The following is a 69,062-nucleotide window of genomic DNA, read 5'->3' as shown; positions in this document are numbered from 1 at the left end:
TTAGGCTCATTTGTCCTGAAAATGCTCTTGCCCTTTGGAGAACATGAAGGTCTTGGAGAATGTAGCATAGGCTGAGTGGGGTGTGGGGGTCTGGCGTGGACCCTGGCGTGCCAAGGTCAGGGACTGGGGCGGGCGGGGTCATGTTGGGTTTCTTGAGGCTGGGACAGGAGGGCCGGGACAGAGGGGGGCCAGGGACCAGTGAGCTGGAGGCTGCTTGTATGGGGCAGAAGAGCCTCGATGGAAGGGTCCTGTCTAGGCCCCAATGAGATGGACTCCACACTGGGGCTGGCTCAGAGGTGGAGGGGATGAGGATGAGTATGAAAGCACGCCTGAGGGGGACCCCCAGGGGCCAAACCAGGTAAGGCAAATAATCATGACCAGGGCCTCCATGTCCTGGGACTGCTCTGTGCCAAACCTCATATTTTATAAATGTCATTTCAGAGGACTCCATCATCATCACCATCATCATCATCATCACCATTTCACAGATGGGAAAACTAAGGCATTAGCTCACCCGCTTGTAAACTGTGTCCAAGTGGAGCAGGTAGGATGCTCACATAGGCCCTTCTGAAGAGGAGCTGGTGGGCTCTGGCACCCGGCTGAATGTCCTGAATCTGTCATCCCTGCAATGGGTGTGGGGGAGGCCAATGATGAGTCTGAGTCATGGGCCAATCACAAGGTACACAGCCGGGGGAACCTGTCCCCCGGACCCAAACCACGCTGGGCCCTGTGACCCCAGGCTGCTGGGAATGCCCTGTCTTCTCCTGGACAGCTCAGACTCGCCCGCTGGACTCGGGTTGAGATTCATTCCCTCCTAGGAGAAGCCTCCCTGGTCCTGCATTCCCCAGGCCTGGTCTGTCACCACCGTGTCGCTCCACCATCTCGAGTTTTGTTCCTGTGTGGCTCCCTCACAGATGCCAGGCCTCCCAGGGCTCCGTCTGGCTCATGCTGGGGCTCCCGCACATCCTGGGGGTTTCTGAGCACCTTGGGGTTCCCAGAGCAGAGGAGAGTAGCCACGGACCCGCAAGATCAGCCCGTGTCTGCGCTACAGTACTGTGGACAAGCCCGCCCAGCAAAGGAGAGAGGTCAGACCCACCCCAGCCCCTTCCCTTGTCCCTGACCTGTCCCCGGGTTTGCCAGGGCTTCCTAAATTGCTTCCATGGAGAGCAGCAGTGTGGCTGGGCTCACCTGGGACCTGGTCTAGATAGGAGGTGTCCCACTGGACGCCTGGCTGCACACAAGTCCTGCAAGTCAAAGGCACGTGGCGAGCAGCAGCCGTGTCCAGAGGCTGTCGGTAGGTAGCCCCGCTCGATAAAGGAACCTCCTGGCGTTTTCTCACCAAAGCTGCAGGTGGCTTTGTCCTTCCTTCACCTCCAAACATGGCCCAGGAATTGATTTATTTTACAGCCAAAGGGAGAAACAAATGAAATATGATTTCATTGTGGGATCTTTCCAACTGCTCAATAATTTAAAACCCTGCCATGTGAAACCAGGAGTAAAAATAGCGGGTGACTCGCGCCCAGAGCCTGCCTCTCACACCCAGACCCGCACACCTGCATTGCTAGCCCTCACGTCCCTCTGCTCACCCAGTCCTCCGGGTGGGTCAGCAGGGCGGCCGCTGCCTGGGGTCACACGCACGCTGCTTCTCTCTAGTGGCCCAGTCTGTGCCACAGTTGCAACTGCCCACTGAACTCTGAGTGGTCTGTAGACCTGTGTTTTGCTGTCACAGAAGATCACGAGTGACGGTTCGTCACAAGTGTGGGAACGAAGTGGAATAAATAGGCCTGATCCAGAAGTGACTCACCCCGCACGAGGCTGGGATTTGGCCGGGCATCAGAGCCCCTCCTCTGATCACACCCCGCTCCTGAGCAGCGAAAACAGACGGAGAGAGTGAGGAGTACATGAGAGGAACAGAGTTGGGGGAGAGCAGGCAGCAAGCTCCGAGGTGAGGCATTGCATTTAGTGAGTGCCTGCTGTATACCGGCCCTGTGCTGGAAACAAGGGATGAAGAGCACCTGGAGCAGGCAGGTGCATTAGTCAGCTAGGGCTGCATAACAAAGGACCACAGACGCTGTTTAAGGGGCTTAGATGCTAAAAATGTTCTCTCTCCCAGCTCTGGGGGCCAGAGTCCGAGGTCAGCAGGGCAGCAGGGGGTCTGTCCCAGGCCTCTCTCCTGGGCTTGCAGAAGCGTCGCCTCGATCTCTGCCTTCATCTTCATTTGGCTCCTCCCTGTGTGTCTCAGTGTCCAAATGTCCTCTTTCTGTAAAGACACCAGTCATTTCAGATTAGGGCCCACCCTGATGACCTCATCTTAGTGAATTACACCTGCAGTGATGCTATTTTCAAATAAGGTCACATTCTGAGGTCCTGGGGGTTAGAACGGAACATGTGAATTTGGGCAGGGAGACACAATTCAGCCCATGACAGCAGTGACAGGTATGGAGAGAGGTCATTTCAGGATGATGTGTGGGTGTGAGGTGGGTCCGCATAGTGGCATTTTGGCTGTCCTGGAATGGGGGGGAAGGGGTGGCTCTGGCCTGAACCAGGGGCACTGGGAGAGCCCAGGCTGGGTGCGGGGGAGGCTCTAGGAGGCCCAGAAAGTGCATGCGCCCACACCTAAGGTGCCAGGAGAGGGTAGATGCAGGTGGGGCCCCGCATGAGGAGCCTGTGGTACAAGGGAAGGCCGGTGCTTGTCCTCAGGGCACCACAGAGCCCCAGAAGCTTTAAGTAGGGACAAGACAAGGCCAGCTTTGCATTTTGGAAATATCACTCTCCAGTACAGGCAGATGGGACAGACCCTAGCAGGGGGGCAATGCGAAGGTGAGGACAAGGCCAGGCCAGGCCAGGGTGGGAAAGGGACAGGGAGGGATTGGGGGAGGGATTGGGGGAGTGAATGTCTAGAAAGCACAGGTGTCAGGGCTTGGTGCCTGGATGTGGAGAGCCAGGGAGGATGGAGTTGAGGGCCCCAGGTCCTGGGATTCCCTGCCCAGAGGGGGCAGGAACACTGGAGGAGCGCCAGGTTGAGGAACTGCCAGGACAGGCACCTGGGGGGGTTGAGTAGGTTGGAGGGACCTTCATGGGAAGCTGCCTGGTGGATGTTATCTGTGTCCAAGGCTCAGGGCCACAGCAAATGGGAAGTAATTGAAGTGGGGAGGATATATGACAGCACCAGGGGGCAGTGTGCCGGGAGGGGCGGGTCGGGAGAGGCAGGACCCTGGGAGAGCCCACGGGTGAGGGGACCCAGGACAAGGGGAGGAGGAGGGCTGAGGAGGTAGGTATAGAGCCCAGAGGAGAAGGGGGTTTCAGGAGGGATTGGGGTGGGTGGATTTGTTTCCTGGAGCTGCCATGACAAAGTCCCACAAGGGAACGTGCTCCTCCAAAAGCTCTAGAGGAGGATGCTTCCTGCGTCTTCCTGCTGCTGGCAGCCCAGACACTCCTTGGCCAGTGGCTGCACCACACCACCCTCTGCCTGTCCTCACGGGCTGCCTCTGCACATGTCTCTCCTCTTTTCACAAGGACTCACCTGGGATGTAGGGCCCACCCCCAGCCGGCACGGGATGACGTCAAAGACTCTATTTCCAAATAAGGTCATGTTCACAAGGGGCTAAGTCTTGGGGTTAGGACTTCAATATATGTCATTTCGGGGTGCACAATTCAAGCCACTCTCAGAGCTGCTGTGCGGTGTGAGGGAGGGATGGTTTGATGGCTTCATCGCGAGCTCGTTACTGCGCAACTTGCAGAGGGCTTGTCCACATGGCCTCTCATTCCAGCATTCCTTTGAGGTCATGGTGGTGAGTACTGCTCAGTTCTACAGACAAGCGGCCTTGGGCTCACCAAGGCTCAGCGACATACAGAGGGCACCCTGCAAGGGAGAGGCCGGGCTGGGCGGGCCTGGTCCCTCAGTGTGGGCACAGGGCAGGGCAGTCCCCACTAGAATTTCTTTTTTTGGGATACAGAATACCACTGCTGGGGGCAGCTAAAAGATGCATGTTCTAGAAGCTCTGTATTAAAAACAGAATCAATCAACATAGCCCCTAAGACCCCAGAGCTCCTCACAGCTGACCTGCGACCCCCAGGATCTTCCTAATCATGTTTCTGGAAAGAAGACTTTCCCCTTGCAGTCTGCACTAACTCACCTGCTGCTCATCTGCAAACCTCTCAGTCTGCCTTCGCTCCACCCTGACTCTGTCAGTCACACACTGAGAATCACCAGGTACTTCCGCACAGTGGACAGATTTTCTAAATCCCTGTCTTGAGCTGATTTGTCGTCTCAGCAGGTCCCACAAGGGCCCCTTCCGGAGGTCCTCTGCTTCCCTCTGCTCTGACCCTGCCTGTCATTGGCTTCTCCAGCCCTGACCTTCCTTGTCCTGCCCACCTCACCCCATGGGCAAGTGCCTACCACAGAGGGGATCCCACCTGTCTGCTGACCACTGCTGCGATGGTCAGCTGTGTGTGTCAGCTTGGCCAGGCTCCAGTCCTCAGTTATCCAACAAACATTCACCTAAGTGTTGCTGGGATGGTGTTTTGTAGATGCGGTTAACATCAGCGGACTGTTGACTTTAAGTTGAGGACATTAGCCTCGATAATGTGGGTGGTCCTCATCCAATCCATTAAAGACCTTAAGAGCAAACACAGAGGCTTCCTGGAGGAAGAAGGAATTCTGCCTCAAGACTACAGCACTGACTGCTGCCTGAGTTACCAGCTTGCTATTCTGCCTTGTTGATTTTGGACTTGCCAGCCCCCACAACCCCATGAGCCAGTTCCTTAAAATAAATCCTTATCTATCTACCTAACTTCTTACCTACATACCTACCCATCCATCCACATACCAACCTGTTCATCCATCCACCCACCCACCCAGCCATCCATCCACCCATCCGCCCACCCATCCACACATCCATTTCTATTGGTTCTTTTTCTTTTGAGAACCCAGGCTGATATACCTTCCAGATCTGTAATTTCCTGGGCTCCCTGGCTGATCTCAGCCTATCCTCAGCTCCTCCCAGCTCCTCTCAGCTCCAGAAATGGCACCTGCTGCCACAATGTTGCTTTCCCCGACACCCAAGAATCCCTCTGGGGCTCTTCTTCCTACTTTATCTATCTCCAAGTCCTTCCTCCAAATTCTTCCACTTGTGCCCAGCTTTGCCCCCATGGCCCTGGCCTAAGCCCTCTCCTACTTGGATAATCACAGCTGCTTCCTCCTGGGGTTTTTGCTCCTGCTCTCTCCACCCCAATCCCTTCTCCCAAAGCCAGAGCGATCTGCCAAATCAAAGCAAATCATACCTTGTCATTCCTCTGCTGAAACCCTTGGCCAGGGAGTGATTGAAGCTGAAAGGCCCCCTCCCCTCCTCTACCTGTTCAACTCCTGTGCAGTCTGTAAGAATTAGTCCAAGCACCACCTCCTCCTGGGAGTCCTCCCTGGTCACTGGCTGAATTGGGCACTCCCTGGGTCTCCATGGTCCTGGGGCTTCCCTTTGCAGCCCTGGTCCGTGGGGCTGTTGTCAGCTGTTTCCTTGTCTATCTCCTCATTAAACAGGGAGCTTTGGATCCTGTAAGCTCCTCTGAGGGGAGCTAAGATCCACAGAAGATGGAGGAACAGGCCGGGTAAAGGGCGGGGCAAGAGAATCCAGGCAGGGGAGCGTGTTTTATTTGACTTTTTAATTCCAGTATCTGGGACATTTAAAAATCGAATGCTTAAGCCCTATCTTGTTCTAAAAAGTATTTGGGATTTCTTACAAAGAAGACTTTACTACAGAAAAATCTTAAAAATAGCTGTTAGCTGTTAATAGTAAGAAAACTAGAGTTAAGGAAAACGATGTTGAGAAGAGTAGGAGGAAGTCAGAGCTGCAGTCAAGCCCCAGATCTCTGCTGTGGGTGGCGACACAGCGGAGGGCAGCCCTGCCTGTCTCTGCACTGCCCAGCAGTCCCAGCAGAGAGGGACATGGCCGGTTACATAACTCCGTGTGTCCACAAGACCAAGACAGTTGCTGAGAAGAAGCGCCCAGTTCCCACCCTGACACTTGGCGAAGCTGCTCCTCCAGGTCCCCCCGGGGAGGCCAGCTTGGCTTCACCTAGAGCCCTCAGCAAGTGCAGCGTGCACCCCGCAGGCTCCTCTCCTGGCCACCCCTTCCATCTTGTCCCTTCGTGTCGCTGGATGCAGAGGTCTGAGGGCTGCTGATGGGTCCAGGGCACAAAACGCCTGGCATGTAGCAGGTGATGAGCAAATGTCTCCTAAAAGAAACTTAATTGTGTTAATGAAGAGGTATTTTTTTAACAGAAAAGTTACACATAATTTTATGGAAAAAATATGCTATCATCCACACTTCTCAGGGCACCGTGCTTGAGGGAGGCCTTAGCTTCTCAGCAAGGAGAAGGAGCTTCTCCACTTGGCTGCCCCTGGTGGCAGAGTGCCCTAACTGCAGGCATACTGTCACGGAGCGCTGAGTCCCCTCCCATCCCAGCTGTCACCGCCTGTGAAAAGTGGGCATACATTGCTCTCTGCAAGCATCTGTTTTCAGCCAGGACAGATGGACAGAGAGGAAGGGGTGATTTCATATGAGATCTCTAACCATCCCACCTTTCCTGGTTCTGCGGTCCTGGATTGAGGGCTGTGCCAGTTGGTAATCACAATCTAAGCGTACGAGTGTGCGGAGGGTGGGGCACCTGCCCGAAATCCCTTCTTGTCTGTCTCCTGGCTGGTTGTTCACCCAATTCCAATCCCTCTGCCTCCTGCTTTCTTATAGCACCCCAGTTTTTGTTCAAGGGCCACTACCCCTCTCCCATGCAGCCCATGGACTTCACAGTAAGTGACCCCACACTCAGCTCAGAAGGGGCCACCCATCCCCTGGAGACAGAGGTAGGCTACATCAATCGGTCAGCACCCGGTGTTCCCTGGACACAAGCGTTTGCTCCAGGAAGGGCATATGACCCAATTTCGGCCAATGGGATGTGGCAGGTGGTTTCCAGCTGGAAAATATGTCTTCTCACCTTTAGGAGAGATGTACGCCAGTGATGGCTATTGCAATATTTCCCGGTATGGGAAGCCAGTCTGAGAACAAAGCCAACACCCAGAGAATCATGGAGAGGTGAGCCCAGAGCCCCTGGATCAAGTCGGTCCTGAGACTCATCTACCTATGGGCTTCCAGGTACATGAGCCAAGGAAGACCTTTTTTTTTTTTTTTTTTTTTTTTTGAGACGGAGTCTCACTGTGTTGCCCAGGCTAGAGTGCCATGGCATCATCCTAGCTCACAGCAACCTCAAACTCCTGGGCTCAAGCGATCCTCCTGCCTCAGCCTCCCGAGTAGCTGGGACTACAGGCATGCACCACCATGCCCGGCTAATTTTTTCTATATATTTTTAGTTGTCCAATTAATTTCTTTCTAATTTTAGTAGAGACAGGGTCTCGCTCTTGCTCAGGCTGGTCTCGAACTCCTGAGCTCAAACAATCCGCCCACGTCGGCCTCCCAGAGAGCTAGGATTACAGGCGTGAGCCACCGCGCCCGGCCCAAGGAAGACCTTTTGTTTGAGCCACTCAGACTTGACTTGAGTTTTTGTTATTTATAACCACCAACCCCCAAATCATCAGTGTTTGTGATGTGACTGAAATGAATGCCAGTAGGCTTAAGTGTCCTTGGCACAGTCCCCCTCCAGATAGCATGGTGCTTGGGTTGCTTTTGATCTAAGTGGCAAACAGTCGAAGGCCCTCACCCCTCACCTGCTCCCGGGTCTGGCGGGTGTGCCCGGAGGATGCCTAAGAGCCTTGGGCTTACCTGACCCCTCTTGAGAGCTGGAAAGAAAGATGACACCTCCCAACTCTGCTTCGGGCGAGACGCAGGGGGAGAAAAGGACATCCACTGTGGGTCAGCGAAGCCGAAAGATGAAAGGAGAAGTGTGTTCACTGTGGAATGTCCTCTGGGTCCCCAGTTCCGCCCCCCACAGCCCCCGCCGACGTGAGCAGAAAGTCTTATAGATCAGAGTCAGGATTTCATTGCTGATAATAATTGGCGGCATTGTCTGTGCAGGCTCCTGAGGAGGAGGCTTCGGACCAAGGGTCCCATTTTGCAGCAAAGAAGGTGAAATAATGGGCCCCAGACCACAGGCTCCACTTGTCCTTCTACATATTCCACCTTGGGGAGGTACGGCTGCTGGAACGATCCAAGACTCAACCCACTGAGCTGTGCATCAAGGGGCTAGGCCCTGCTTCCTGGGACACAGCACGTGCCCCGAGCCAACGGGCACAGCTTGGGGCCCGGAGCCAAGGGGCAGAAGCTCGTCCTTTGCAGCACCCCCCGTCGACTGTGCAATTAGAGGTCCTGCTTCAGGGTGGGGGGTGGACGCCTCCACCAAGACACAGAGTAAACGTTCCGTGAAACTATCAATGGGCGCCTCATATCAGTGGCCCAGAGGCAAAGAAGAGTGGCTCTGGGGGACGGGGGCGAGATAGTATTGGCCCCCACTGTCCTGCGGGGTGGGGGGGGAGGAAGGGATCTGGAACCTGGAAGCTTCACTGGGGCGTTTCTAGGTTCTTCCACGCCCAGAGATAACAGCAAATAGACAATTGCAGCAACCACTCCATGACAGGTGCAAGCTTGACAGGTGCAAGCGACTTGGGGCCCAGAGCCCTTGAGGGTAGAAGTGTGGGTTGCTGTCCCTGACCCTGACGACCTGTGTCCAGGTGAGTGGCAGCAGGTGGGGGGAGGAGATGGTGGTATCCGTGTGGCCTCAGGGTCACCTGCAGCAGTGGGGCCCAGGGCTTGTCTGCTGACCCTCCTGAACCAGTCTGCAGAGACAGGCCAGCCCGTGGTGGGCTGGGTGGACAATAGCCGGGGCCAGGAAACCAGCTTTGCAAAGCTAGAATGTGAAGGGCTGCTCCCCTCAGCCTACAGACGCCTCCCGGATTCTGCCCCGGCTTTGCCACACTGGGTGGGCAGCTTGTGGGGCTTCCTGGCGTGGCATCCCGTGGGGGAGGGAGTTGGCAACCACAGCACTCTTGCCCATGGGGCACCGGAGCCTCCACTGGACAACTGTGAGACACTTGCTACAGCTCCACAGGACCGTGGTCACCACATGCAGCTGCCCGCAGTGTGCGGCTCACCAAGGCCCTTTCCCGGCTGCCCCCCAGCCCCTCTCCCCAGACCCACTCCTGTTCCCTGGGGGCTTTAGAAACAAACTTCCTCTTCAGGATCCCTGTCTCCAGCTCTGCTTCCCAGGGGGGCGGGGTGGGGCAGGCTAAGGCAGGAGAGAGCAGGGAGCAAGTAGGAGTGGAGGTAGCCAGGCTGCTGAAGGTGGCTCCCAAGAGCCTCGAATGCCGGGTGCGCTCCTTGGGATCTTGGCTAATGAAAGTGGCTGAGCCTTCGTGCCTGGGCTGTTTGAGTCACGGCCATCGCACACTGACCCAGGAGAGACAGACGGACAGACCACAGACTCCACATCCACAGGGAGAGGGAGGAGGGAGAGGGAGATTGAGTGAGACAGAGAGAGGGAGAAATGACAGAGGGGTGGCGAGAGGGAGATGGAGGAGCTGTGACTGCAGGATAAACTCAGCGGCCTTCTCAACCAGGGCCCGAAGCTCTGGGCTCAGAAAGTGCCAGGAGGGGCTGCTTCCTCAGCTGTGCCAGGGACTTCAGCGCCAGGACCGCTCTGTGCGGTGGATTCATTACAAGGAAGGATGCCCCAGGGCATCAGGGCTTGGTTTCCTCATGGAATCCTTGCAAGAAAGGCAGAAGGGAAGGAAAATTAAGAGATGTTTCAGTGACGTTAGAATCCTGCTGCTCAGAAATTGCCTTTTTCTTTTTCTGAGCCGCCCAGGCTGCAGTGAAGGAGAAATGAGAGGGTGTGGAGGGTTCCTGCTGATGACGGGTAATCTGACCTGCTCTCCAAATAGCAAAGTCTCCACTTTCTTGCAGACACGGCAGCGGGGAGAGAGAGCGGGAGCTGGAGCGCCCAGACACTACTCGGTTGCGCCCTCTCGAGCGTAATCAGGGAAAATTCCACCTGCGGGTTTTCTCAGCACATGTGCCCATAATCTGACATGCAGCTTGGCCCTGGTCAAGCTGCCTTTCCCCCGCTGGGCCTCGCTCTTCTTATCTTCAAATGCGCATGTTCACAAATGCACAGGCTGGTTGTGACGTTTCCTGAGGTGACACGTGTAGGCAGGCCCGCACACGAGGACGGCGGGATGAGAGGTTCCCCAGCCGCCTGGGCTCTGAGAGGTCAGGTTCTCCGCCTGCGCCTCCAGCCCCCGTCACGTGGTAAGCATGCCCCCCTCCCCTGCCCCAACGTGCCAGGGGTCAGGGGAGGCCGCTAGAGAGCTCCCAGGCTCCCCGCCAGCTGCGCATGCCTCAGGGTCTGACCCCAAAGAGAGCGCTGCACGGTGCACCCTCAGGCAGGTCGTCAGGGCGCGGCACAGTCAAAGAAGAACCCACACGGGAGCCCCATCCGCACAGACCAGACCAGACCTGACCAGGGCGGGATGTCCAACCTAACCAGCTCCACCGCCTGCCAGGGAAGACGTCGGGTCCACAGGACCTTTTGTGGGAGGTGGTGGATTTGCTTTCCATTTTTGCAGGGATGATTACACGAATTGACGCATACATTGAAATCATATCTGTAAGTCAGAGCAATGTAGATTTTACTGTGTGTAAAATTAAATAATATGTACAAAAAACAACACATACGCGCCCTCTGCGCACAGGCCCGAGGCTTTTTCGATGTTATTGATCCTACTTTAGTGACCCTGCGTTGTGATCTCCCTTACACAGCTGGGGAAACTGAGGCCAACTCAAGGGAGGGGCTCTCCCAGGGTCACATAGCTGGAGGTGGCGGTGCCAGGACTGGAGACCCAGGCCTACACTGTGTTCTATAGGTGCACAGTAGGTGTAGAAGTTGTTTTCCTAGACTAGTCTGCATTCTGGAATGCATTCTGGAATGTTCTAACACGACAAAAGTAGCTAAGGCTGAAGCCAAGTCCTGCCTGTCCACTACGCCGGGGTCAGCGTGCCTGCATGCTTGTACCCTTCCTTCTGAGAAACCCCTCCCTATGGCTCCCTAACCAGGAGCATACCCGGTGGTAACTCGAGCCGCCCACTGCTGCCCAGGGCCACAGTAACCACACCTGCCCCTCAGCTGGAGCCAGGAGCGGAGGCGCCAGCCGGCTGGGCAGATGGGGGCCGCAGCTGGGTCAGAGGCCTGGGAGAGCAGCCGTCACACCCCAAGGCCCAGCAGCGTCTGCCTCCCCATCTCTTCCCTGCCTTTCTCAGGGTCTCCAGGCTCTGCCTGGCCTGTGGCCTTGCCGGGCAGGGCCTGCGTCCCCAGCAAAGGGGCACTTGGAAGTGAGAGAGACCCAGGCAGGTTTCCTGAGCCCTCACAGCCTCAGGTTCCTCCGCCCCAAATGGGGATGGTGTTGGCCTTGCAGGCAGTCGAGGGTACATGAGAAAGAAGAGGGAGCTGAGGGAGCTGTGCAGGAAGCGCCTTGTGGGCAGCAGCTAGAGGTTTTGGATCAGCTGGTCGATTCAGTCTCATCTGGGGTTCGGGTGAAAAGGCAGAGCAAGGAGGCCAAGGGCTCCAGGCAGGCAGAGGTGGTCAGAGAGGGGAGAATGGGGCAGGGCCTCCCCACATCTGCGTGTCATCCAGCTCACCTCCCCTCTGGGGATACCCAGGCTCAGAGAGGGTGAGCACTCTGCCCGAGGTCACACAGGCAGCCATTGGCAGGGCCAGGAACACCACCCAGGCGAAGTGCTTTCTAGTCCAGGTGCTTTTTAGTGAATTGGAGGGACCAAGGGGGCCTTTCAGGGCTTTTGATCAGCTCACTTTCATCCTCATCCTTCCAGAAAAACAGGTTCTGTTTGTTATTTGCTCTCCCAAGGTGCAAACATACTTTGGACCTTTCTGTGTTTCCTTATGCAAAGGAGGAGCTGACTTTCCAAGGCCTTAGGGAAAGGGAGTGGACACTCAGGGAGCAAGTGGCAAAGACCTGACTCCAGAGCAACAGGGTTCCCCTTCACAACCTCATTCGTCCTCCCGGCACAGCCCCAGGCTCTGCTAGCCCTATTTTGCAGACGAGAAAACTGAGGCACAAGAGGGTGTGCCCTCCCCAGGTCAACCCGCAGCCAGTATATGGCAGAGAAGAAGCCCAGACCCTACGTGTGCTTGATGCACAGTCACGGCCGTAACCACCTCACTCCGCTGTCCCTCATTTAACCACAACAGCCCTTCTGTGTGTATGTCGGGGAGAGGGTCGTGGAAAATGTTTATCTTTGCAGTTTCTGTGGGTCAGGAATTGTGTGCTCTGGCTCAAGGTCTCTCACGAGGAGGCCGGGGTGTTGGCCAGGGCTGTGGTCTCACCCGAAGGTTCACTAGGGGAGGATCTACTTGAACTTGCTCCTGTGTGAGGCTCAGTTGTGAGATGAACAGACTGAGACTTGGGGAGGTTAAGTATCTGACTCCAGAAAATACGGCCGAAAGCATCAGAGCCAGGCGAGTTCATCACCTGTGCAGAGAGATGTGGGGCCAGGTGGAAACAGCTCTTAGGGCTCCCCCGGGAATGGAATCTGTTCTGTCTTTGATGGCAGCTGCCGCCCCAGGGAGCCCACAGCGTGCTCCACAGACACCAGTTCACTGAGTCCTGGCCAGGGCCAGGTCTGCCTTATTTCTGTCCCGACTTCACAGATGTTACTTAGGCTCAGGTGGGGGCCTGCCCAGGGCCACTCACTGGGACCTGGGTTGTGTCCTGCAGCTGAAAGCCTCTGTTCCAGTCTTATCAAGCAGCTCCCTGTGTCTAGCAGCAGAGACACCTGGGCCTTCACCTGGACGAGCCCAAGTGACAAGCATCGTGGACACGGCGCCACAGGCACAGCCCTAGGGAGGGACGTATGATGGCAGCTGGTCACAAGTCCAGGCCCTGGGGCCAGAGCACCCAGACCGTCCCTACACTCGTCCCAGTGACCAGCCCGGGACGTTGGGCACCCACCTCCTGCCCCAAATCGTCCCTCTTTACGCTAAAAGGCGAGGCCAGAAACACCCTCACAGGGCTGTGCTGCGATCAGACCAGGCGACCCAGGGTGCAGCAGCTGAGGTCAGCACGTGCCTGGGGCAACACCAGGTCACTGCAATACACATCTGCAGTTCAACTGTTAATACCACTGTGTGCGTAAGAATTGGGGGCCTCCCAGCTGGAGAGAGCCAGGAGAATCCCAGCTCACCTCTTCGGAGGGGCGGAGGTAGGAACGTGCCCTGGGTGCTCCAGAGCCTGTCCCAGACGAGCTCGCTGTTGGCCTTCGGTTTTCCGCTAGAGGGCAGTGGTGGGCCGAGTCCGTCCTCCCCTCTGGCTGGGCGGGGGAAGCTGAGCCTCTGCAGGGGGTGGTCTGTCTGGGGACCAGGAGGGACTTGCCCAAAGCCAGCAGGGAGAGAGGCGCCCCTGGCTTCCCCAGGCCAACCACATGCTTGTGCACAACGGGCACTTGTGGGGTGACAGCACAAGCAGCAGCAGCCTAAGGAACTGCAGACTTGTGCTGGGGAGTCGGGGTCCCTGCCAGGAGCCCAGAGCTCGAGGTGCCAGGTGCGAAGTGTCTGGGCTGGTCCAGGGGCTCTGGCCCCCTGCAGAGGGGGCACCTCTTTTGTCTATAAACTTGCTCAGAAACACTTTCTTTTATAAACTTGCACCAACAAATAGCTTTTATTATCACACTAATCACATTTTTTTCTGATTGCAGAAATCATCATCCTTTGATTATAAAAGTAACATACATGGGAAATATAGAAAGAGGATCATGAACACTTAGTCACCCCAACCTCACCACTCTGATGACCACAGTGAGCGTTTTCATACTCTTTTGTCCAATTTTTTCCCCTAAGGAACATTTTTAAAAGCAAAAATTGAGCCGGGCATGGTGGCACACACCTGTAGTCCCAGCTACTTGGGAGGCTGAGGCGGAAGGATCGCTTGAGCCCAGGAGTTCAAGGCTGCAGGGAGCTACGATTGCATCATCCTGAGTGACAAAGCGAGACCCTGTCTCTAGGGGAAAAAAAAGCAAAAATAGGGTCCAAGAATCCATGCTGTTTTGAAATCCCCTCCACACCACCTCGGAGAATTTGTCTGAAGTGTCTCCCATGCAGTCCCAAACCGCTCTGCCAAACATGGGCAGTAGTTGTCCAGTGGCTTCTGATGCCTGTCTGGGCAGGGCAGACCCCCAGCATGGGCCATGCTGACTTTGAGGAGGACAGGTCCCAGCTGCCTTCACGGGTGTGGATCCCAGGGTGTGGTGAGGGCAAGCATCTGCAGCCCCATCAGAAGGATGGAGTTAGGCCCCATGTGGCCTTGGCGTGGGCCACCCAGCCGGCCTCAGCCTTCCGTGTATGCAGCTGGGTTCCCCGACTCTGTAACCCCCACTGCAGCTCCCGCCTCTCCTAGGCCTCTGTCCGTGTGGCGCTCTGGCCCCAGGGAGCATCACTCGCCCCAGAGAGAAACAACCAGGCACAGTCCACTGGAGGTGCCGCATCTGCCTCTGCTGCTCTGGGTCTTGGAGCTCAGCATTTCAGGGTGGCCTTCACTCAAGGGTCATGCCTTCTCTCAGGCCGCCTCTGGCCTTTCACTGCATCACTCGCCCCATGAGCACCCCAAGAGGTGGGATACCCGCCACACCAGGCCCACTCAAGCCTTGATCCACCTCTGGGCTAACGGGGCGGGCTGGCCAGCACTTTCAGGATCAAGGGCAGCCAAAGGAAGGTGCACTTGGCTGTACATTTTTGGCAAGATTTCTAGAACGGTCTTTAAAAGAATATGATAATAAATTTAGGACTTAGGTGATTTGTGTGTTTTTCAATGATTTCTGGCTCCATGGTGTCAGTTTCCAAGGCACGAAGAGTCAAACACACCTCACACACATCAACACAGCCCCTCTTCTCTGTGAATTCTGAATGCTCCAAAACTGGATTAAAAGCAGAAGGCAGGGAGGCTGCTGTGTGGACGCTCCTGTTGTTGGGGCATTCTCGAATAGTGAGAAGGGGGAGGCGCTGTCTCACCCTGGCTCATGACACCTCCCAGCCCCCAAGCCCGGCCGGCATCACGGGGTGTCGGGTGGAGAAGGAACAGGCTTTCTCCCGTCTGGCAGGTGGGGGCACCCACCCTGCGCCCCACTGCGGGGTCTATCAGGGATCTCCCAGCCCAGCCCTTTCCAGAGGCGGACGGGGAGGTTGAGGCTGGGATCTGGAACGCAGGGCTGCTTGGCCCGTGGGAGGACCGCCTGGCTAGGGAAGGACAGAGAACAAATCTCTAGCACAAAACAGCTACCAGTCCCTGCAACTTCGGTGAGGGAAGTCCTGAGGCAGGAGCCGGCCTGGCACAAATCCCAGCTTGGGACTTTCAGGGTGAGATTCCGTCCAAGTTGCTGGGCTGCTTGGCCCTGGTCTGTGCACCTGGAAATGGGGACAGCTCCCCAGACCTGCAGGGTAGATGGCTCCAGAACCAATGGCATTTGGGGAAACAGCCAGGAGGTGCCCAGCCACCTGCAGGCTCCGGACCGGACCGGGGAGGGCCCATTGCAGAGGGTGGCCCAGGACTAATTACCTCTAAGCCCCAGGGCCCCGCCTACCTTGGTCTAGTGACCAGACCACCCCATGGCCACCAGGTGGGGTTCTGCAGGTGCCTGGGAGCCTGTAGGAATTCCAAGGACGGAGCCAGGGGGGACAGTCACAACTCAGCCCCTGCAGAGTGTCAACCAGTGGAGACCCCACATGGCCATGGGCATTGGAGATCTCACCTCACGACGTGGCAGTGAACCCTCAGCTCCCGCCTGGTGGGCAGGATAGGAACGCTGCCTGTGGGGCTAGGCTTCCTGGACTTTCAACAGTAGCTAGATGTCTGGTTTTACTGTGATCTCCACCTCTTCATTGTTGAGAACTAATTCAGGAGTCTTTAACCATGACACCAGTGGGCTGAGGGCTACTGATGGTAGGTGACGCTCATGGGAGTGGAGCTCCGAAGGCCGGGGCTTGTCTGGAACTCCTGGTCCTGGCGCAGCACCGGACACATGGACACGTGCCCAGTGACCATTGTGGAAAGGAAGCCGGGGCAGCGTCGGGTCCCCGTGACTATCATTATCAGATGTCAGCGAGCAGGGCACTGTAGAAGCAAATTCAGTGCTCTCCTAGTTAAAAGCAAAGAAAAATGTCAAACATTTCACACCCCATTCATTCATTCATTCATTCACGTAGGTAAGAACTGAGTGGGCAGCTCAGGCCCCCAGCCCAGCCAGGACAGCGAGAATCACCTCGTATGGCTGAGTCGCAATCGCCAGAACATGGGATAAAAACACACACCTGGGTCCACGTGCGTGCCCCGCCCCCACGCCAGGCTGGAGGACGTGTGTTCTTCTCTACCTGACACCCCCACGGCACCGGTCAGGCTGGGCCGGGAGGTGTCATGAGCCAGGGTGAGGCAGCGCCTCTCCCTTCTTGCTATTCGAGAACACCCCAACGACAGGAGCGTCCACACAGCAGCCTCCCAGCCGCCTGGTTTAATCTAATTCTGGTGCATTCGGAACTCTCATGAGAAGATGCAGACACGTGGGGCAGCGTTTTAAGCCCTGAACGTTCACTAACTAGTTTATCCCTCCTCAGCACCCGATGAGGCAGGCCAGCTACCTACTGTGCTTCCATTTCAGAGGCTGGGAAAGGGAAGCACAGAGAGGTTAGGACACCTGCCCATGCCACACAGCCAGACAGGGGGCGGCGGCCCTGCCCCTAGCGGTTCAGGGGGGTCTGGAGGGGCCAGGGAGGAAATGTTTTTCACAGGTGACTACCCCCTGCTGTGTACCTGAAGGTAGAAGAGTTGTTTGAAACAGGGGTTCCCAGACTTGCCTGATAACAAGCATCACTTGGGAACTTGTTAAAAATCCAGATTCCTGGGCCCTGCCCTAGGAGATACTGACACAGGAGCCCAGAGTCAAGCATCTGTAACTTTAGACTTTAGGGTGTCCCAGGTGACTCTGTCTTGAGCAAGTTTGGGGCCTAGTCTCTCCGGACACCAGCAGAGAGACACTGTCCACCCCTGCCGACCTCCTGCTGGCCTTACGCTGGCCCTGCGCTACACAGCAGGTGCTCAATACACGTTTGCCAGGCTCTCCACCAGCTGCCACGAAGGCCCATCCGCAGGAAGCAGGCACTGGTGGGAGTGGCCAGGCTGTCCTCATCCCTGTCCCCAGGGCCCAGTCCCTCTCCTCTCTGAGGCCCGGGGACCAGGGCGGTAGGGCCTGCCTCCCCCACCCTACACTCCCAAATGCCCTGGGAGCTCCAATTCTAAGCTCCGCAGGCCTCCTCCCCGCCCTGCCCAGGAATGCCGGCCCTGGAGAGCTGACTCTGCCCTGGCCGATAAGAGGAGGAATGTCAGCGAGGACACCCAGCCCCTTCCCGGTGGCGGGCGGGACGCCGCAGGCAGCACAGCCAATGATCTGGGCTGACAGCTCAGGCCACCTGATTGGAGCCTGGAGGGCCAGGCTCGCTGAAAATGTGCACCTTCCTGCCCAGACAGGGCACTGCCCCTCGGGGACTGTCTGGATGGGCCGTGACAGCAGCAGAGGCACTGCAGCCCATGAGGTGCCTCGAGAGCCTCCCCCCTCCCTCTTCCTTGGCAGTGTCTGACCTCCTGGCAGGGTAAGTTTTAAACCATTCAGCCGGGTCTGTCCCCCAAGCCTACAGCCCCCGAACCCTACGCTCAGGGTCACCTGTGCAGAAAGGTGAGGCCAAGAAGGGTGTGCCATGGGGCAGGGTGCACCCGAAACCAGCCTGGCCAGCAACAGCAAAGCAGGTGCTGCTTTGGGCGGGACTTCAGGTGTCCAGAGAGGGGCCGGCCTGGTGTCCTCGAGTCTGAGAAACAGGCTGAGAGCCCAGCGGGTGGAGCTGGGTGCTGTCAGGGTGGCAGGGGTTAGGTGGGGCCGACATACCCCCACAACCCCACGGACTGGGGGGGCGGGTGCCTCACAGGAAGGTGAGGGCCTGAGCTGCATTGGCCAGAGGTTCCGGTCCGGCTCCCACTTCTGGCCGAGTGCCCTCAGGCAATGGTTCCACCCATCTGAGCCTCAGTTTCCCGGTTTGTAAGATGAGAGCGTTCATGGTGGCTGTCCTGTGCAGTCAGCAGCCACAGTTGGTGGAAACAGTCCAGTGTTGGGACCCTGGGGAGGTGTAGGGGCCCTGGGCTGGGGGCCAGGGCCATGGCCCCTCCAGTGGGAGGTTCTAATGCTGTCCCTGCCCTCCTAGGACCCTGCACTGGGTCCTGGGGGTTCCAGCTGCTCCTCCCCCACCCCATCACAGCCCTTTTCCTGCATCTCCAAAGCCTCATCCACCCCCCAGTTGGGGACAAAGTCCCTGCCAGCCCCTGGGGGGTGACCCCTACTTCCCTCAGGGTTAGGCCTCAGGGTGGTTTCGAAGGAGGCCCCAAACCCCGTCAGGGCCCACATTTTGTCCACACTGTACCCGGATTTGGAGGGGTCAGAGGCTGTCAGGCCAGGAGGAGGGGACCTGCCCCATGGCCAGGATTCGAAGGCCGGCCTGCAGGGGAACGTGTGTGCACTTCTCACAGGCTGCCCTTGCAGGGCGGAGGCCACGCTGTGGCCCCAGGCGAGCCTCAGTTTCTCAATGTGCCATGAGCCAGCCCCCCAGCCTCCCTTCCCCACCGGGGCTGTGGAACTGACTGGGGCCCCAGCTCTTCGGAGGAGGCTGTCCTCACTCACCCTCATTTGCAGAGGAGGCGCCAAGGCACGAGGTGGTGCACCTTGGCCAAGGCCACTGGGAGGGGGTGGCCAGAGCGGAGGTGCCGTTCCGAAGGCCTGCCTCAGCTTCCCTGGTGTGCGGGACAGTAACCAGAGGCCAGCTCTGCCCCAGGTGTCTCTGTTACTAACATTCCATGGAGGAGGAGAACACTGTTTCTCCAGGTGAGATTCAAGAGGCTCTTGGGCTGGCCACGAGGCAGGTGGCCCCAGGACATCACCCAGGCTCCAGGCCTGGCTTGGATCCACAGGGTGAGCTCTGACACTCTGTTGTTTTGAGGCCTTAATAGTTCATTCTCAAAACACATCAAGCTTGTTCCACCTTGCTGGGACTTCTTTTAATAGACTTGATTTTTTTGGGAACAGTTTTAGATTTACAAAACAATTAGGAAGATAGTACAGAGAGTTCTCATAAAACCTCACCCGGTCTCCCCATGACGAGCATATTGCATTAGCATGGGGCATTTGTCACGGTATCAACACGTTATTGCTACCCAAAGCCTAAACTTCATCCAGATTTCCTTACTTTTTACCCAACACCCTTTTCTGTACCAGCCTCCCACCCAGGACACCACGTCTTCCCGGGCTCCTCTGGGCCGTGACAGTTTCACAGACTTTCCCTGGTTGTCATGGCCTTGCCGGTTTTGAGGAGGACCGAGCAGAGATGTTGTAGACTGTCCCCCAGCTGGGATTTGTCTCCTGGCCAGTTGGGGGTCCTGTGGGTGTTTGGGAGGAAGAGCACAGAGGCGACTGCCGTCCTCGTCTCGTCCTGCCAAGGGCGCACACTGTCACCAGGACCCGTCACTGCAGGTGCCGTCCGTGCCCACCTGGCTGCGGTGGTGTCTGCCGGGTTCTCTGCCGAGAACATGCTCTGTTTTTCATTTTACTCCAATTGCATACTGTTCTCTTTGGAAGGCACTCAGCCCACACTTAGAGTAGAAGTCGTGTCCCCCGCCAGAGCGGAGCGCTGCGTGGACTGTTTGGAGTCCTTCCCCATTTACTCAGCTATTCCACTGCTCACTGATATGACAGACTCTTGGACGTTATTTTACATTTCGGGTTATAATCTGATACTACCTTATTTTTTGCTCAAATTATTTCAGCTCTTTCAGTTGACTCCTGTGTCCCTGTGACATGCCCCCACCAATGTGAAATTTCACTCACTCATTCATTCATTCATTCTGCACAGCCTTACTTCCCTGGCACAGGAAGCTAAGCTCATCTTATGTGTTTCCTGGCCGAGTCCTAGGACCAGCCATTTCTCCGCAAGTCCTGGTTTTTTCTGTTGGGGGTGGTATTACAGGCCAAGATCTACCTGGGCACCAGATCTGCTTGTTGCTACATGGGTGTCTTGTCTTTTAGGTCCTCTCGGCAGACTGGGCCTGGAGACACACGTGCGCATGCTAACCCACACTTGTATGCACATCTGTAGGTATCCTACATGTAACATCTGTATCTCTATGGAGTTAAATGTGCATTCATACCGATGTCTCCAACCCATCCCCACGTGGATCATTCCAGCCACTGCCCTGGCTGTCTGTGCCCTCCCACTGGAGCACTGAGAAGCCCAGCTCTCACGGCAGCCGTCCACCCCTTAAGGGCTCAGTCCAGTCTGCGTGTACAGAAGTGTCAGAGCAGGTGAACTGAACCCCGTGGGAAGCGGCTTCATCAGCCTGGCCACGGCGCATTCGTGCTGCATTCGGTCCTTTCACCTCCAGCCTTCCAGACTCCACTTATTTCCAAAGCCACAAAGGCAGATACCTTTCCCCGCCTCTCAGTGAGATTGTTTTTCACATTTGTAACACAGTTAATTGTTTGTCACATTCTACATCAATGTAGGAGGATCCTCCTGTCCTCCTACATTTTTTTTTTTTTTTTTTGAGACAGGGTCTTGCTCTGTCACCCAGGCTGGAGTACAGTGGCATCATCATAGCTCACTGCAGCCTCAAGCCCTGGGCTCAGGTGATCCTCCTGCTTCAGCCTCCCAAGTAGCCAGGTCTACGGGCTCGTGCCCCCGAACCCGGCTAATTTTTTTTTTGGGGGGGGTATAGATGGGGTCTTGCTCTTGCTGAGGCTGGTCTTGAACTCCAGATCTCAAGCGATCCTCCCACCTCGGCCTCCCAGAGTGCTGGGATTACAGGCGTGAGCCACCGTGCCTGGTATCTAAATTTTTAAAAAATTTGCATACATTAAGGCGCACTCTTTGTGCTGTTAAGTTAAAGTCATTTGAGAAATACCTGGTGTCATGTGTCCCCCACGCGTCACACAGCATGGCTTCCCCACCCTAGAAAATCCCTCTGTGCCTCCCCCATGCAGCACCCCCTGCTCTCAGTGTATTTATCCCCCTGCGGTTTCTTCTCACGAAGCAATCAGGTCTGCACGCGTTCTAACCCCTTTTACAACAAAATGCAGTGAGACATGCGTATCGCTCCGCATCTTGCTTTGTTCTGCTTAATGTGTCTCGGGGATCTGTCCTTCTTGGCACGCAGAGAAAGTCCTCATTCTGGGTCACAGCTGCTTGCTCTTTGGTGTGTGGATAGGGCATGATTTGCCAGACACCTAGGGTGCTTGCAAGGCATTGCTGTTACAAAGGAGCTGCGGGCAATGTCGAACCTACCATTGCAGAGGGAGGTGGTACCCTGCAGCGTGAACGCCCAGAGCGGGAGGGGGGTCAAAAGTTAAGCACTATTGTGATTTTATGGATGTTGGTCACCTGCCCTCAGATTGGCCTTGTTGGCACCATGCCCTCTGCAGCCTGCTGCGGGTGTGCTGACAGGTGCTGGGTGTTGCCAGTCCCCAAGGTGACAAAGGGTTCCTTGAGGTCATTTTGAGTGTCTTGAGAGGGGAGAGATTGAGCAAAAATGTATTTTCGGGCAATAGACAGGAACTGTCACTCCAACGTCTCGCATTTCCTCTGGCGTCTGAACCAAGGCAGCTTCCCAGGTGTGGTTTTATTCACTACAGCTGCTGGTGGAGGGACTGGGGTCCAGCTCGACTCTTTGAAATAAAACCAGCAGCAAATTTCCTTTGTTGAAAATTAAAAGTAAAGGGACCGAGAAAAACACCAGATAGATCCCAGCTGAAGTATATCCACAAACAATTCATGGCCAGGCCTCCCGAAACTGCCGAGGCCACAACGAAGGGAGGGCGGGAGACGGTCACAGCTAAGAGGAGCCCACAGAGGCGCCTGTCTTGGGTGCCTGGTCCTTCCCACGACACTGCTGCAGCGAGTCTTCCATGCCGGCATGATGACGACCTGCGACATGGTGTCCCGGGGGGATCCTGGGATGGAAGAGGGACGCTCGGGAGCTAAGAAAGTCGAGTAGTGGCGTCCTATCTGGTCATCCACCGTGATCACGTGCCCTGGCGGAGACAGATGGTAACTTCGGGGAAGCCGGTGGAGGTCTGTGGGAATGCCCTGCACTGTCATCCCGACTTCTCTGTCTATCCGGAATTGTTTGAAACTAAAAAGTATAGTTTTAAAAAGACATAAAGGAGAAGAGCCACTTGAGAAAGTGAAAGGACCCAAGATTGCGCTGGGTGCTACGCCCAAGGCCACCTTGTCCGGCTCCCGTGCCCCTGTGAGCGACTCTGATGACCGTGGTGCCGCCACACCCTGTTTTAAACCCCAGCACAGCCCCATGGGGTGAGGACTGCTGTCCCATTTCACAGACAGGATGACTGCCGCAAGAGTGGCAAGACAACTTCCCCAAGTGCCCCTACCAGCTCAAGGCCAATCTGGAATTGGGGTGGGATGTCTGCAGAGTGCCCGCTGCGTGCCAGGCACCAGGGTTGGGGGCTGAGCCCTGTCCTCGCAGAGCTGGCACTGAGCCCCGGGGCCAGACTAGAAGACACTCTGCTGCAGTGTGGTGGGAAGGACCAGGCACCCAAGTGAGGTGGGTGTGCGCAGGGGCAAAGGAAGACGCTATTTCCTCCCCTCCTCCCCAGCTCCCTCCCAGAAGCAGGTGCAGTCTGGGAGGGCTCCCAGAGGAGGTGATGGCCAAGTAGGGTTTGGAAGGATGCATAACAACTTGTCAAGCAGCCCAGGGTGGGGGCAGCCTGAGTAAGCCTGCTTGCTTGGAAGGGCCGAGTGCAGGATATACAGACAGCTCCTGTCCCCCTGCTGCCCGACTGGAGATGGGGTGGCAACGAGGACAGCATGGAGGCCCAGGCTGGCTGAGGAGTCCCGGAGGGACACCTGGGTCTGTCTTGTCCCCCCGTGTTCCTGCCCCGCCTCCAGAGGAGCACGTGTTTCCATTGAAGGAAACTCCCCCTCGTCCTTCAGGTTCACGATTAGAATCTAAAACCCGACAGGGCTGGGGTGGAGGGTCCACTTTGGCAGGAGCCCAGTCGGCCTCCCACAGAACCCGCCAGATGGTCTGGGTGCAGTCCCAGAGCTCTGCTTACCTGGGCCTGGGCCTGAGCCTTCATCCTCTTTTGGCCACTGTGGGCCAGAGGTGGGGCCTGGAGAAGGCTGCCACACTGTCCCGTGGCTTGGCCCCCTCCTGGGAGCCACATTTCTTCCCCGTCTCAGCAAGAGAGGGGTGCAGGCGGAAGGTACAGACATTCCTCACTGTGGCTCCTGCCTTCCTCTGCCCTCCTCCCACTCCCCATCTGCCCCGCTCGCTGCGCCTTTGCCCATCCTTCAAGGCCCTGCTCAAATGTCACCACCTCCAGGAAGCCTTCTCTGACTGCCATCCTGAGTTAATGTCCTTATATGTGCCTCCACCATCCTACCCAACCCCTGTTCTATTTGTTCAGTTGGGTTTATCTGGTGTTCTTCTCATGATTAGGCTGAGGTTACGGCTTCGGAGAAGGAAGACCACAAAAGTAAAATGCCATTCTCATCACATCCTGTCAAGGGCGCACACCGTCCCCAGGGCTCATCACTGCTGGTGCTGGCCACGGCCGCCTGGCTGTGGTGGTGTCTGCCAGGATTGCCCCCCATGGAGTTCCTCCTTCCCTTCCTCTCCGTACTGTCCTCTTTGGAGCCCACGCTAAGGAGTAGGGGTCATGGTCCCCCTTTGGTTAGGGCGGAACTCCTACATAAATATTCGGAATTTTTCTGCATGGGGGTTTGCCTCTTCTCCCCATCTCTTAGTTATACAATCATTTATTTATGTCAGTGTAGACTCAGACATTTATTTTATATTTTGAGTTACAAACTTATACCACTTTACGTGTATTTTGTTGCTCAGATTGCTCCAGCTTTGGCCATTGGGAGCTCTTTCAGTGGCTCCTGTGTCCCCTCAACATATTCCCTTGTTTGGGGATCTGTTGGTCCATCCATCTGTCCACCTATTGATCGATCGCACTTCCTGACTTCCTGACACTAAAAGATGCTCCAGGCCCATCGTGCATGTTTCCTCCTAGGGAGTGCATTTCATGAATGTTTCACGTGCCAAGGCTGGCTCTGAGCCCCTACTCCAGGCAGCCTCCCAGCTGTTTGCAGGGGCTGTGTGGTGCCCTGGCCGCTATGCCCGCCGGGCTGCCACTGAGCTATCTCATCCCGTCTGTGTCCTGGGCTGCCCGTACCTCAAGGCTGGCCCTCTGCAGGGCAGGTGTCTGTCTTACCCACATTCCAGGTGCTCAGCCCTGGGCCAGGCCAGAGTAGGGCTGTAGGTTTGGGGCTGGGCAGTTCTACCGGCCGACTGTGCCCCTGCGCCCTTGTTGAATGACAATGACAATAATGTTCTCCTTTGTGGGACCCCCTTCTCCACGGTGGGCACTGGGCCTGGGCAGGGCCAAGGCGGGTGGTGAAGCAGCTCGCCCAGGGGCTTGGAGCCAGGCAGTCGGCTCCAGAATCTGCTCTCCATCGCCATGTTGCACCTTAGTGTGTGCTGTACGGGTCAGCGTGGGACTTCCAGGTCAGAGGTCTCTGGTGCCTGGACCACCACGCTCCCCTTTGTGAATGGGGGACTACGCCGGAGTAAGGGGGTGTGGGATATGCCCGTCCTGCAGCAGGTGAGGGTAGACCTCGGGGCCCACACCTGGCCAGGCACCAAAGTGATGTGTACTTGGCCATGCCTCCCCGAGATGTCGCCTGGGAAACACCCCAGCTGGGCACCGGGCGTGTGAAGCCTGCAGGTGTGGACATTGGCCTGCCCAGAGGCTGCTGCTTAGAGCTTGCAGCAGGGACCCGTCACGAGGCTGCCACCCTGTCCCTGTCTCTGCAGCGTCCCAGGGAGGTGTGGTGAGTGCTTTGGCCAGCCCTGCTCACGTCGTGAGTCCCCAGGTGAGGCTGGGACAGATCAGCACACCCTGCCTGGCTCCGAGCCTGAGTAACACTTCCCACCCAGCTGCCACCTGGAGAGGCAAGAGGGACATGTGTGACTGCAGGAGGGGTCAGCATCCCACGCGGCTTTGCTGACAGAGGTGCTGTTTAATCGGGTCTGGCTGCTTCTGCATGTCTGGGAGAGGCAATCCTGTTCGGCACGCACAGGGCCATAGGCTTCCACCTGGCTTGGGTGGCCCAGTCCCCCGTCGCAGGCACTTGATTTGTTAGTCATTCAGCAAACACTTGCAGAGTGCCAGTGCTGTGCTGGGTATGGAGGCCGCGAGTGTAAGGCCCTGCCAGCGGACTCCCTGGAGGAGCTTGCAGGTGGGGATACCTGCCTGTTAAGCAAGTGCAGTGACAGACGAAGGCCCTAGTTACAGCACAGTGTGCTCAGGGCTCCAGGGTGCCGGGCAAGGGCCATGTGGCCTCATGGTCAGGGAAGCCTCCCTGGGAGGTAGTGCATCCCAGCCTGGAGGAGACGGTGAGGCCTGAAAGAGTGATGTGTAAAGTCGGGGAGTGCACGTGGGAGAGCAGAGTATCGGGGCCCCACCTGGGGGCAGGGGTGGAGAGACGAGGCTGGCAAGGGTGGCTCGGATGTGACCAGGTGGGAAAGGGAAGGGCTGCGTGCCCAGTGCCCTGCAGTGCCGTTGACGAAGAGGGAGAGGTGGGGAGGGCGTGGGCAGGCCACGGGGGCAGCAGCTGCCCAGTCTGGCTGCGCAATGTCCGGGCCAGCTATCGGCCACTCGAAGGGAAGCCCTGCAGCGCTGGCTCAGGTCCTCGGTCTGAGCTGGAGCCCTGGGGATGTCAGCGTGGGCTCTGGAAGTCCCTGCCTGAGTGAACTCACTCCACAGAGGGGGACCCTTAGAGAGGGTGAGACCATGAGATGGGAGGAGGGCTGGGGGCAGAACAAGGTACTCAGAGGAGGGCGTGGGCAGTAGATGGTGGTGCTGAGAGGTGAGTAAGGTGAGGCCGGGAAGGAGCTGCTGGGCTTGACCATATGCAAGATGCTGGTGACTTTGGCCAGGGTAGTTTTGGGGGGTGTGGGGAGAGGAGGGGGCGTGGACAGTGCCTAAGGCTTTGCTGAGGGCCGAGAGACAGGAGGCAGTGGGTGAGTGAGGTGGGCAGGACCCACGCAGCTGCAGGTGCCCACGATGGTGATTGCCAGCACCTTAGTGAGGTCTGGCAGAGCCGAGGTGCAGTGGCAGTCTGCAGCAGCCTGGACCTCAGAGCCTCAGGTTCCAGGCTGGGAGGACTTTGCACCCCACAGAGGTATAGGGGTGGGGGGACATGTGCTTGGGCTGGGTTAATGTTTGCCTGAGCCAAGGTCAAGATCAGCCCCCTGGAATTCCAGCTGGGGCCCCATGGCCTGATTCAGGAATGTTGGGGCTGGGGGCATGAGGGCCCGTGGTGTCAGGGGTCCTGGGTCTCATCTGAAGCTGAGTTTAACTTCCCCAGGGTCTCAGGAAGAGCAGCGTCCATGCAGCACCCACCCTGCACCCTAGCCTGGGACCTTCTACTCCCATCTCCCATCCTCCACACACCCCTCCTGGTCACCCTGCAACCCACCAGCTGGATGGTCCTCCATGCCTCGCTATTTCAAAGGAGGGGCTGCTTGGGGCTGGCGGGAATTGCAGGGCTGTCCTTGGGGTGTGCCAAGCCCCTGGGTGGCTCCCGTGTAGGCAGTGAATGCCACCTTCCAGGCCAACTTCCTCCGAAGGGCCAAAGTAGCATTATTTGGGGTATCCCTCTTCTGAAACTTCGCCTATGCAAACTGCTCACCTCCTTCACTGCCTCGGATGAGGAGCACTTTTCTGGGGAGTCCCAGGGTCCTGGCCCAGGGGAGGAGGAGGGACCCGCCAGGCTGCACAGTCAGCGATTCCCAGGCGAGAGGGCGGCGCCCACCCCACAGAGAAAGACGTTCCAGGCAAGCGGCAGCAGCGGGCGTCTTGGGTCCCAGCAGAGGCCCGGGAACTGCTGACCGCTTCCTGCAGGCCTCTGACCCGGTGGCCCGGCCACCCTTCCGGCCTGGTGGCCATCAGTCATCTTGCAAGCCTGTTTGGTCCTTGTTTTGCAAAGAGCAGTTCCTGAAATCCAGGGGCCAAGAGCTCTGCTCATCTTTGATCAAGGGCGGGTTTCAGCAGTGAAGTCCAGAAATAACAAACATTCCAAGAATTTGCTGAGTGGGGCACCGTCCTAGCCCTCCAGGGTCAGCTCCTGAGGCTGCAATTCCAGTGCAGCCAGGGCCGGGCTCCAGGCTAGAGGCTTAGCATATGGCCCAGACGCGTTTGTTCCCAAACTTGGGTGTGCAAAGGAATCCACCCAGAAAGAAACCTCAGGGCAGATTCCTGCCGGCATTTCCCCTAGATCCTGGGTCTGGGCGGGGCTTGGGAATGCGTTGCCTCAGAGGGTGTTCGGTGGTGTCTTTGTCTTTCTGGGAAATACTGCATTCAGCCCAGACACTTTACATTTTACAGATGAGGAATCAGAGGCCAGGAAAGATGATTGGGCGGTATCACAGCTGGGCTCCGGCAGGGACACATTCACCAGGGGTGGGGCTGATCTCTTAGAGTCCCCTTTAAAATGAAAGGGTCATGTAAACACCAGGAACTCTCCTTCCTGTGACCTTGGGTGAAGGCCTTTCTCTGGAACCAGCCTTCGCATTTGCAAGCCTGAACATGTAAAATTACAATCTTATTACCCAACTACCGGTCTTTATTTGGGGCCATCTCTCACAGTTTAAGTTCAGGTTCCTGGCGATAATTGATAATCTAATCATCCATGCACGTGTGTTTGCAGTTGAAGTCATAACTAGGGGAGCAGGGAAGCTGGGACTGAGCACAGGATGATCTCAGCTCTCCGGTCTGCAAACACACCTGTGGGCCAAATCCAGCCTCGTGTTTTGTAAGTAAAGTTTTATTGGCACGCAGCCACACCCATTCACTTGCTAGTGTCTGTCTGCTCTCCTGCCAAAATGGCAGGGTTGTGGTGACCCGATGGTGGGCAAAGCCAAACACACTTCCACCTCACTCGCCATTCCCAAACAGTGTGTGCCTACCCTGTTTGAGAATGACCTCGGAGGCTCCCGTAGGCCGGTTCCTCCTGGAACAGTAGCGGCTGGAGTGGGGAGGGTGTGGGTAGCCAGTACCCCCCAGGGTCTCTGCATTCCTGAGAGTGTTTTATGGCCCTTGGTATGGCCTATTGTAGATTAACCCTCGGAGGCAAGAGTGTTCCTGGGTGGTGCTCCTCACTGGCTGCCAGTATCTGTGGTCCCCTGTCCCCTGCATTGTCTGTGGGAGACTTTAGCACTGTGTGCCCAGAGCACAGCTGTCTGAGCTGGCCCTGTCCCTGAGAAGTCCTTTACACCCCCTCTTTGCCTCAGCCCAGCACCGCCAGGTGCCGTGGGAAGCCTCCGTCTCTGCTCTGAGCCTGGGCCTCCCCCGGGGTGAGCTCTGTGTCCTACGCTGACAGGGTCCTGCCCTTGCACTTGACGGTCACAAGAAGAGTCCAAGGCACGCGTGCTTGCCCATGTGTCCCTGGCGCTGGTCTGCCTAGACTCCTGCGCGGCCAAAATGTGGGGCAGGAAGAACTTGCCAAAAATGTGCTTGTCCCTCCCTCGGGGAAAGCCCCTCTTCGGGTATGCCTTGCCTCCCCCCAGCCCTAAAGCACCTGTCCGCGCTCCCGTCCTGAGCAGGCTGGCAGTGGGTCAGGACACGAGGAAGCTCTCAGAACATCCCCTCGTCCTGCCGGCAGGTCACCGTACCTTGCAATTCAACAAGACACCAGGGAAAGGGACAGATCACCATCCAAAAGGTCAACACTGGGGTCTGGTGCTGGAGGGCGCGAGAGTTTGCTTATCTGAAAACCCCCGACTCCCTGGACAGGACTCACTCCCCGGGGTTCCTGGGAATTGTCTCACGGCTTAGAGAGCCCCAGAGGGCAGCAAGGGTGAGGGGAGCACAGGCTTGTGCTGGAGGGATTGGGCCCCAGGCCAGCTCTGCTGCTTGGGAGCCGGGAGCTACGACGCCTGGCAGGCTGTACCTTGTCCGGGGGGTCCTGAGGGTGCTCACTCTGGTAGGGCCACTGTGGAGACCCACGAGGTGATGATCCACGCAAGGGACTTAGCATCTTCTCTGCAAGTGACGACTTGAATTTGTTACAACCATGTCAGGGATCAGAGCTGTTGGCCGGCACTTAGGGGTCCCAAGCCCAACTCTACCTCTTGCAGGAGGGGGAAACTGAGGCCCAGGAAAGTGACAGATTGGCCAGGGGGAGTCCAAGCCTGAGCTGGGGCTCAAACAGGCCCTCAGGCAGGCAGAGCTGTGTGACTCTGCCCCCGTATCTGCAGCCTCCGGAGGGACACCTGCTTACATCCCTGGCCTTGCAAGGCTCAGGTGTGTCCCTCCAGAAGGCCTGGGTGTACCGTGTGGGTCCGGGCGCTCTGTGCACAAGTGGGAGGCCCTTGGAAAATCCCCCTGGCCTTGGGCCAAAAGCACAGCTGCAGGGACAAACAGGATACAGGGTCTCCAGCTGCTGTGGGGGACAATGGCCAGGAGAGGAAATGTCTCCAGACCCTTGTGTGGACGCGGAGCCTGTCTGGGGCCTCTTTCAACACAGCTTTTAGAAAAACAAACAGAGGCAAGGCGAGCACCTCAGGCCAGGGGAGGAAGTGTGTTCTGCACACTCTGGTGAGTGGGTGGAGGTGTGAGCGCGATGGAGCGCTGGGCCACCCACCCCTGGGGCCCCATGTCACAGGTGGGAAACTGAGGCCAGGAGGAGGAGGAGGATGTGCCACAGGCAGGCTGCGAGTTGGTGAGGGATGTCTCGGGTGCCCGCTCCCCACTTTTCTCCACAGCCCCTCGGGGCTGTCACCTGAGCAGTGGGACAGGCTAGCCCCGTCCCATGGGGCCAGGGGACTGTCAGGAGGCACTGACCCCCTGGGGACGGTGGTGCTTCCCCACTAGCCCATCAGCACCATCCCCAGGGCTCCTGGCAGGGCTGAGGCCACGGAGAGGACCACAGTGGCGTTTGTTACGTGCACAGACGGGGCGGCACGACTGCGCCTGTGTGTTGGACTGTTAGAAAAGTTCTCAAATCTATTTTAATCCTCGCGATGACCCAGAGCAGACCACAGAATGCGCCCCCGCCAGGGCACCTCAGAGAACACAAGCCCTCTGTGAGGTGTGTTGATGGGTGTGGTCCCCTGGCTTGCCCAGTTCCCGTGTGTGGCGGCCTGGCTGGGGGAGGAGCTGGACCCGTAACAGGGGAGTCACCCTTGGTGGAGGAGACTCGCCCAGAAGGGGGTCCCAGGGGCCAGAGGCTGTGCAGAGGCAGGTGGGAAGAGAAAGACCTGGAGGGGGCGGGGGGTGACGTGGGCATCTTGTGCCTGTGCAAAGGGGGGCTTGGGGCATCTGCCTCTATGTGGGGGTGGCAGCTTGCCCAGAAAGCGGCCCAAGCAGAGGAGAGGCTAGTGCCCTGGGTCACACCCATCCTACAGAGATGGTGCCAGGAGATTCCAGCCCCAAGGCCTTGCGGGCTGTGGCAGTGGGCCATCATGGAGGGTGGGGCGCCACTGGCTCCAAGGGCTGACAAGGGGGAGGCAGAGGGAGATGGACAGAGGCCCCCAGCGGCTGGGCTGGGCAGGATGCCGCTGAACTCTCTCAAACCGAGGCGGGAGGAGGTAGGCAGACAGCAGGCAGGTGTTCGCAAGGCAAAGTGTGTGAAGGCAGGTGTCCAGGGCCGCAGTCAGGAGGGGCTTCAGGGTGGGCCCGGACCTTGTTTCATCCACCCCCGAGGCCCAAAGGGGGACCAGGAGAACATGAGATGTGAGGGACCGCAGGCCACTGAGGCCGAGGGGGCTGTGACCCTGTCCCCAGCCTGCTTCACGGGCACAAGTACTGAACTGATCCCAAAAGTCAGGTCCACCCGCAACCTGTGGATGTGGCCTTATCTGGAATAAGGGTCTTTGCAGATATGACTAAGTCAAGGGTCTTGAGATGAGATCCTCCTGGGTGACCCAGGTGGGCTCCAAGTCCGGTGATAGTGTCCTTAGAAGAGACAGAAGGGGACACACACACAGAGGAGGCGGCGTGGAGACGAGGCAGAGGCTGGCGTGATGCTGGGAGCCACCAGGTGCTGGAAAGGCAGAAAGGAGCGTCCCCCAGAGCTCCCGGAGGGCATGTGGCCCTACAACCCCCCGGTTTTAGACTTTTGGCCTCCAGACTGAGAGCAGGGGTTTCTGCCGTCTGAAGTCCCCAGTCCGTGGCCCTCTGTCGTGGCAGCCCCAGGACACTGATGCAGTGACCGTCACAGCTACCTGTGGGGAGACCAGAGAGATCAGTTTCCACCACACAGAGGGGCAGCCAGGGTTTGAGAGCTGCCGCCCTCTGCCTGGCGGGTCAGACACTCAGATCGCTGCCATCGGGGACTCCGAACCTGGCCAACAGGTGCCGCTGCCTCGCCCCATGTGGTCACCAAGCATGTGTGTGGCCTGAGGGGCTAGGAAGCCGGGGGCCGGGGCTGGCTCTGCCCCTGCAGGCCCTTTGGGGTGGGGTGGGATGTGCCCAAGTGTCTCCCATGGGCCCTGGCCTCGTGGGGGTCGTCGTGACTTCAGGGGCTGCTATGTGGAACCTCGGGGAGCTGGGGAAGTGGAGGCTTGAGGCCAGGGCCTGTGGTTAGAGAACAGAGGGTGGGAGCCCCCGGCATGGGCTGGGAGTGGTGCTGTCCAGAGCCCCCAGAGGATAAATACCTGAGCTGTGTTTGGTTGTCATGACTGGGGGAGGGGCTGCTGGCATCTGGTGGGTGGAGGCAGGGATGTGCTGAGCAGCGTGATTTGGCCCCAAATGGAGAAACCTAGTCCTAAAATTCCAGGCAGACCTGCTTCTAGTCACATCTTCTAGCTGGTCACTGGCCCTGGGCATGTCACATTACCTCTGAGCCTTAATTTCCCTGCCTGCGAAATGGGCACATTACTATTTAACTTAGGGATTATTCCTGGTGTTATTAAACCACACAGCACGTAAAAGCCCCAGCTCCACAAGCGCACAGTGGAGGGAGCCCTCCCTCTCCTGCATCCCGGGGCTGGGCTGGAGCCAGCAGCCCATGGCCGCTGGGTGCCCACACCTGGGTGTCGGCAAGGGCATGGGAGCAGGCCAACAGGTGGGGGCCGACAGGACCCAAGTTCAGCTCCTGCTTCTTGCCCCAGCCGACAGGAGACCCGGTCTGGGCTCCCCAGTGAGCAGAGGTGAGAATCCCGCCTTGGGTTGGCCTCAGCCCACCTAGGAAGGTTCCTTTTCCCAAACCTGGGCCAGCCCTAGAGCCAATGGGAAGGTAACGAGGTAGACCCCTGAGAGGCGCCGGACTCCTGGGAGGGAGAGCTTGCGGCAGAGCGGGAGGAGGGCCCAGCTCTTCTCTAAAATGTTTCCACTGGGCTGGGCGCGGTGGCTCACGCCTGTAATCCTAGCTCTCTGGGAGGCCGAGGCGGGTGGATTGTTTGAGCTCAGGAGTTCGAGACCAGCCTGAGCAAGAGCGAGACCCCGTCTCTACTAAAAATAGAAAGAAATTAATTGGACAACTAAAAATATATAGAAAAAATTAGCCGGGCATGGTGGCGCATGCCTGTAGTCCCAGCTACTCGGGAGGCTGAGGCAGTAGGATCGCTTGAGCCCAGGAGTTTGAGGTTGCTGTGAGCTAGGCTGACGCCACGGCACTCACTCTAGCCTGGGCAACAGAGTGAGACTCTGTCTCAAAAAATAAATAAATAAATAAATAAAATGTTTCCACTGACGGGCCAATGGGCCAGACAGAGACTAAAGGGGCTACATACATGTGTTTGTGCATATGTGTGTTTGTCCTGTGTGCACATGGGTGCTCATGTATCTGTGCGTGCCCATGCATGTGTGGGTTTATGTGTCTTTGCGTGCACAAACATGTGTGTATGCCTGTGTGTTTGTGTGCGCATGTGTGTGTGCATGCATGTGTGTGTTCGTGTATGCACTTATGTGTGTCTGTGAGTGCATGTCTGTGTGTACACACAAGTGTGTGTCTGTGTGTATGTGTTTGTGTCTGTGTGCACACGAGTATATGTCTGTGTGAGCATGTTTGTGCTTGTGCATATCTGTGTGTGTGAGTGTATGCCTGTGTGTGCACACGAACGTGCATGTTTGTGTGTGTGCATGTGAGTGTATGTGTGTGCACGCGGGTGTATGTGTGTGCATGTTTGTGTGTGCTTGTGTATGTCTGTGTGCGTCTGTATGAGTGTATGTCTGTGCAAGCACACTAGTGTGTGTGCACGTGTGTATGTACACATGTGTGCAGTAAGTGGAAGAGGAGCAGAGAGCAGAGAGTAGAGCCGAGGCTGGCAGGGTGCAGGGCTGGCACTGGTGAGAGTCCCCTGGCCTCTACCGTGGACCCTGGGGGCTGGGCAGTGCGCAGGCAGAACAGAGCCCGGGGCCGGTCGAGGAAGGAGCTAATGATCAACCGGCCCTGGGCGCTGTGCAGCACTGGGCCTGCCTCGTCCACCCCCAGGCGCAGGGAGGAAGTGCAGCAGGAAACAGGGAGCGGTGGGGCCATGCAGTCAGCCTGGCTGTGGGCGGCCCCTGCCTGCCCTGGCCAGCTGGAGACAGGCAGGCGGGGCCAGTCAGCGCTGAGCCGGGATCAGCCACCTGGTGCCTGCGTCCTACAGCCGTGTAGGCCTGGGAGCTGCCTCTGAGGAGCGGAGTAGGTACGGGGGTGTGTGAGACAGGTATGGGGCACTCCAGGGCAGGTATAAGGATTCTGGGGCGGTACGGGGGCTCCGGGGCAGGCAGGGTGTGGACCCGCCAAGCAGGCTGCCGTCTGCAGAGCTGGGTCTTGCCGCAGGACATAAGAACTGTGTCCCACCTTCTACTTTCTTGAGGACTTTCTGACCTGCTTGGGATCAGGGCCGAGCACAGCTGCAGGTCCAGTGGGTCTCGGGTGTGACCCCAGCCCTGGGTTAGCTCGAGGCCACATCAGCAGGCCCACAAGTGCTAGCACAGTGCCTCTGAGCCACCCCCGGGGCCACTGTGGCTGTGATCCAGCCACTCAGACATCACCGGCCCTGGTTTCCTTTCTATGCACCAAAGGGACAAGCGACTTGACCAGGAACACTAGCTAGAAAGTTCCAGGGGAGGTCTTGCGTTTAGCCTTCCAACTGCAGGTGTGGCCGGGGCATGTGCTCCTGTGCACACCACCAAGACCCTCTCTGGGCCTGGGGGTGACCCCCCTTGGGCCCCAGGAGCCCTGCCCCATCTGTGAGGTGGGAGTTTCTGACCTTTTGCCGCCAGCAAGGCTCAGATGCGAGGGGTGGCAAAGTGATGTTGGGGGCGTTATCGGTGTGGCGGGTGGCGGATGCTGGAGCCAGGAGCACCCTGTCCCCGGGCTGCCGCTCAGGGTGTGGCCTCCCAGCCCCCAGGGGCGAGGAGCTGCAGCCGAACTTGTGGCTGCAGCAGGGGCTGGGCTGAGCTGGCGCATCCAGGTCCAGGGTGGGTGTGGGAGGGCTGGGCTCGGACATCTGGGTTCACATCCCACCCATGTCCCTGACTGGGTAACCTTGCGCGTGCAGAGTCACTGTGGCTGGTGGCACATCTTTGAAATGGGCGCAGTGGCACCTGCCTCCTCCAGGTTAACCGAGGTTGCTTAGTGAGCACCTCAGAGGGGCCTATTGTCACGTGGCTGTCAACACCGTTGTTGATGGCCACGAGGCTTCCTGTGTCATGCACTGGGCCGGCGTTTTATGCGTGTGATGTCATTAAATCCTCCTCACAAAAATGCAGTGACATAGGTAATGTTGACCCCACTACACAGAAGAGGAAATCAAGGCACAGGAGGTTACCAGGTGCAGTATTTTCCCGTGGCTGCTATAACAGACTATCACCGAGCGGGGGCCGAACGGCAGCATTTGTTCTCTCACGGTCCCGGAGGCCAGCAGTTGGAGATGGCGGCGTGGTGCGGCCACACTGACACCCTCTCCGGTCTCTCAGAGAGGCTCCTCCCTGCCCCCCCAGCCCTGGTGTCCCCAGGCGTCCCTTGGCTGTGGCTGCAGCACCCCATACTCTGCCCCTGCGGTCACCCGGCCTCCCCTTGCTGTCCCCTCTGCATGCCTGTGTCCTCTCTTTCTTACAAGGACACCAGTCACTGGACTCAGGGCCTACCCTAGTCCAGTACGACCTCATTTTAACTAAAGTTAACTTCATCTGCAGAGACCCTATTTCCAAAAATGTTCCCATCCGAGGTTCCAGGTGGGCATGACTTTTGGGCGTGGACAGTGTTCACTCCAGGATATGGGGTGACAAGACACCTCTCCAGAGGTGCTTTTGGTGGCATGGGTGAGGTCCCCATGGTCCCTCAAAGTGTCTGTTCAGTACCAGCCCCGAGAAAGCTCTGGCCAGACCTCTCCATACCCATTCAGGATGGGTCAGAGCCATGGCCCTTCTTCCAGCCCACAATAGTTAAACTTGTAAAGCAGGAGCCCCATCTGCTCCACCCAGCTAGCCTCCTTGTGAGGTGGGTGTGTTCGTTCCCATTTTCTGGGTGAGTAAACTGAGGCATGGACAGGTTCCCCCAGCCACTGTGTCTGACCCCAGGTCTGCATGTTCCGGTGCCAAACTCCCTTCTCCCGGGGCTGGAGGCTGGAGTGGGCTGGACCCCATGGCCGGCCTACCCCGGGGCCCACCCAACAAGAAACTGGGCAAGATGAGGCCGGCTGGAGAAAGGTCCCACAGGCTGCTTGGGGGTCCCCCTAACTTGGTGAGCTGGCCCTGGGGAGCCCCGGGCACTCGCCCGGCCAGGCCTCCACTTCGCAGTGTGAGTCGGGCACTGCAGGGCCCAGGGAGGCGGTTTCCTGGGGCGGCAGCGGGGGAGCGCTGCAGAGACTGAGCCCACTTCCTCATGGGGCTCTCGCCCAGCAGGCGTGAAACTTCCTGAACTGGGGAGCCTTCCCTTTTCTCAGAAACCAGTCCCTGAGCCCCAGCTCTGTGCTCGCCCATGGGGGCCCCAGATGCTGCCCCACATGGGGCTGTTCCCGACCCGGAGGAGCGGCGAGGGGGTGGAGAGATGCCCCGCTGCTGGGGCACCTGCTCCAGTAAGTGGGGACATCAGACCTGGCTCGTGAAGGACAAAGTGACAGAGAGGGGACCCGGGATCGGGGTCGGGAGCGAAGACCCTGTAAAGCAGGAGCCGTGCGCACTGTGGGGATGGACTCCAGCGGCACTCCGGGGGCTGCGAAGGGAGGGTGGGAAGACAGTCCGGGCTGCAGGCCGTGGGCTTCCTGGTCCTGGCCAGGCCGGGCCCAGGCGGTGGCACCCACAACACCAGGTGCCAGGACCACGGTTTGGCAGTGAGGAGAGAAGAAAGCAAAGTCCGAGGCCGGGGGAGGGTGGCCAGGGCATCCCTACCTGCACCCTGAAGGGTGCCAAGGAGCTCTCCAAGTGTGACCAGGGTCCTGGGACAAGGGACAGTGAGGCCAAAGGCACCAGGCGTATAACCATCTAGCAAATGCCCCGGCGGGAGCCCGGCAACAACACTGTGTCCTGCACCTACAATCCTGCGTTAGCTTCGGGCTCTGGAAAAGCACGCATGGTCTGGCCTGGGCTCTCCTCCCTGGGGCTGCCTGCAGGGGGCCAGGGTCCCCTAGGTGCCCTGTGGCATCTGAGGCCCCCCTCTGGTTTGTCATCCCCCAGGCCCTGTCCCTGCCCCTCACAGGTGGTTGGGGGACAGGAAGGATTCAGCCACAAACCGACCAATCAGATTACAGTTGGAGCAGGTGGGCAGGTGGGAGGGGGCTCTCTGAGGCCCCTTCACAGCTTCAGGGCCTCCTGCTACCTGTGGCACAGCCCATGTCCTGTGACCCCAACTCTGACCCCATGGCTGCCCAGTCTGGCCCCATCCCCTGTGTGTTCCCTGCCCAGGAACCAGGGTGCAGGTGGGAGACAGGACAGAGCTGGGAGGCCCTTGGGTCGCCGAGGGAGCGTGTGGCTGCCTGGCTCTGGCCTGCCGGGCACGTCTGGGCTGCAAGGCCCACACTGCTGGACCAGCCAGCTCTGGGCCTGCTGCTGGGTGGCCCGTTCCCCAGAGTCCACCAAGAAAGGGGCGGGCAAGTCCGCAGGAGGTTGGACTTATATTTTTATCCCCAGACAGGGAATCAGACGTGGTGCCCCATTTCTCCGGGCACCGTGCAGAGGGAACTCCTGCTGGCTGTCCCAGATGAGCAGGGTCGAGCCTTCCCACAATCAGCCAACAGCCAGGCCTGATATGAGCACGGCCTCCGTGCTGGGGCGCTCCTGACCACACTCCCCCGACGCAAGCAAGGCCTCTCGTTGTCCCCTCCGCCCCTGAGGCACAACTGAGGGGGACATGGCAGATCCCATCCCTGCAGCCACCCAGCTGGGGTCCTGTCCCCTGTGTGCCTCAGCCCTGTGGCCGCCAACCCCATTGGCCTCCACTTGCACTCACATTCGATGCCTGAAAGGGGACCTCTGTGTCCTTCCGTGTCATCCAATGGGCAGCAAAGCACTAACCCAACCCTGTGAGCACAGTCCATCGGTATGTGACAGCCCCAGGAGAGGGTGCTGTAGTGGCCAGCTGGAGGGGAAAGGCCTGGGAGGACCAGTGGCTCCACCTTGAAGGGGAGGAGGGGCTATCCAGGCAGCAGTCGCAGCTGTGCAAAGGCCCTGTGGCAGAAGGGGGCAAGCAAACGTGAGAGTGAGAGGAGGCAGATCACACACACCAGGCCATCATGTCATGGTCACGTTAGGGCCACTGCCGGGTCTTAAAGGCGTCAGGCACTCCGCATTGTTGGCATTCTCTCCTCCTGGACCCCAACTCTGGCCACAACGTCCATGCTGGTCCTGGAGGCCTGTCTCCCTGGAGAGGCCGTCCCTGCTGACCCCTACCCTCTCCTCTCTCCACAGAGGCCAGCCGGGCATGCCGCGCCCTCAGCGCTGAGGCCACGGCGGGTCGTGGAGGGCCCCACCAAGGTGACCACTGAGCAGCTGACCCTGATGGGGAGGGGGCTGGCAGGGCCCCAGGGAGGCTGCAGCAGCAGGGACGAGGTCCAGACTGTGGCCATGAGCTCGCCCGCCGGCCAGGAGCGAGCGGGGCCTGAGGAGGCCAAGGCTGCTGTCAGAGGCGGTGAGTCCATCCCACCCCCGCATACGGCCCGTCTGCCCTGTCCCCCAGCCAGCCTCCCTGTGGCCTCGGAGCCGGGAGGTCTGCTCTCTGGCACTTCTCGCTTCCTCCCTCGGCCTGTGTTTGGAGAGAACAACTGAGCCCAGTGAGTCATTTGCCAGACGAGGGCCCAGCTCGTGTTTTTCCAGGGGCGTGCTGGCGATAACAAAACTGGCAAGAGAGCAGGGAAAGGGCCTGGAGGCCACCCATGCATCCAGAGACTGTTCTAGAAACACCTCCCGACAGGTTTGGCCTTTGCATTCCAGTCCTGCTTTGCCCTCAGAGAACCTGGGGATTACTTGGGATGGGGTATCCCTCTGTCCCCGAGGAGGCAAACCAAGTCCCAGAGAGGGGAAGGGTTGGGCCCACGCAACCCCGTGGCCAGTGGCTGAGCAGGGACAAGTGTCCAGTCTCCTGAGGTCCTGGGTGGGGAACCTTCCACCCAACCAGCTCCATTCAGTGAGGATGAGCTGGCCCCTGGGAGATCTGGTTCTAATCCTGATGGTTGCTGGGCCACTGCTTGACTTGGGCCTCAGTTTCCCCACTTGAAAAGCTGGGGCTGGCCTAGGTGACCTCCAGGACCACTCTCCCCACCATCCTGGGACCCTGGGAGAGAGGAGGGAAGGAGAGGGGAAGACCAAGGTCTGCCCGGCCCCTGCTCTGCCAGAGACAGCCGTGGCCCGGTCCCTTCCCGGCTTCGTCCTCACAATGTCTAACCTCAGCCCAGTCACCTGCTTAGCTGCCCATTGTCTCGGGTCTCCAGGGCTTGGCGCATAGCAGATGCCCATTGCTATTTGAGTGATCGATGAATGGAGGACGTGTGGGAGAAGGGAGGCAAAACCTCATGTGCAGATGCCTGGCGCTTGGGGTATTTTGTACCTGGTATCTTGTCCTTCTGTGTGTGTGGGGGCTGGGAGGGGGCTGTGGTGGCCCCCTGGGTGCTGACTCACAGGGGAAGTGGTCTTGCAGGCACCGCCCGCCCGGCTAGGAAGGGAGGACTTGGAGGGCTGGGGGTGCAGCCTGGTCCAGGGGAGCCCACCGGGACCACAGAACCTGCTCCCTCCAGACCATGCCTGAGCGGGAAGTGCAGACAGCAGGGCCAGACCAGCCTCCCACGGAGTCCAGCCCAGGAGGAGTGGTGAGCCTCAGGGTGGGGACCGGGGACGCCCCTGCGGTGGCAGGAACAGGAAGCATTTGACCAAGTTGCTGGGTGTTCCTCCCTGGACGCTCAGCAGGGCGCGTTGGCATCGGCATCGGAATGAATCTGTGGTCCAGCCTCGCCGGCCCATGAACTTCTGCTTTCCTGGGAGGCCCAGTGGTGCTGGCAGTGGAGCCAGCTCCGCGGGCAGGCTCTGCCTGTGCCCCTTCAGCCCCGGTCTTCTCTGGGCAATCTTGGACTGACGGTGAAGGTTGCAAGAAATAGTACAAATAATTCCCGTTTGCCCTCATCCCGACTCCAGGTTCCTCGAATGTTCGTGTTTTACTCCTTTTGCTGCCCTCCCCTCAATTTATTTTTTCTGACAGTTTGGGAGTAAATTGCAGACACGATGCCTTTCATCCCAAAGGCATCCGTATTTCCTAAAAGCAGGACATTCCCTTACATACCCACGGTGCAATTATTTCAATGTTAATTTCCTGGTTTTAATAATACTGTTACCTAATCTACAGACCTCATTCACTCTTATCTTTTGTCCCCATATTGCCCTTTATAGCAAAAAAAAAAAAAAAAAAAAAAAAAACCCTGGGTCACGCCTTGTGTTCTGTTGCCACTTCTCTGTGGTGCAGATTTAAAAATCTGGAAGTTGCTATTTTGAAGGGCACAGCTCTTCAGGACACAGGTAGTCATACTGTTTCTTCATGGTGACATCAAGGATTTGAGGCAGGAATCCCCAGAAGTGATGTGTGCCTCTCAGGACACCTGCGGTGTCCCTCTGTCTGATGACAGGAGATGCTGACTTTTGTCCCTTGGTGAAGGGGTGCCTGCCAGTTCTTGCCACCTAAGGTTACTGTTCTTCCCTGGAAAGGAGCTCATGGGAAGATGCGCTGAGATTATGTGAATATCCTGTTCATCAAACTCATAAAGCCTCATGTTGTCATCCATGGCTGGTTGTGGCTGAAATATTAATTATTAGGACGGCCACTGGACAGTGACTGTCCAAAAGTCACCACTTCTGTGTTCATTAGCTGGTTCTAGGGTAAGGAAGAGCGGGTCCCTCTCCCATTATCCACGTGTTTATTTTAGGTCGGCTCATACATCTTTAATTTAGTCTCTGAACTGTAAAGGCCATTCTTTATTTTGTTGCTCAAATCGCCCCGATTTGGGCTTTTGAGGTGTCTTCCTCACTCTGTGAGCATGTCCTTACTTTCTGGGATGTCATCTTGCACGTTCCCTGCCCAAGCCCCAGGATCTGCTGTTTCTCCAGGGAGCCCTAGCTCCTGAGTCTGAGGACGGCGTTTAGAAGCCGAGATCTGAGTGCCATTCACTTCTTCGAATTTGACAGATGTTTCTGAGCCCCCGCTGCTGGGCTCATTCCAGGGACACAGAGCAAGTGAGGCCCGGGAATGGGCCCTGACCACACAGGGCAGCCCGACTCCCCGGGCCAGGGTATATGCAGACGGTCCGCAAACGTGGTGTGAAACGAGCACCATCGTGATGCAAGCTCCAAGGCCACGTGGCTGAGCTGGCCCAGGACTCCGAGGAAGCTGTCTGGCCGCGCTGAAGTTCAACACCCTCGCTGCAGTCACAGGCTTTTCCAAATCGCCTCTCCCTTGATCCTGGGGCCTGGGTGAGGAAGCTGCGCAGGGCAGAGACGGGGCGCCCAGGCCAAGATGCGGACCCTGCAGGGCGGCGAGGGTGGGAGCTGGGGCCAGAGAGGGTGCTGACCAGCCGAGGCTGAGCAGCCAGTGGGGTCGGTGTCCTGGCTCCTGCTCGCACGGGTGGTGAGGCTGAGCCCGTCTGTGGTCAGCAAAACACCGGCCCCCAAAGATGTCCAGGTCCCTATTACTGGCCCTGTACGTGCTCCTCATCCAGCAGATGGGATCAAGCTAAGGATCTCGTGCTGGGGAGATGGCCCTGGATGGTCTGAATCATGGGGCCTTGGTAGCCGGAGGCGGGAGGCACAGCCTTCTGGAGGAGACAGCAGGAGTCAGAGCCAGCTTTGAAGACGGAAGCTGGGGCCACAAGCCAAGGGTCGCGGCACCTGCTGAAGCTGGACATGGAGAGGACGCCGAGTCTTCCCAGAGCCTCCGCGAGGAGCTGGCCTGCCCGACACCTTCATTTTGTCCCGTGAGACCTATTTGACTCCAGAAGGGCAAGGTCATCCGTCGTGTTGTTCTGAGCCGCTGAGTCTGCTGCAGCCCATGGGAAAGCACAGCTCCGCAGCACTGGCTCCTGAGAGCTGGAGAACCAGGCAGAGGGCAAAGGCCTGTGTGGGACAGATGCGCCTCTTTCCTTGCAGAAAGGCATGCGTGTTCGGCCCTGCGGAGGAGCCCAGTGCTGCTCGCTCTCCCCTAATGGTAGGAACCTGCTGTGTTGCAGACACGGCTCCTCCCCCGGGGACCCCTGCGCCTGCTGCTGGGAGCACCCCCGGCCAGATGGGAGCATATCCCACAGGTAAACGTCCTCCACCCCACACTGCATTTCAGGTTCAAACCTGTGCACCTGGGAATGTCTAACCCAGAGCTTCTCAAAGTGGCCCCAGCCTGCCCACCTTAAAATCCTGGTGGGGGGGAGGGACTTGATAAATGCAGATGCCCAAGCCCTGCGCCCAGAGGTTCTGATTCAGCGGGGCTGAGGCAGAGCCCAGGACTCTGCATTTCCATCTGCCCAAATGGGGAACATGTCCCTGGAGGCCCCGTGGGCAATACTCTGGGGGCATGTGAAAGAGGTGGACGAGGGTGGCGTGGGGCACAGGGCCCTCGGGAGAGGTGTCCAGGTACAGGCTTCCAGGGCTGTGGGGGGCTCCAAGGAGGGGTGGGATCTCCACCGAGCGCGGGTGGCGGGAGCAGCACTACACAAATAGGGCCAGGAGGCTCCGGGCTCGGGAGGTGCAGGTGTCCCTTACCCTGGGGACCCTCCAACCCCAGCTGTGGGGGAAGGGAGACCCCGGTGTTCCTTGTTGGCCTTTAGCCTTTGCTCAGACCCCTGCCTGTCCTCTGACTTTCCTTTCATGTGGTCAGCGCTCCCTGTGGTCACTTGGGATGAGCAGGATCTCGTGCTGGGCAATGGGACAGATTATTTTGTGTCGGAAACTGCTGCACCCGCCCTCCTACCAGAGTAGGAGCTGTGAGCGGTTGTGAAATGCTGGGCCGCTGCTTCTTCATGGGGGTGTGGATTCCAGATCCCAGAAGTATCCGTGCTGCCTAGTGCCGGCCCTTCCCCACGGGGCTGGGGTGTTTGCTCCAGAGTCCTCCCTAGAAGGCCTGAGGCAGGTGCTCCCAGCTCACCCAGGGAGTGGGGAGCCAGTCTCTCTCTCTCTCTCTCTCCCCTGCCACCCCCGCCCCATCTTTCCCCTTCTCCCCTTCCTCTCCTCACTCTGTAGAGGGCTGGCAGCCCTGGGACACCACTGCCAGGTCTGCACTCGTCCTGGCCTCAGGCAGCAGGGGGCTTATTCCCCACATTCCCAGGCCCAGGACTGGGTAGTGCCCGGGACAGATTCTGGCAGGAAATCACACCCTCAGATGGTGACAAGGGGAGGTGGCCCCTAGCTCTGCGGCCCCATGTGGCTGGTGGCCACTGCACGGGATAGCACAGAGAGAGCACACATCCAACCCTGCAGAAAGTTCTGTTGGACTGTGCCACCAGGGAGGGAAAGGCGCCGCCAGGGCCGAATCAGAGCACATTGTGAGGGGCCCTCGTTCTCCGCATAGACCAGAGGACTGACCATAGGGAGGGCCAGGCGCAGACAGCTGCCCAGGTCAGACCTGCTGGGCCTGGCCATGAAGGGGGCCAGGATTGGGTTGAGGGCAGACCCAGTGGGATTTGCTGGTGGGCTGATGTGCTGTGATGGAGGGGCGGGTGGGTGGTCTGAGCATGGGTGGGGGGCCCTTTGAGAGATAGGGAAGAGGGGCAAAAGCCAGTTTAGGAGGGTAGAATGGAGATCTCTGGAATGTCCCATGGCCCCAGACATTCCTCCTTAAAATCACCATGGGGTGGGGGAGGGGCTTGTTAAATACAGGTGCCCAGGCCCTGCGTCCAGAGTATCTGATGTGGTGACCATCTGGAGCTGGGGACCATACGCAGAACAGCCACTCTGTGCTGGCCTGCCCTGGGGGCACACGAGTCCCTTCTCCCCATCTCTCTGTAGGATGGGCACTCACAGCTGCGGACACTGAGGCTGGGGGCTAATGACAGCCCCAGGTCATCACAGGTGGTGTGGGACATGGCTGAGATTTAAAGCCACATCTCTCAGGCTCCCCATGAGCCCACAGCCCAGGCCTTTGGGGGCAGGTCTGTGAGTTGGAGGCTAAACAAGCCAGGCCAGCGCCCCACAGAACCCCGGCTGGGTCAGGCTGACTGCCCACCTCCGTCTGCCCCTTCCAGACCTGACATTGCAGCTGCTGGCCGTGCGGAAGAGGAGTGGGCTGAAGGACCCCCGCCTGCAGCAGGCCCTGCGGGGACGGCTCCGCCTGCTGGAGAATGACAGCCGGGTGGTGGCACGTGTGCTGGGGGTGAGTGGCCCTGTGGTTGGGGACGGGTGTTTTAAGGAGCCGGAGTGAGGGAGGTGCAGGGGCTGGTGCCTGAGAACAGGCAGAGGAGGAAGGTGCAGAGAGGAGGGCCACTTGGGGAGCACAGTGACTTTGGAGGGGAGGGCTGTGACGTTAGCCCCCAGGGTGAGGGGTTGGGGAGGAGGCCGCCACACCAGCTTGCCTCGTGGGGGGCGCTGGGGCCCACCCTGTGTGCTATCCTGGACCCCAGCACAGGTGGACAATGCATTGTCCCTTTCTCCGTGTACCCCCCTCCCTACAAGGGTTTTCAAAGCCCCTTTGACAGGGAGTCAGAAGGGCTAGTATGGAGCTGATCTTATTGGAGAGGACAGTGGGGGGTGGGGCTGGGCAGGGGTCCTGGGGCTTGGGAACTGACTTGGGGTCAGCCTGGGCCAGCCCTGGCGCTCTGTGAGCCCAGATTCCTTGGCCACATACCAGGGAAGCTTGGAGTTTCGTGTCCATGAGGACTGTGCGCCCAGCACACACCAAGCACCCGGCACAGTGCCTGGCACGGTGCCCGGCACGGAGTAACTGCTCACGTGGGCCTCCGTGGTGACGCAGGCAGGGTGGGACAGTTAAGGGGGCCGGCTCTGGGTGTGAATCCTGGCCAAGCCACTTATGGAGGGTCAGACCTCAGCTAAGAGATGGGTCCTGATTTCTTATCTGTCAAGTGGAGATGACTGCAGTAGCCCCAGCCATTCGAGTCACCATTTGTTCGTGCTGCCGTGTCAGCTGGTGCTGCTTTTAATGCCCCATCACCACCAACTCACAGAGCTCAGAGCAGAGGGGACGCTAGAGTTAGAAGTGAAGCTTGAGTGGATGTATCCCGTGGTGCGGGGAGGTGAGGTCAGTTGGCCCAGGACTGAGAGCACAGCCTGAGCAGGAGAGAAGGTGACAGGAGAGCCTGGGGCCTTTGATGTGCAGGGAGTAAGGCAGGAGGCGTGGTCAGGGAGGCGTGGAGGGAGTGGGGCCAGGGCTTGGAGCCCATTCAGGCTCTGGGAAGGAATGGCGGGCTTGTGAGCAGGGGCGAAGTTGACTTGAGCTGTAAAGGGACCCACTCTGTCCGTGTCGCCCCCTGCCAGGGCCACTTTTGCAAACTGTTTCGGTTGCATGGCTCTTATCCTCTGACCAGCAGATGCCCCGAGGCCCCGGGGAAGGTGTCTCATCCCTATTTCCTTCTCTTAAGGAATTATCGGCGAGGCTGTTGTCTATCCACAGTGACCAGGATCGGATCGTGGTGATGTTTAAGACATTCGAGGAAATCTGGAAGTTCTCCACCTACCATGCTCTTGGTAAAGAGGTGACCCTCCCATGATCGATTATGGGGACTCCCCTCGGAGGACACTGGTGCACAACACGCGCTTTATGTTTCACATCGGTGCTTTAGAATAGGTTGGTTCCCAAGGGCCTCTCCAGTACACACGAAAAGTGGTGCGTTCTTCTGCTCCAGGAGGACGCTGTGGTGGGCGGGGCCGTGGATGGATGCAGGTCTCTGTTGCGAGAATGTTCTCGGCTGAGTTTCTTGCACACTCTGTCACTCGGTCCTGTGTGATTTCACGTCACCACACCTTGAGGAAAGCCAGCTCTGATGGCCTCAGTACTGACCAGGAAACCTGCTGTTGCACACTTGGCCCTGTGTCTTCTTCCTAAAACATCCCGTTGTGTTCGGAGGCATTCTCGGGGCCTCGCCGCACCTCCTTGAGAACCTCGGCCTCCATTTGAGGACGAGGGAGTTGGGGTGGAATCGGAGCAACAGTTTCCCGCGTGCCCCCGGGCAGGGCTGTGCTCACCTCTGCCATGTGGTCTCCTTGAGCAGTTCCCCCCACGGCGCCAGGCCCAGGGGAGTGTGTCCATCCAGAAGGCGGCAGCACCCCTCCCCCCGCCTTGGGTGTCCACTCTTCATTGAGCAGAGGAAGGCTTCCCTCATTATCTACCCTTGCCTTGAAAACGGAGGGAGCCACGAGGCCTGCTGGCCAGGCTGTGGTTGACAAAGCCTCACTCATCCCAGAGACGAAGCTTCCCATGACAGAAGCGGACACAGCCCACGCTAGCTAATAACGCCAGCCGGGCTCTTCCAGGCATGTTTTCCATCCAGCTCACTGCCGGCCCACAGGGCCCTGCGACCTCACAGTCTCGCCAGTACCGATGAGAATACGGAGGCACGGAGAGGTCACATAACTTGATAACGGTCATGGCCGCAGGGGAGGGTGGGGCTGGGCTAGACCACTCGAGCCCAGAGAGTCAGACTGTGGACCGCTGGGCCGTGGCCAGCTCCTTGGGTGCCCCAAGGGCAAGGTCGAGGGTCTCCCTGGGCCGGGTCAGTGCAGGGCTCAGCCAACACCGGGGCCACACAGGCTTCCCTGCCTCTCTGAGCCTGATGGTGAATGGGCCTGGCCTTCCAGGCTTCACGCATCACTGCCTAGAAAACCTGCTCGTGGACCAGGCCTTCTGGCTGCTCTCGCCCGGCGAGGAGGAGGAGACGGCCATCCGAGTCTACGTGGACGAGGATGCCTTGAAGCTGACCCACGAGAGCCTCCTCGTGCAAGAAGGTGAGCGCCATGTGGGGTGACAGCGTCCTTGACTAGGTCCTGACAGTCAGGTGCCCTGGTTACTGAGAGACCCTGGTCCGCCCCCAAAGACATACAAGCGCCTAGGAAACAGCAGAAGAGACGTTCTGCCTTGCACCAGCCCCCAGCCCGTGTTCCTGACTTGGCTGTGGCTTTGGCGCCTCAGCTGACCCCAGTCTGCGGGGCACGGAACACAGAGCCGTGTTCCTACCCGGCCACAGAAAGGAAGGGGCCACCCAGCTGCAGCTGGACTCGGTGGTGGCAGTCCGAGAGGAAGGGCCCTGGAAATCACACATCTGGCCCCTCACAGCACAGATAGGGAAACTGAGCCCCAGAGACGGAAGCTGAGGCTAAGCCAGCCTCACACAGCATGTCAGGGCAGAGCCAGGACCCCGCCCAGGTCATAGCCCCCCAGTCTAGGTCCCTTTGCATTTCTGTGGATGTAGAAATTGGGGGTGAGGGACTCATGCAGGGCGACTCCTCTTGTGTGTCCTGGCTGGGGGGGTGGGGTCCTGCCTGGCAGAGCTATCGCTGCCCCTGGGCAGGCCACCCTGAATGACCTCCTCCGTCCCTTTGAAGGGCCCTTCTTTGTCCTGTGTCCTGACCACCACGTGAGAGTGACGACTGGCCCTGGGGGTACAGGGAGGGGCCCCCAGCCCCTCAGGCGGGCTTCGGGGGGTCCCCAGGGAGAGGTGGCCCCAGAAGCAGGCCTCTTGGCGAGCCCCGGCATGTCCTGCGCGGAGGTGGCAGCAGCCACCCTGGAACCTCTGATCCCGTTTCATCAGTAGGTACCAACCGTTGCTGCTCTGCTTCCTACCAGCTCTGTGTGTGGTTGGGCCATGGGGAGACTCCCAGGCTCTGGTCTGCCCATAGGCCAAGGGGGGCAACAGAGAAGGGTGTGAGCCCCAAACAGACCTGGCTGTGGCCCATGCTGCTGATGTCCAGCTGTGTGGTCTTGGGGAGTCAGTCCAGCTCTCTGGGCCTCAGGCCTGCCACCTGCAGGACGGGGCAATGACATCTACCTGGCAGAGCCATCCTGGGGTTAGACGGCATAGGAGTATGTGGCATGGAGCTCTTGCCAGACTTGTTCTGAAAAGTTTTTGAAAGGGCTGCATCCATGCGTACCCGCATTGGGGAGGCATACAGAAACCTGCACAAACCAAACCAAAGGCAGGTAGAGCCAAGGGATGTGAGGACAGGTGACATGTAAGTTCCTGTTCATTTGCAGAATGTGGGGCATAAACTTGGCTTGGAGCTTCCTGGCAGCCAAAGCAAAAAGAGAAACTCAGTCTCCTGATTTGCAGGGTCTGTGAGGTAACAGGCTGTGGCTCAGCTTCTCCGTTACTGGGACCCAGGAGGAGTTTCTCCCAGGAACCCTCCCTGTGTGCTGTGGCCAGCAGTGTCCCCACAGGGGCACAGAGCATGTTGTATGCCACCTGGGAAGGAGGGACTGTCAATCATCTAGTCCAGCTTCCTTTTTTTCTAACCAAAGGAACTAAGGCCCAGAGAGAGGAGCAATTTGTCCAGGTCACACAGCAAGGTCACAGTAGAGCCAGGATTTGAATCCAGGTCTCCAGATCCCCAGGCTGGGGTCCCCCCTCACCCCTTGTTGTACTCAGCTGCCTTGAGGGGAGCAACGGGGCAGATGTTTGGGGGGTATGCAGGGCTCCTAGTTAACAGGGGTGGTGGGGTCCCCCAAGATGAGGCATCTAGGCGGGGGGGTATGGGGCTCCCTGGAGGCCATGAACCTGGGCAGGTTTGCGTGTGTGTTGGGGGAGGAGTGGGGTGAACCTAGGCTGCTGGGGGACAGCTGACTTGTCCCGTCTCTGCACAGAATGTATCTGCCCCAAATCTGAAATCCCACAGCAAAGACCTCCCTCTCCCGGCTCCAGGTGGGCTCTCAGGCTCCACTGGGACCCCATCGATGACTCCGTCGGTGAAGCAGCGACACCCGACACCCCGCTGATGGGTGAGTGCTTCCACCGGCCTCTCTTCCCCTGGGGGAGGCAGGTGATGAGGGGGTGGCACCAACATTTTGGAGGTTTCTGTGCTTGTCCTGAATCTCTCCAGTCTGTGAGGTGGTGCCGGAGCCCAGCCCTGTCCGCGGGCTGACCCACACTCACATGGTGTGCAGGGCAGCCATGCGGCCTGTCGCTGTCCTCAGAGAGCTCCCGAGTGTAACTTCGCAGACAATCCGACGGGACGGTCTGGGGGCTCTTCTCTCTTCCAGGCACCACATTAAACACCTTGGAGGCCCGGGCCATAGTGGGCTGGGTGCTGGCTGGATTTGCCACCTGCACTAAGGCAGGACCCTGAGGCCCGGGCTTGTCCTGTCACGGGTCCTCTTTGAGAGAAGCTGGCACTGCCAGAAGCCCTTCGGCTTGGACGCCCATCCAGCTTCTTGCTCTGCGCCAAGCTGCCAGTTGGGACGGCCTCGTGCACCCGGGAAATGGATCGGAAGCCCTGGGGGCGGGGAGGTGGGGAACAGGCGGGACTTGCGACTGTTGCCGTGCAGGGACAAAGGCACCCTCTCTGAGGACCGCTAGGCGTCTAGCCTCTCGTGTGCGGGAAGCAAGCTTCAGCTCCTAACAGGCAAAAGATGACTTCCCCATGTGTCCAGGGTGTCTGAGGGCAGCCCCATCTGCCCACCCTGGCCCCTACCCAGGTCTCCCCTGCACTGACCGTGCGGCCTCCTTTCTGCAGCTGTGGGCCTGGCCTCGGCGGTGGCTGACTGCCAGGGCTTGGGGCCTGAAGAGATGACCTTCCAAGGTGGTGACCTCATTGAGCTCCTCGGAGCCCAGGTGCCTGGCCTGCCCTGGTGCGTGGGCCGACATGTGGCCTCAGGCCAGGTCGGGTTTGTGCGGACTCATCTCATCAGCGCGCAGGGCCCGGCGTCAGAGTGAGTGGCCGGGGCCCCGCCCCCTTCCCGAGCCCACCCCCACCGCTCCTGCAGGGACCCTGCACCTTCCACCCAGCTTCCCGTGCAATAAGGCTGATGTGTCCTGGGCGACTCCTTGTCCCTTCCCGAGGCCCAGGTTGGGCTGAGCTCCAGCTGCTTCTTGCTTGTCCCCAGTGCCTTCCCCCAGAATGCTGCCAGGAGGTCATTCTCTGAGGCACACACTTGCCCACGTGTATTCGTCTCCTGTGGATGCTGTCACTCAGCACCACACGCTGGGGGCTTATAGTGACAGAGATGTACTGCTTCGCAGCTCTGGAGGCCAGAAGTCTGAAATCAGTGCCAGCAGGGCCACCCTGCCTCTGTCGGTTCCAGGTGGGCCCTCCTCCCTGTTCCTCCTAGCAGCTCCAGGCATCCCTTGGCTCGTGGCCGCATCGATCCACTCTGCCTCCCCTTCCACGTGGCTGTCTTCCTTTGTGTGTCTGTGTGTCTGTGACTCATTTTTCTCTTCTTACGAGGGCACTGGTCCAACCTCGTCTTAACCAGACTAATTACATCTGCAAAGATCCTATTTCCAAAAGGCTACCTTCCGAGGTTCTGGGAGACGTGAATTGTGAGGACACTATTCAACCCCCTACACCAGCTACCCTCCTCCACGAAGCCCTTCAAAGCTGCTGGACCCAGCCTTCAAGGCTCCCCACGGCCCAGGCCCTGGTGACCCCAATTTCAAAGGCTGCCACTCACCACCAGCTCGCCCTGAGTCTGCTGCGCAGGTTGGCTTGTCCCTTCTGAGACAGTCTGGGTTGACATTGCAGCCTGCCCAGGTGCCCCTTCCATCCTGACCTTCTGGTGTTCCTGGGGGCTCTCGCCAGCCACCAGTCACACCTGTAATGGGTAATCCCCAGGGACACTCCTGGCTATACACCTGTCCCTGTGTGAGCTGTCCCCCACTCCACCCAAGACTTGCCTGACACCACTGAGGAATGCCAAGGGGAGGGCTCTCTGGCCACCTCCGTGTCCCTGCTACCCATCCCTGGGCAGCAGTAGGGGAGTCTTTGGAGAGTGGTCGGCAAGCACAGCTGTGCCCCTCCTTTGACAGAGTTCCGTTCCCCTGGACTTGGCCTTGTCAAGACGTCAGTCAAGAAGCCCAGAGAACGTGGGTATATCGGAAGGGCCCTTTACTGGGTCTTGTGACTCTGGTCCTGTCCCCCTCTGTGTGCCTCACTTCCCACCCACCAGATGCTCGTCTTCAGTGGCCCTGTTCTGTGTTTGGTGCTGCGACAGCCCAACGCCTCTCAGCCCAAATCTCGGAGGCTGTTTGGTATCATGCCTTGTCTAGCCAAACGTCTCGTTTTGTCCCCTAAGTTTACAGTATCTGTGTGCCTTGGTAGCTCTTGCACCTGTGCCTCAGAAGCAGGTAGGAGCTGGCCAGGCCAGCACGCTGACAGCAGTGCTAGACCAGCGCCTCCCAAAGTGTGTTCCTCCCCGGGCTCCGTCACACACTGCATGCTCTGCCCATGTCCCCTTGTTGGCGCTCTCCAGGGATTCCCAACACAAGCAAGGTGTCTTTTCCTGTTAAAATGCGTTTCCCACAGTTACTTGACTCCCAGAATCCTCTTCTCACACAACCCTATTTGCTTTTCGCCAAGTTGGTGTTCCATGGAACACTCTTTGGGGACGCTTTGTCTGGCTTATTCCCACAGTCTCCAAGGAGGCTACAGTTTCTCAAGAGACTGCTGGAGGCTGTGTGCACTGGACGTGTACTGAACTTGCCGTGGGTCAGAGAAGAGCTAGGGGAATGAGTTAGTCCATTCCCTCCCCTTAACCCAGAAGGATGACAGGGCCGGGTGCTACTGGTGCTGTCTACAGCCAGAGAAATCCTAACCACTTCCCTCATTCAGTCAACGGATGTTTACTGAATATCCTTCTTGTTGCAGACCCTGGATTTTCATCCATTTGTTTAGTGAACAAGCTGGGGACTCTTCTTTTTCTCTTTTACTTTATTTCGACATACTTGCAGACTTACAAGGAAATTGAAAGAAGAGTATAAAATTTCCATATCCTGTCACCCAGATTGCACAAATGTTAACACATGACAACATTTGCTTTATTCTTTTTTCTTTTACTTCTATTTTTTTTCTAAACCCTTTGAGAGTAAGTTGCAAACATGACGTTCCTTTACCCCTAAATAATGCAGCACGTGGTTTCTAAAACCAGGACATCTGCTTACATAGCCACAGTACAGCTGTCAAAATCAGGAAATTAACATTGATACCATGCAGTTATGTACAGACCTTATCCAGATGTTGCCAGTTGTATATATACAACTATAATTCCCTTTATAGCCAAAGATAATTCCAGACTCTGAGTTACATTCAGTTGTCCTGTCTCCTTAATTTGAAACAGCTTTTCACTATTTCTTTGTCTGACATTTTTGAAGAATATAGGCCTGTTATTTCATAAAATGTCCTGCAAGCTACTCTAAGACTTAAAAAAATTTCTCAATCGGCGTATTTTGAAGTTTCATATTATTCTGGTAATTTAGTCCTATAAGGAAAAATTGCCTCTTCCCCTCTCCCTCTCCCTCTGTTCCTTCCTGTTGTCCTCTCCCTGGCTCGGGGACACGCAGTGTGCTGTGGTTGTGCCGAGCACTGTGGGATGCCCCTGCAGAGGTGGTATGAGGAGCAGCGGGAGCTTACAGTGCGGAGCAGTTGGTTCTGCCTGTAGCCTCCACAGCCAGCTTCATGGGGGAGGGAACATTTGAGATGGGGCTTTGAAGGCTGCCTAGGAGCTCACCTTTCCAGGATGCCATGACCCATCACAGCCTTTCCTGCTCCTGGGCATCTGTCCCTGGCCAGACAATTTCCTGGAGGGCAGGATCTGTTTTGTTTTTTATCTTGTGGTCCTCACTGCCGGGCAGAGAGCAGTGTTCCAGGACTGCCAAATTAGGGAGTGAAAATGGGTCCTCTTGTGAAATGTTTACTTTGGAAATACGTTATTTTAAGTAGAGCACTTTATTTTTTCCAGATTGGAAAATGTGATCTTTCTCAGTGAGGAAGAAAGGTCATTCTTCAGCAACGAGGGCCGCTTTTCTGAAGAGGACGCCAGGCAGTTACTGAGGAGAATGTCGGCCGCGGATGTCTGCACCGTGTACAGCCTGGGTACGTGTGGGCCATGCGGCCAGGGCGGCTGCTTCTCCCTTCCCTTCCAGACAGCTTTGCTGCCTTCATCCACTGACAAATGGCGACTGCCACCCTGGGCACTGCAGGTGAACAGACAGGTCCTGTCACTGCCTTCGGGGCACGTGGGGCTGCAGATAAGCCAGACACAGGGAGTGGGGCCTGGGGATGTGGCCCTGAGGCTCCTGCTGCCCAAGGACGGGCCCCAAGTGCCAGCCTGAGACACACGGACAGCCTCAGGCCTCCGCGGGCGCAGGGGAAAGCACAGGGCCTGATTCTAACTTGGCCAGCACTGTGGGGCTCCTGCCCAGGGCCAGCCCTTGCGCCCGTGCTTTGCTCCAAAGGCCTCTGGCCTTTCTCCTGTGTGGTTTGCCTGGGTCACCTGGCGGCTGGGTGTCGGGTGGGAGCCCAGCGCTGCAGCCTCTAAAGACAAGGCTATTTCTGTCTTACCTTCAGCCCTCTGTGTGTGAAAGGAGTCTCTGCGGGCTGCAGAGCAAAGCCTGGACAGAGGTGGTGCGTCATCAACAACAAGCAGGAGAAACATGCCTGGGGTCGTGGCACTTGGACGAACCTGCCTGTCAGCCGCTATAGGCGGTGGGCACACAACCGTGGGTTCATTGCTTTGTCCTACAGGGAGGAGAAAAACACAAGCGTGCATACACACCCACCCATGTGCATTTATGTACACACAGAGACACGCGCAGTCACAGGTATACATGTACATACAGACACACGTGGACGTACACACTCACCCACGTGCCTACGTATATGCACGAACACCCACACAGGTGTGCATATATGCACACACACATCCAAATGCACGCACATACACACATATATGTATACATACACACATATAAACACACATTTCTATACATACTTTTTCTGTGCCTGCTCAATGACATGCATTGCAAGATCTTTTTTCCCACTGATGATAGATTTAAACTTTTTAGACCCCACAAACCAATTTCTCTTCCTAAATGGACAAACTTGAACTCGACCTTAACATATGAAGACTCGAACCAACATGATTACCATCTCCTGTCTTTCTTAGGAGGCAGGGTTGGACCCTTTATTAGGGGACGTGGCATGGTGGGGGCATCTCGGCCTCTGCGTGCCTGATTCTGCGTGGGGTCCCAGGGCCGTGTGCCTGTGATCATAGTTCATGGCACTTTGTGCTTTATACATCTTTTTACAGCTCTTTTTCTCATTCGCTTTCTATGGAAACCCAGCAGTTAGCGTCAGCCTGCTCTGAGGCTAGGGAGGTGCCTGCCTGTGACGAGGAGGGTGGGGATCCGCGGTGGAGCAGCGTCAAGCCCAGCTCTGTCAGACTCGGAGCTGAGCCGTCCCCTGTGCCCCACTCCCTGATGGAGGCAACGGAAGTCCAGGGGTGCTCCTCTGTGAGGGGTGCATCCTCTGTCCCAGAGGACGGGGGGATGGCGTCTCTGTGGGGGTAGGCAGGGGTGGGGGCAGACAGCTGTGTCCTGGCCTGGAGACCCTGGAAGACAGGGATTCTCCAGCCCACTGACCAAGGGCACCCTGAGCCATGCCTCTCCCTCAGGAGTGTTGGTGTCAGGAATGTTCCTATCCTGGTGTCGCCATCCTAGCCGGACATGGCTCAGGGCCCAGAGTGTGCTGGCTGGAGGTGGTGATTGCCTCTCTGCTCTCCCTTTGCAGACAGATTAGAAGAAACCGAGCTTGAGCAGCTGGAAGGACAAGGTAGGTCCTGCCCGTGCAGCTGGAGTTCCTCTGGTCACAGTCTGGCCTTGGGGGTAACACCAGGCGGAGGCAGCAGAGCTGGGCCCACTTGGTGTTGGGTGTGGCCATCACTCCCGTGGGTGCAGGCTGGGGCCTGAGGGAGGTTGCCTGAGGTGGGCCCAATGCTTCCCCTGACCCCCAGTGAGGCAGTAGAGACCTTGGGGGCCACGCCTCTTCCAACGAACGTGCTGGACCCCACTGGTTCCCCAACCGAGGTGGGGTATTTCTCCCTCTTCCGAGCCCACACATGCCTGTGGCTTCCTTTCTGGTGACCTCCAGGAGCTGACACTTGTCCCGGCTCTGCCTCAGAGAGTCGAGTCTACGCTGCCCTAGAGGGTGGCTGAATTCGGAGCCTCAGGTTAGAGAGGATGCCTCTCCCTCAACTGAGGTCCCTCAAGGGTCTGCTCCTTGCTGCGGGGCTGGTTCGGGGAGACCCTCCCCCTGCCTGTCGCCCTTTCACAGCCCTACTCTTCCCTCACACAGGGTCCACATGGGGGTGAGCCTGGGGTGTGGACACCCAGGGGCCTTGGAAATCCCCTGGGTCGTGCTGGGGTGTGGCGGGAGGGGAGGCTGGGAGGCCAGGCCCCATTTGCCTTCCAGGGACAGGGACAGTTCCAACGCTGCCAATGTCCCTGCAGCAAAGGCCGCGGGGTCTCCCACTGCTGGGAGGCTGGGACGGTGCCTCCGTGGGGCACAGGAGATGGTCAGGTCAGACATTTGCTGCTGAACCATATTTAATTTTTTTCTTATTCCAAAGCTTATAAAGACCTGAGTCTGCAAGACTAACAAGGGGACAGTTTGTTTGAAAATATTTTTTATATGCGAACTCAAAACAGAAGAGTCTGTTTAAGTTCTGATTCTTTTCTTTCCAATGAATTCCCCTTTAATCCCATGTTTTTCCAACAGGAAATGTAGCTTGTTTGCTCACCTCCTGAGACCTGGCTCTGGCTACTGCATCCGCCAAAGCCAGCAGTTGTGCCAGGGAAGGGTGGGCAGCCTGTCCTGTGTTAACTCTTCAGGAATCATAGGCCTCAGATTCTCAAACACCTGTGAAGGTGGAGCCCCGGGTTCTGGGAGCCGCCCCAACCTTTCCTGTTGGAAACAGTCATTTTCCCCATGACGGAACTGGGCAGAAAGACACAACACCCTGCCCTCCACTATGACTGGCTCTGTCAGTCTTGTAGGGCAGCCTTGGAGCTCGTGCTGATCAATCGCTGATTGGCTGATTTCTTGGATTCCTCTACCGGATCGGAGGCCCAAAATGCTGACAAAATCATCCAGTTGCAGTCGTAGCACTGAATGTGGATGGGGCCGGCTAGGTGGCTTTGATTCTCTGTAAGAGGGAAAGGGATCTCCAAGTGATCACTGAGCTATGGCACAGGAGGTCTCCTAAGACTATGCTGTCAAAAAGGCAAAGGATAGGAAAGGCAGGTTACTTGGTAAGAGAGTCGGCCCAACAGGTCCGTACGCTCCCTGCAATCGTAATTACTGAGTTCCCACTCTGTCCTAGGCCCTGGCTTGACAGTTCACACAATTCTCCGGCGCTCGCTGGGAGCCAGTGGGGAGGTGTCATCTGGAATGTGCTGCACCAGGGACAGAGGCTGGGGAAGGGGAACCAGGACTCAAGTCCAGACTCTCACCCATCTGAGTGTTTTTTGTGACTTGCAGAAATGCCTCCACGTTGCCTGAACCCGGAGCCTCACGGGACCCTGCAGAAGGTGAAGAATATTCTAGAACAATGCAAGACCTGTCCGGACTGCCCCGAGGAGCCAGCGTCCTGGGGTCTCCCTGCAGTGTCCAGTGGTGTGAACTCGCCAGACACAAAGGAGCCCTCCTTCCACCTGGACGCCGAGGACGACTGGGCCAACCCAGAGGCCCTGGGCCCACTGCTGCTGGTCCTGAATGCCCCTGGGTACAAGGCCTGCTTCCGTGGCCTGTATGACGCTTCACTGCCATGGCTGAGCAGTGTGTTCTGCCGCTTCACCGACGAGGAGGAGCTGGCTGTGCGCCTGGCGCAGGCCCGGGCAGCAGCCAAGAAAGCTGGCCTGCCCATGGCCCTGGCCAGGCTCTGCTTCCTCCTGGGCCGGCTGTGCGCCAGGAGGCTCAAGCTGTCCCAGGCCCGGGTATACTTCGAGGAAGCCCTGGGGGCCCTGGGGGGCAGCTTCGGGGACCTCTTCCTGGTGGTGGCCGTGTACACCAACCTGGCCACCGTTTACCTGAAGCAGAAGAACAAGGAGAAGAGTGCACAGGCGGTGCCCAAAGCCGCCGCCCTGCTCTTGGGGACGCCCGGCCACATCAGAAGCGCTGAGGCAGAGGCGGAGCTCCTCAAGTACGCGCTGCGGCGGGCCGTGGGTGGCCGGAGCCTACAGGCCGAGGCCCGGGCCTGCTTCCTGCTGGCCAGGCACCACATCCATCTCAAGCAGCCCGAGGAGGCCCTGCCCTTCCTGGAGAGACTGCTGCTTCTGCACAAGGACTTGGGGGCCCGGGAGGCCTCGTGGCCCTCGGACTGCTACCTGCTCCTGGCGGACGTCTATAGCCGGAAGTGCCTGCCCCACCTGGCCCTGAGCTGCGTCAAGGTGGCCTCGCTGCAGACACAGTGCTCACTGGCCAGCTCGCTGAGGAGCATGGAACTGGTGCTCCGGAATGCCCCCCGGCTCCACGGCCAGAGGCAGGCGGCCCACAGCCTACCCTCCCAGACGGCCCACTACCTCAGGCAGGCACTGGCCTCCCTGGCCTCGGGTGCGGGGTGTGCACTGCGCGGCCCCCTCTACGCCAGCCTGGCCCAGCTACACAGCCACCACGGGCAGCACGGGCCGGCCATCGTCTTCATGATGCAGGCAGTGGAAGCAGATGTGGTGGCCGGAGTCCACCCTGTTGTGGACCACCTGGTGGCCCTTGCCTGGCTGTACGTGCTTCATGGGCAGAGCCAGGTGGCCCTGGACATCCTGGAGTCCGTCCTGGATGCGGCAGTGGCCAGTGTGGACCAGGAGGGCGTGATTGCCAACATGGCAGCTATGGCCCTGAAGAGGACCGGCAGGACCCGGAAGGCGGCTGAGGGCTACTACCGTGCCCTGCGCGTGGCCAGGGGCCTGGGCCAGCTGTGGAACCAGGCGGTGGTGCTGGCCAACTTCGGGGCGCTGTGTCTGCACACGGGTGCCAGCAGCCTGGCCCAGCACTACTTCCTGGAGGCCGTCCGGCTCTTCTCCAGGCTGCCCAGCAGGGAGTGTGGCCGGGACTTCACCCAGGTGCTCTTGCAGCTGGGCCACCTCTGCACCCGCCGGGCCCTCACCCAGCAGGGCAAGTGCTACTACGAGTGGGCCTTTCTGGTCGCCGTGGAGACGGACCACCTAGAGAGTAGGTGCTGCCCAGTTATCTCTTCTACACCTCCCTGGGGTCTGCAGGGTCTGCATCGGGGCTCAGAGCACACCTGGGGCGTGTGATTCAGAGGTGAATGGTGGTTTTTCCGATGTAGAGAATGCTGAGTAGGTGAAACCAGCAGATGTTGCACGCGCCCTTGAGGAAGACTGTTCCCACATGGGGAGCACGGTGGTTTGCCTGGGGACTGTTCTGGTTTGAGCTCTGAAAGTCCCCCATCGTGGGAATCCTCAAAGTCCGGCTAATGGGATGGTGGGTCCCCCCAGACATACCCTGGTGCTCCAGGCTCCCCCAAGCTGAGAGCAGCCCCAGGCCCTCTGTGAGCCCGGCCTCGAACGCCAGGTGCTTGCACTTGTGTTATCTCCTCGGGCTCTCTGACAGCCCGACAGCCCGGCACACAGGGCTGCACTGCCCCTCCCCGACACATCCCCACTTCACAGAGCACGCTAAGGTGGCTGGTTACCCCAGGCCACAGAGCAGTTCAAGTTTATGCAAAAGCCTCTTGTTGTGCAGGAAGCACCCCATATTCCACCCACAAATGAGACTTGTGTGGTTCTCACGGGAGGGGAGGCAACGCAGGTGTGGGAAACTGACGTCCAAGCCAGAAAAGCCACAAAAGTGGGTGATTGGTGTGATAGCAGGGCAGCTCCTGGCCCCAACTTGTGGGTTAGGGGCGTCTCTTTAGCCTGGGACCGGAGGGTTGAAGGTGCAGCCCAGCAAGAGGGTGGGGGCGAGGGGCTGGCAGTGCAGCCCCTGCGCAGGCCCGTGCAGGGAGAGGCAGAGTTGGCAGAGGGGGCGCGGGCTGGATGGGGACAACCTCTGTTGGCCTAGGGGTCCCTGAGAGCACTGGGGAGCCACTGAGTGCTATAGCACACTCAGTCTGGCTGCATGCAGTGAATGGATAGCAATCCAGGCAGCAGGGGACGGGCAGAGGAAGGGGTTGAGGGAATGGGGACAGGAGTCCCACCCCCTGCCCTATGGCACCAGGCCTTCGTCATGGCACAATGAGACTGCCCAGAGATGCCTCTGTTGTCTGGCCCAGAGCCCCAGGGGATGTGCCAAATCTGCCCATTTTCAAGCCAGGCCTGGCACACACTCCTGGCCCTTGAAGGAACAGAGCTTTAGGAAATGACTGTGTGAAGGATCCCCGGATGTATGTGTCTGCCCACGGCGGGAAGGGAGGGTCTAAATCCCGACCTTCCCCAACAGGTGGGGCCTTGACAGGGGGGTGGCCTCTGGCTGCAAAGGTGCCCTTGGAACCTTCGGGAGGAACCAAGTGCCACAGACTCCCCCTGTGGCCTCGGGCAAGTCACGGCCTTAATAGCCAGTGGCACCTTCTCCTAGGAGGTACCCCCAGGGTGCTGGGGGTTCAGACTTGGAAAAGCCAGGCAAGGGACCCAGGAGACCATGTTTCCTCTCTCCCATGTTGAGCAGCCAAGGAGACCGAGGGCTGGCAGGTGCCCCAGGGCCAACAGGTGCTTACTCCAAGCCATTTTCAAGTCACTCTGGGAGTTTGTGTGTTTCCAGGAATTTGGCCATTTCATCTAGGTCATCTGATTTGTTGGTGTACAGTTGCCCATGGTGTCCTCTTACAACTCTTTTAGTTCTGTAAAGAGGCAATAATGCTCCCTCTTTCATTCTAATTTTAGTAATTGATATCCTGTCTGTTCCTTGGTCAGTCTGGTGAAAGATTTGCCAATTTTGTTAATCTTTTCAAAGAACCTACTTTTGGTTTCATTGACTTTATTTTCTATTTTCTATATTATTGTTTAATATTTCCATTCTAATGTTGATTATTTATTCCTTTTGCTTGCTTTGGGTTTGTTGACTCTTCTTTTTCTAATCTCTTAAGGTGGAGGTTTAAATTTTTGATTTGAAATTTTTCTTTCTTCTTTCAACGCAGGCATTTGCAGTGACAAATTTCCCTCTAAGCACGGCTGTAGCCGCCTCCCGTAACTTTGGTTTTCATTCATATCAAAGTATTTTCTAGTTTCCTTTATCATCTCTTCTTTGATTCATTAGTTGTTTAGAAGTGTGTAGTATAATTTTCACGTATTTGTGAATTTCCTACATTTCCTTTTGTTGTTGACGTCTAGTTTCATTCCAGTGTAGCTGAAGAACATATTTTGTATGATTTCAATCATTTTACATTTACTGGGACTTGTTTTGTGGCCTGACATGTGGTCTGTCTTGGGGAACCTTCTGTGGGTGCTTGGGAAGACCATGTATTCTGCTGTTGTTGGGCGGAGAGTTTTATAGATGCCTGTCGGGTCTTCTCGGTTTGTGGTATTGTTAAGGCTCCTATTTTCTTCCTGACCCCGGGAGTATTTTTGGCAGTAGCAGCTCTGCACTGCCTGAAGCCCTGCTTGTAGGAGAGGCCAGGAAGCCTGTGAGTGTGGAACCTGGCCTCTTGGAGGCGGTGTCGGCTTTGGAATGCCAGAAGCCGGGTCTGAATGGCATTCCCAGCACAGGCTGGTGTCAGGATCGACATTCGGCCTTGGACTCTCAGGGTGTCCGTCCGTCTGCGACAGGGGTGCCGGTGACCCGACCTCATCAGCTTGGTGTGAAGGTGGCCCCTGTCCTGGCCGGAGGTGCTTCATGAAGCAGAAACAGGTTTCCTGGTGTGAGGGCCAAGCCAGGCCAGGACACCCAGCCCTGGGGGTTGTGAAGAACATGGGCGCCATCACTTGAGCACCTGCCACGTGCCATGCACGGGGCTCATCTTGGCGTTCTCGTCGTCTGCGTGCCCTCGAGCAGGCCACCTCGCTGTCTAGGCTCAGTTTCCTATCTGCAGTGACCCTGACTCACAGAAGAGTGGGAGAGGCAGGCATGCAGCAGGGGCCTCAAACCCCTCAAGCATCTGCCATGAGGCCATGAAGCCGACCTCCTCTTTCTCCGTCCCCCACGCAGGCCAGCTGCAAGCCGTCCAGCGGCTGTGCCACTTCTATAGCACCGTCATGCCCAGCGAGGCCCAGTGCGTCATCTACCACGAGTTCCAGCTCACGCTGGCCCGCAGGGTGGCCAACAAGGTGCTGGAGGGACAGCTCCTGGAGACCATCAGCCAGCTCTACTTGTCCCTGGGCACCGAGCGGTGAGAGCCGGCTCTGCGGCAGGGGCTGGGGGCACACAGGGAAGCTGGGCACAGGGCCCCAGCGGACCCTCTCCTCGGGTGGGCCTGGGGTCATCCCAACATTGCTCAGGACTCAAGTCCCGGCTTGGCCTCTCTTGATGGTTGATGTGCCCTCCCATCTCTGCTTGCAATAGCTCCCAGACAGGTGTCTCATCCCCAACAGAGATGGCACATGCATTTCTAGGCCATTTGTCCTGCCACAGTGGCTTTTGTAAGCTGTCCTTTCCCGCCCTGAATCTGCACCCACTGGTCTAGCTCTGGGCTAGGGTGCTCTGGCCTTTGTCTGTCCCCTCTGACGTGACCACAATGGCCATGTGTGCCTGGAGGCTCCTCGCCCATAGAAGGTGGAGCCAGTTGTCTCACCTGCTTCCCCAGGCAGAGTTTCGGGGTCCCATGTCCCACGTGTGGCTCACAGTGTCCTGACCTGGTGGGGTTACGATGGCCCCAGCCATGCTGCAGTGACACGCCCTGGAGAGAGCAGGGCAGGAGCCACATCTCCACAAGGACTTGGGAGACAGCTCCAGGCTTGGCCTCGGTCCCGAGGCCTATGTGCTAGAGCCATGCTTCTCAAAGTGTGGTCCCTGGCCCTGTCACTGGGAAGCCTGTTGGAAGTGCATGTTCTTGGGCCCCACAGGGCCCAGCGAGCTACATGTGAATGTCCTCTAATATACTTGCACATCTGAGAAGCAGCGGCCTGGATACTCTCTGAACCTCTGCTCCATGCTAATTGCTCCTGGTGCATCCGGAGAAGACACAGGCTGGTCTGGGGAGGTGGGGGAGAGACAGTAGCACGCTCCTCCTGGCCACATGGCTGGCATGACACCCATTTCCCTCAGAAGAAGATACTGTATCTTTTCCGTGCAAGGTGTGTTCATCCCGGCTTTCCCAGAAGCCTGGGAAGGGCAGGATTTGCACATACCAGTGGGCCCATTCCCATCCTGATACTCCAGGTCTACCCGTCACCAGATGTGCAGCAGGAAGAGCCCTGGCTGGTCCCCTGAGGCTGGCCTGCCTGGGAGCTCTCGTTCTGACACCCTTATCTGGTTCCAGGGCCTACAAATCCGCCCTGGACTACACCAAGCGGAGTCTGGGGATATTCATTGACCTCCAGGAGAAGGAGAAGGAGGCGCACGCCTGGCTGCAGGCAGGGAAGATCTACTACATCCTGCGGCAGAATGAGCTGGTGGATCTGTACATCCAGGTGCAGGGGTGAGGCGGGAGGGAGGGCCAGTGTGTGTTCACTCGTGACAAAGCCACTGCTGAGCACCTGCTGTATGCCGTTCCCCCTCCCTGCCCCCTAACTCCCTCACAGCCCCCTCCAGGGCTGGCATGTCCACAGCCATCTGAGCTCCCTGGGGCAGAGGCGTGGGAGTGCACACAGTGCGTGCTCAGTAAGTGTGCAGATGATGCGCCCACTCAGGAGACACACAGAAGGACTTGCTTCAGCAGTGCGTGGCATGTCTCCTTAAAAAATGCATTTACATAGAATCTCTGTTTTAGATGCTTTCCCAGACAAGCGTGACTTGGAACAAATTGAGAGGCCCACGCGCCTCATGAGCTTTTTGTTTTCGAGCACCTGCTGTGTACCTGCCTGAGCCAGGGGCTGAGTACCTAGGGTCAGGGGCTCATGGCGAGGAGGGCACTGAGCCCATCAGGAAGCAATGCTGACATGGGCCGGGGCTGTGGCATGGACATGGGGATACAGGAGCCCATAGGGTGGGCTTCTGGCAGCCTCGGGACAGGGAGGCTGGGCGAGCACTTCTGCTGGAGGAGGGCTGTGCTGACAGCAGAACCCCAGGCATCGGCAAGCAGTTGGGTCTGGCTGGGTTGTGGTCAGGGCCAGACTGCCCAGTCATTCGCTCAGTGGGTATTTGCTGAGCGCCTCCTACATGCCAGGCACTGTGGGAGGCCCTGCATATGGCAGAGAAGCCCGAAACCTCGGGCTCCATCCTTGTAGGCTGACCCTTCTGGTGGGAGATGTGGGCAGACATGGCTAGGTCACATGTCACTAAGGGCTCAGAAGGAAGCAGTGGGGCCAGGGCGGGGAGGGGATGGTGGAAGCCCCAGTGACGCCAGAGCTGAATGGAGGTCCTAGAGTAGTGGGCGGGTTGGGGTGGCGCTGAGCTCTGTCCCGGCTTCTCACCAGCCTCGCCTTCTGGGCCCCTGGGCTTCAGCCACACAGGTGCCCCATGGCACCCAGGTGTGTACAGTTATTGTCCTCATGCCAGCAGGTGATGAAGGCCCCCAATGCACAGGGACTCCTGCGGTGTGTGAGAGGACAGAGGAGGCTGGCTGCCGCTTCCCAAATGGGTGGGCCTGGCCGCCTCCTAGGTGTGGGTCTCGAGAGCTTTCCACCTCCTTGCAGGTGGCACAGAATGCAGCCCTGTACACAGGTGATCCCAACCTGGGGCTGGAACTGTTCGAGGCAGCTGGAGACATCTTCTTCAATGGGACGTGGGAGCGGGAGAAGGCTGTGTCCTTCTACCGGGTGAGCCACTGCCATGGGTCTATATGGGTGGGTCCCAGGTGGGTGCCGAGCACAGAGGCACAGCTGGAGGCAGGACCATGCACATGCTCAGTTTCCCGGTGGTTTCACCTGGCATGATCTTGACCCCATCCTGACCAGGGCGGAGTGGGTGGCACTTGATGCCCAGACACAGCCTTGGTCTCACACATCTACCCCGTGATCTCAAGCAACCCTGGCCGGGAAATCCTGTCCCCATCTCACAGATGAAGAAACTGAGGCTCAGAGAGGCACAGAGATGTGTCAAAGGACACACAGCACGTCAGTGGGAGACCCAGGAAGAGGCTGGGTCTGCATGTGCCCCCAGGGAGGATGGCTTCTCCCTTCCTCTGCCCCCACAGCTCAGGGGTGGCTCAGCCCCAGGCACAGATAACACTGCATTTCTAGAGCGGAGCTGAGCACCGGATCCTCTCAGTCAGGCCCAGGACAGGAGGGGCTGGTCTGGGGCTGCACGGTGTAGCTGGACAGGCCAGGGTCACTCTCCAGCCCCAGCTTGGGCTGTCTAAGCTGACCTTTCTCTCAGGGGAAAGTCTAGGCCTAGTGGGTAGTTGGGGGGTGGGAAGCTCTGGCACATGCTTGGGGCTCTGAGGAAGGCACTGGGCATGGGGGTGCTGCAGGAGGCCTGACCCCACCCACCTTTGTGGCAGGACCGGGCACTGCCCCTGGCGGTGACCACGGGCAACCAGGAGGCAGAGCTGCGGCTATGCAACAAGCTGGTGGCACTGCTTGCTGCACTGGAGGCACCCCAGGAGGGCCTGGAGTTTGCACACACAGCCCTGGCTCTCAGCATCACACTGGGTATGCTCCCTGGGCCCCCATCCCACCAGGGCCCCCACCCACCAGGGCCCCCCCAACCAGGGCCCAGCCCCTTTAGGGCCCTCGCCTCCAGGTCTGGAGGACGGGAGCAGAAGTGGTTGCCAGGCTCTTCTGGTCTCCCGTCCAGGCCAGCTGAGGTCAGCGGCAGATCTGACCAGCGGGCTCCCCTGCTCAGCCCTGGGGGCACAGTCCAGGGCTCTTGTGAAGTGCAGAGCTCCCTGCATGGCAAGGCCATGCCCAGCTCTTTGGCTTCCTCAGCCTCTTCCCCTTGCTGAGCATGAGGGCCACCCCACATGCCCTTCATTCCATATACTCTGGGTGCCCCACAGATCCCCAGTGTGCAAGGCTGGGCCACCTGTGCCTTCGTGAGAGCTGGTCCCTTCCCCGCCCTCGCCAACCACCGCTGTTCTCTGGCTGATGAAATCCCAGTCCCCTTTCTAGAAGCCCGGCCCTCAGTCCTGGGCGTCCCTCTGTCCTGGCGCCTCACTGTGCTGTACTGGGGTGGTCTGTCTTCCTCCAGAGAGAGCGAGCCCCGAATGGGCCAGGGCACACCTCGTGCCCCAGGTCCTGGCACAAAGGTGTGCAGCAGTGCTGGGATGCGTTGAATGCAGACTCCACCGCTCCCGCCCTGGAAGGGGAGGACACCAGAGATGACCTGAGCCAGCTTGCCCATGTGCAGGGCAGGACCTGGGGCTCAGACATACAGTGACTCCCAAGGTTGGGAGGGTGCTCTGCTGCTCGTGCTCCCAGGAATGGTCAAATGCCACCTCTGCAAGTTGACTGGAGCCCTAGTGCTTGGAGTGCACAGACCGAATGCCTTTCGGGGTCTCCTCACCAAAAACAGTAACCAAAGGCACCCTGTGCAGGTGGCTGCATGCAGGCACAGAGCTGGTGTGTCCAAACTCATGACTTTGCCAAACCATGAGTCAGGTGGCATTGTTAGCCCCACTTTACAGGTGGGAAAAGTGAGTCTCAGAGGTGTGCAGGGGCTGGCTAGGGCTGCCCAGGTGATGGCCTGAGTGTGCCTGGAGATAGGGCAGGGCATCACCAGTGTCCTCATGCATCTCCTGATGGGCCTGTGCCCTCACACCTGCCCTCCGCCTGTGTCGCCAGGGGACCGGTTGAACGAGCGCGTGGCCTACCACCGGCTGGCCACTCTGCACCACCGGCTGGGCCATGGCGAGCTGGCTGAGCACTTCTACCTCAAGGCGCTGTCACTCTGCAGCTCACCACTGGAGTTCGACGAGGAGACCCTGTACTATGTGAAAGTGTACCTGGTGCTCGGAGACATCATCTTCTATGACCTCAAGGTGGGTGGGGAGGGGGCAGGGGACACTTGCAGTGGGATCTACACCCAGACCCCAAAGGCCTGGGTTGAGCCTTCCTTAGCAATGACCACTGGCCCCCCAGAGGCCAGCAGACAGTATCGGGGCTCTCACGTTGGCCAGGCCCCACCCTCAGGAACTCGGGGGAGGCTGACATGTAAACAGACAATGGCAGCTATGGGTGAAGAAGAGGGATAGTAGTCAGGGAGACCTCCAGAGGAGGTGACACCAAAGCTGAATCTTTTTTTTTTTTTGGAGACAGAGTCTCACTCTGTTGTCTTGGCTAGAGTGCCGTGGCGTCATCCTAGCTCACAGCAACCTCAAACTCCTGGGCTCAAGTGATCCTCCTGCCTCAGCCTCCCGAGTAGCTGGAACTACAGGCATGCGCCACCATGCCCAGCTAATTTTTTCTACATATTTTTTTAGTTGTCCAGCTAATTTCTTTCTATTTTTTTAGTAGAGACAGGGGGGTCTCGCTCTTGCTCAGGCTGGCCTCGAACTCCTGACCTCGAGCTATCCTCCCGCCTCAGCCTCGCAGAATGCTAGGATTACAGGCGTGAGCCACTGTGCCTGGCCCAAAGCTGAGTCTTGACAGTCAAGTAGGATTTAACAAAAGTGGGGGGGGAGGACATTTGAGGGGATCAGCATTATCCCCACCTTGGACCCATGTTGTAAGATCCAGCCCAAATCCTGGCACCTCCTCCAGGGAGCCAGCCCAGGACGCAGGCCTGTGCTGAGCAGCTCTTTCCCGGAATCCTGAGACCTTTCAACCTTCACTTTACTCAGGTGGGCGGAGCAGGTCTGTTACGATCCCACTCAGGGCGGCAGGGGGAGGACCCCCTCAAGTCTGTCTCAAGGGACGCTAGCTGGGACTTCTTTTCCATCTGCTTCCAGCCCTGCAGGGGGTGGCGTGCTGAGCACCTACAGATGAGGATCCAGGGGTGCTGCTCCACGTGTCCCCCGGCCCAGGCAACGTCCCCCTTCCCGCCCCACCCCCCAGCCCAGCATTGTCCTTGCAGTGTCAGTGCTCTCTGTTGGCTTAGGGGCAGGGACACCCAGTCCAGGGGCTGAGCTCATAGGGGCCTTTGATGGCAGGAGAAGCTGGGGCAGCCCTGGAATACCCAACCCTGCTGCACCCCCACCCCTGCCTGGGCTGCTCCGAGGCCCTGGCCGAGCACTGGCGACACCTGGTGGTCAGAAGTGGTCCCTGCGGCCAGCTGCTAAATCCGAGCCAGGCAGCGACCCCCACCCCCAGTTGCTGGGCATCAGGCCACCCAGAGGGACCTTCACTCACTTGCTGGGGACAGGGCCTGGGAGAAGGGGCCTTTATCTCTCCATGGTCACACCCGCCACTCATCCACCCGGGAGGAAGGAAGGGGCTGAGGCGCTGCTGAGAGCCCGAGGTCCAGGGGCGAGTGAGACTGGGCTCAAGGGGCAGGGAGCTCCCTCCTTCCTCCCCAGGGCGCGTCCCACCCACGGCCTCACTGAACTGCACTATCATCTCAGCCTGTGTCGGGGCCCATTGTCTTTCCAACTTCACACCCTCCTCGTGTCCCGAGCGAGCAGACCCTCTTGTGGCCTCTGTCTCCTTCCTACCCCAGACGGCGTGGAATGCCACCCAGAAGGCAGGTGCCATAGGTTTCTTTGCTGACTGTCACTATTAATAAAATGGGGCCATCTTCAGTCCACATGTGTGTGTCAGAATGGAAAGAGCCAGGCTTGGAGTAGGACGGGTTTGGGGTGGGCCCCAGCTGGGCCTGCCACTCACTCACTGTTGCACACATGTGGGAACACAGGGGCACGCGCGCACACACTCAGCAGAGCACGCTTTGGCTGGCTCCTTCCTGTTTAGTTGGGATGCCCCCTCCTCCAGGAAGCCCTCCCATACCGCCCCAGGCTGAGGCGGGTGCCTCCCGGGGCTCCCACAGGCCACCCTGTATAGTCACTGACCACCCCGGATCCCCAGGACTGGGAGCAGGGGTGCGGCAGGATCAGCCACGAGCCCTGGCACAGTGATGCTCAGCAGGGGATGGGGGAGTGTCCACTGCACTGCCCCACGACTGGTTTATTCTCTTCTTGGGCCCTTGCTCCGTTCAGGGGGAAAAGGGCTGATGAATCTCGGACTTTGTTCTGGGCCCTGGGGAGTCATCTTGAGACGGTAAGGAGGGAAGGGAGGGTAGGGGTCAGGTATGGGTCTTAGAGGGGTCCCTTGGTGACCTCAGCGTGGTGACCTCAGGGGCCTGGTCAGGTGGAAGGTAGGAGTGGGGGGTGGGCGTGTCCTGACCTGGGGCTGGTGGGTTTGAGGCAAAGATGCATTTGAGATGGTAGTGGATGTCCGGGGGAGTCACAAACCATCCACGTTTCAGGGAAGATTCTCAGATTTGATGCCTGTGAGGTGATTTGCCCTGGGGCTGGCTGGTGGAAGGGCCCAGAAATGGTGGCATCAGAGTGGACAAGGCTGGAGAGAGGCTGGGTCACTCACATACTCCCCCAACAGCACTGTGTCCCGGCTGCAGTGGGGAATGGGTCAGACCCAAGCCCAGCCCAAGGGCAAGCAGCCAGTGCCAACGGCGAGGGGCTGGGCAGAGGCCGGGTGGCCCGGGATAGAGGGATAGCCGGGGAGGCTTCCAGGAGGAGTCAGGGTGGGAAGGGAGCCTCCAGCGGGGTCCAGAACACGGGGACACCTGGGGGGCTGCCTGAAACGCCCTGATTCCAGGCCCACCTGGCCCTGGGGACATGGGCTCTGTGCCCCTCATGCCCCGCCACGGGTCAAGTTAGGCATGGAATCCAGGTTGACCTCGACATCTCCCCTCAGGACCCATTCGATGCGGCCGGGTACTACCAGCTGGCGCTGGCGGCTGCCGTGGACCTGGGCAACAAGAAGGCCCAGCTGAAGATCTACACACGTCTGGCCACCATCTACCACAACTTCCTCCTGGACCGTGAGAAGTCCCTCTTCTTCTACCAGAAGGCACGGACCTTCGCCACCGAGCTCAACGTCCGCAGGATCAACCTGGCTCCCCCAAGGCTCTGCGGCCGGGCCCCCTGGCTGGCGCCTGGCCCCCCGCCCTGAGGACGGTCCCCATGGAGGGGGCTTTGTGGAAGGGGGTCCCTGGACTTTCACAGCATCTCCAGGTGCCTCATTTTCTGGGAAACGGAGGCACAAAAGGAGGGGTCAAATGGCAATAAATGGGTTTTGCAGCAACTTACTGAACTCGCCAAGGTGTCTTCCCTGGTCTGCTCCCTGAGGAGCGTCTAGGGCCCAGACCCTTCCCGGGGCCCTGCTGTGCGCCCTGACCTTGGGTTTGAGAACAGACCTGGGCAGGTGCCCCTTGCTGGCTCTTCACGGTGTGTGGCCTTGGGCAAGTCACGTCACCTCGAACCTCAGTTTCCTCACCTGTCAGAGGGGGAGGTGGTGGGATTCCCTGGGCAGGTCCTGGAATGGCAGCACCCCTCCCCCAGCTCTCACTGTGGGCCTGGCACTGCCTTGTGCCTTTAATCCTCAGACCTCCCATGAGGAGGTCGGGACTGCTATTGCCCCCGTTGGCTGTTGAAGAAATGGAGGCACA

At 58.3% G+C, this 69,062-nt stretch overlaps 1 protein-coding gene across 3 annotated transcripts; it reads left to right on the top strand.

Annotated features, from left to right (window-relative positions):
* The first annotated feature begins 33,687 nt into the window (after positions 1-33,687).
* On the top strand, positions 33,688-68,692 carry SH3TC1 (SH3 domain and tetratricopeptide repeats 1). Of its 3 annotated transcripts, XM_012656753.1 has the most exons (18): positions 33,688-33,775; positions 37,962-38,181; positions 41,756-41,830; positions 43,760-43,887; positions 45,110-45,215; positions 46,326-46,472; positions 47,070-47,274; positions 48,383-48,459; positions 49,194-49,389; positions 52,414-52,547; positions 54,243-54,284; positions 55,992-57,677; positions 60,609-60,789; positions 61,879-62,029; positions 63,194-63,316; positions 64,000-64,150; positions 65,282-65,478; positions 68,309-68,692. In XM_012656753.1, exons 2-18 carry the CDS (start codon positions 38,052-38,054, stop codon positions 68,564-68,566), a joined length of 3,987 nt encoding a protein of 1,328 aa, XP_012512207.1. In that variant the 5' UTR covers positions 33,688-33,775; positions 37,962-38,051; the 3' UTR covers positions 68,567-68,692. The 3 variants fall into 3 exon arrangements, with proteins under 3 accessions (XP_012512207.1, XP_012512205.1, XP_012512206.1); XM_012656751.1 differs by lacking the exon at positions 41,756-41,830; XM_012656752.1 differs by lacking the exons at positions 33,688-33,775; positions 37,962-38,181 and having other exon boundaries at positions 41,734-41,830.
* Positions 68,693-69,062: the final 370 nt, after the last annotated feature.

This window comes from Propithecus coquereli, unplaced genomic scaffold (genome assembly GCF_000956105.1).
Source record: "Propithecus coquereli isolate 6110/MARCELLA unplaced genomic scaffold, Pcoq_1.0 Scaffold518, whole genome shotgun sequence".
In the NCBI taxonomy this organism is placed as follows: Eukaryota; Metazoa; Chordata; class Mammalia; order Primates; family Indriidae; genus Propithecus; species Propithecus coquereli.
This window is presented reverse-complemented; position numbering and strand designations above follow the sequence as displayed.

Bases quoted from the DNA above. Each gene is read 5' to 3' on its own strand.
- SH3TC1 (XM_012656753.1), top strand. From the start codon at position 38,052: ATGGGGAGGGGGCTGGCAGGGCCCCAGGGAGGCTGCAGCAGCAGGGAC. The intron at 60,790-61,878 runs GTGAGAGCCGGC...ATCTGGTTCCAG, and splicing joins TTGTCCCTGGGCACCGAGCG to GGCCTACAAATCCGCCCTGG. The intron at 64,151-65,281 runs GTATGCTCCCTG...CTGTGTCGCCAG, and splicing joins GGCTCTCAGCATCACACTGG to GGGACCGGTTGAACGAGCGC.